At 36.7% G+C, this 72,089-nt stretch overlaps 1 protein-coding gene, 1 long non-coding RNA gene and 1 other non-coding gene across 3 annotated transcripts; all 3 read right to left on the bottom strand.

Moving 5' to 3' along the window:
• Positions 1 to 9,471: 9,471 nt before the first annotated feature.
• LOC110794254 (3-deoxy-manno-octulosonate cytidylyltransferase, mitochondrial) lies at positions 9,472 to 13,714 on the bottom strand. The gene is made up of 8 exons (XM_021999204.2): positions 13,349 to 13,714; positions 12,708 to 12,753; positions 12,372 to 12,458; positions 12,130 to 12,254; positions 10,465 to 10,604; positions 10,326 to 10,377; positions 10,085 to 10,195; positions 9,472 to 9,833 (listed from the first exon to the last, which is right to left on the bottom strand). The coding sequence occupies exons 1-8, from the start codon at positions 13,595 to 13,597 to the stop codon at positions 9,741 to 9,743; spliced, it is 903 nt and encodes a 300-aa protein (XP_021854896.1). The 5' UTR covers positions 13,598 to 13,714; the 3' UTR covers positions 9,472 to 9,740.
• A 37,663-nt stretch (positions 13,715 to 51,377) lies between these two features.
• On the bottom strand, positions 51,378 to 51,484 carry LOC130460226 (small nucleolar RNA R71). The gene has a single exon (XR_008920162.1). It is a non-coding gene; the product is annotated as a small nucleolar RNA R71 (small nucleolar RNA).
• A 9,976-nt stretch (positions 51,485 to 61,460) lies between these two features.
• On the bottom strand, positions 61,461 to 70,556 carry LOC130459934 (uncharacterized). The gene is made up of 4 exons (XR_008919675.1): positions 70,043 to 70,556; positions 68,808 to 68,883; positions 61,792 to 61,893; positions 61,461 to 61,702 (listed from the first exon to the last, which is right to left on the bottom strand). It is a non-coding gene; the product is annotated as an uncharacterized lncRNA (long non-coding RNA).
• Positions 70,557 to 72,089: the final 1,533 nt, after the last annotated feature.

Here is a 72,089-nt window from a genome sequence, read left to right as displayed (position 1 = left end):
TAAGAAGGAAAACAAAAGTGCTAAGGAATGAAAAACAAACACAACTGAAATAAATAAAGGGCACCTGCACCCTAGCAAGAACTACACTACTCTAGTTCTTCCGGATCATCAAATAAAGTCTTGTAGAGGGCAATGTTCGCAGGATCCACCCCCACAGTCTTCTGCGCTGCCCCTATATCAATCTCCATAAGAACCGGCTCCTGGACACTAACTTCCAAAGATGCCAAGGCTTCAGAAACATTCTCAGTTATGGCCCGCTCAGCCTCAAGGGCACAGACAATGGTGGGGGAAGGATTATCAACATCAACTGGATTAGTCACTGTTTCTACAAGCGGCTGAGCCTTCCTAACCCATATATTATTCCGGAGACGATCTCCGCGAGAGCTTGCATTTCTTTTAGCAACGGTAGGCCCCTTCATGTTAGGCATCTTCTTAGGCCTAGAACTGGAGCGGGGAGGAACTTCCTTTCGCTTTCGATCAGGACGAGCTTTCACAGTCTTAATACCACGGGTGCGAGGATTGGCAGAATCACGGCCCTCATATGTAACCCGAATACGAGGTATTAAAAGCTCAGCCGGCTCCCCATTTCGAGCCTCGGTCCTCACAGCTTTATCATCGAAACTCATCCACAACTTGTAGTTTTCAGAAAGACCCACAAAGCCATTTGTAGCTACGGCCCAACGCGGGAGACCATTATAATACTTAGCCCATGCTTGAACCCGTGCTTGTGAAAAGGCCGCTACTTTAGGTGGTACTGTATCAGAAAAGGGGATAGTCTGCCTTAAGCCGTATTGACGCATGACTCGGTAAGGAAATATATAAATGGGCCGGGATAGCCCCAACAAAGAAACATAAATCGATACATCAGAACCCCCCGTCATAGTAGTCAAACCCCACCACGGTACCACCCACTTAATAGAACAGATACCATGAGTAAAAAAGGAGGCCCACTCGGCCTCGTCCTGGCCTCGGTGCAAATACTTCCGGTTACCAAAGGCTATAGGGCGATAATGTTTAGGATCGGCAGGAGTTTCTAAGAGCCTAAGTCGTTCCATGAGCCAAATTTGCAAAAAAAACGGGTACGATCAGATGAAAAAATAATAAATAAACAAACGAAACCTGGGGCGTAGTTTCAACGCCCAGGACCAGGCGCCGAAAATTCTAACGCCCAGCCCTGGGCGCTGAAACTCATCTCCAGGCAGGACGAGTAAAAAAGTATGCAAAAAAAAACATGCGCAAGGAAAAGATCGATTACCTGCAGCAATAGGGGGCTCCCCTTAAAATATTCAGATTTGGCATCCTTCTTCAGCTCATCCGCACTCAGCAAAGTCTCGGCAACAACCAACGGTATAATAGAATAGCAACTTTCCATCTGGCTAATCAAGGGGATCAACCTTATGTCACCGAACTCACCATTGTTATTCGATAGCAAATAATGATTCAACAAGCAAAATACAAGGGCTCAAATGTTCAATTTCTGTTCGGTCATATTTTTACTAGGCCTAAAGTGATGTTTTACAAGCTTTGCCAAATTAACCTCATCACCTACAACGATCTCAGCAAGCATGTTAGCATCTAGTCCTAGGAAAGCCCCTATGGTTGTTTTACTCTCTTCAATGGTGTCAGGGTGGCAGGAGTAGCATTAGTAGGATAACCAAGGATCGCAGCAAATTCATCTGGCAAAGGACATATTTCGTTGCCCCGAAAGACAAAAACATGATGATCGGAATCCCAAAAGCTTAGGGCTGCATGCAGAAAGTTATAATCAATATTAATTTGTTGTAAGCCTAAAAGTGCCTCTAAGTGGTATTCTTTCAACAAAGCCTTTTCTGTAGGAGTAAGGGCTCGTAGCCAATGCCTAACAGCTCGTTGGAGTGAGAAGGGAGGAATCGACATGACAAAAGCAAGGAGGAATTAAGGCTAAGCAACTACAAGAGAAGAAAATTGAGAGTAATGGAAAATAGGGACGTATCTAGCCCCTATATATAGCTGAAGACATCAAGTGACATCCTGATCCCATTCGGAAACGCGTTAAGAAATCCGAAAACCAAAAATCGCCAGGAAAAGACCTTCAGCGCCCACGGCTGGGCGCCGAAATAATTAACGCCTGGCCTTGGGCGCTAAAAATGCAGCCCAAGGCCCAGATTTAACAAAACGCGGAACAGGAAAGGACTTAATGTTAGGTTATGATACATATGACAATTCATAAATCATGCGGAAAAACCATATAGCCAAGAAAACATATTATTTACACATAATCATTTAGCATAGTTTAGATGCATACTCTTTGTTGCGTGCCTTCCCTAGCTGCGCCCGAACCGAACAAGAACAAGTCTTTAGGACTCCAAGTGTCGTCCCTCCGTAGATAGTCCACAGCACGTCCGGATCCGCCTTAAGATTGACCAACTAGAATCGCCCTTAAGGTACTATTATTTTCGGCACTTTATAGGCAAATGTGTGACTGAATTTTTCTTTCAAAAACTCACTTTGAATACTTGAATGCTCATGTATAAATAATGACCCTAGGCCCCTTATTTATAGAGGTATGGAAAAGGAATTGGAATCCTATTAGGATACTAATTTATTTAATTAGAATCCTGCTAGGACTCTATTTAAATAAACTTTATCTAATAGGTTTAGGATTTAATCTTTTATCGAATCCCGATAGCTTTAGGATTCGCACACGAGCATCGCACGAGCACCGTACACCCGCGCAGGCCTTGCAGCCCACGCTGAGCGCACAGCGCTCGGCCCATGCTACTGTCCGCGCGCGCCCATGGCTTCGGCTGGGCCTGGCTTGCGCTGGGCCTGGTCGAGGCTTTGGCGTGTGTTGGTGATGCGTGTGGCTTGCTGGGCGATGGCCTGGCTTCGTGTTGGGCCTTCGTCTAGCGAGCCTCGTTCGATGCTAATTCGTACGATACGCTTTCGATTAAATTCCCGATTCCGGAATTTATTTCCGATACGAACAATATTTAATATTTCCGATTCCGGAATTAATTTCCGTTTCGAACAAATATTTAATATTTCCGTTTCCGGAATTATTTTCCGATTCCGATAATATTTCCGTTTCTGACAATATTTCCGTTTCCGGCAATATTTCCGATTCCGGCAATATTTCCATTTCCGATAATATTTTCCGATACGTACTATGTTTCCGTTTCCGGCAACATCTACGACTTGGATAATATTTATATTTCCGATACGATACATATTTCCGTTTCCGGCAATATCATCGTTTCTGGAGTATTCATTTCTTGCCTGTGACGATCTCAGCTCCCACTGAAACCAAGATCCGTCGATTCCGAATATCCATAGATGGAGTATTTAATGCCATTAAATACTTGATCTGTTTACGTACTATTTGTGTGACCCTACGGGTTCAGTCAAGAGTAAGCTGTGGATTAATATCATTAATTCCACTTGAACTGAAGCGGCCTCTAGCTAGGCATTCAGCTCACTTGATCTCACTGAATTATTAACTTGTTAATTAATACTGAACCGCATTTATTAGACTTAACATTGAATGCATACTTGGACCAAGGGCATTATTTCCTTCACTTAAAACCGTGTTGCTAGACACGAGGCCCTATTGCAATCAAGATCAAGCCCAAAAGCACCTTTAGCACCCAAATAGCAAAAATGAATGTTAAAACTTGGTCGAAACTTAGACTCGTCTCAAGGAATATATGTGTACACTTTTCAAAACAAATATGAGCAAAATAAATATCAAGGTCATTCTTCGAAACACCAAAAAAATGTTGTTAAGTCGTTGGTTTCTCAAAATGAAAAATGTTTGTTTGTCAAAAGATTAATCCGGGCCAAGCTAAACCGGATGTTATTGGAAAATAAACTTTGTCGCCCGAAAACTGAAGTCGCACTCCACGACTTCGCCAAAATAGCACACCACTATAAAAGTCGCTCGCACATACGAGCACGACCCCATACATGATTAAAAGACGTTATAAAATACGTACCTCTCTTGGTGAAAAATGACCGACAAGCCCAAGTGCTTGGGGGCTCGCGGGAAAAAATATATACTCCAACAAAGAGTGTGCGGAGTCTAAATCATATTCCCGGACTACGCTATACGCAGTCCCATGTTTGGATAATCTCAAAAGAACGGGTTTCGACCTCAGAGAAAGGTCGCCGTTGACACTTGTACATGGTCCTCTGATCAAAGACCAAGTGGTGGCAAAAATCGAGCCGTAAAAACTAGCTCAAAACCACAAAAGAAGACGGTCACAAAACAAAGGTCCGTCTAAACCCGTTGTCAACCCACATTCAGGTTACAACTAAGTCCGAGCACCCCTCGAAAGAATTCGCCCTTGCAAGAATGAATAAAAGAAATTCTCAAAAGAAATCACGATGAAAAAATAGGAACTTGCCCATCTCAGTTGGCAAGATCGCGTCACGAACCACGCGAGTTCCAAATCGAAAAAAACGAATTCAGGGACGTCCACTCTTAGCGGACAGGGCTCGCCCACCCTCAGCGGGCGGGGTCTGCGTCACTAGCCGCGCAGGTCCTCAGTTTTCGAAAAAAGAATCTTCAAAAAAACAAAATGAAACAGGCTCGCCATCTTCAGCCGGCGGGGTCTACGTCACAAACCACGTAGGTCCTTATTTTCTAAAAGCACAAACAAATTTCAAAATAGATTCGTCCACTTCTATCGGACTGGGTGTCCACCCTTAGCGGACAGGTTCGCCATCTTCAGTCGGCGGGGTCTACGTCACAAACCGCGTAGGTCCTTCTTTTCAAATTTCAAAAACAGATTCGTCCACTTCTATCGGACGGGGTGTCCACCCTTAGCGGACAGGCTCGCCATTTTTAGCCGGCGGGGTCTGCGCCACTAACCGCGCAGGTCCTTAGTCACTGCAGCGATAACTTTTTCTGGTTTTCCGTTTTTCCAAAAAAGAATGATGTGAGTAGTTTTCCTTTTTTTCCAAAAAATTAAAGGATTGGTTTTCCGTTTTTCCAAAAAAGAACGATGTGCTGGATTTTCCTTCGTTTTACGTCCCATAAAAACAAGGGGGTTTTGTCGTTTAGCTAACCCTGAAAATGAGAATCTTTAAAAACATTTTTACCTCGTGATTGGGCTTGGCCAGGCCCAATTACACTTTATAGCTTTGATTTCGAAAACATCTGTAGCTACTCCCAATGACAAAGTGAGGGAGTTTCTACGCCTCTTTAGATACTTTCAATGACAAAGTGAGGGAGTTTCTATACTATCCATTGACAAATCCCAATGACACGTGAGGGATATGTCGACACTTCAAGTGATGACCCTTAAGTCAAATGTTATCACTCGGGGGCTCGTGAGACCCTCGCAAAAACAGGTCACCATGACTTGTGTGACGCACTCCGTCTGATACTTTGACCATCGTCTTACTCGAAGACTCAGTCAAAGTGGGGGCTAACTGTAGACACCTACTTTTGTCCCCATTCCCGAAAGGGAAGGTTTGATGATGAGAACATAAATCTCCACTTGGCAACGCATCTCCTATAAAATAACGAATCTCAATCACCCTTTTCATTTCACCCGAAACCTGCTATTTATAGAAACCTGCTATTTATGGAAACCTGCTAAAAATAGTAACTGCCGTAATGGGTAGTTGTTAAAAGTGGCAAGTCATAAAAGATAGAAACCTGTCAGAATTAGGTGTTGCACTCCAACATAAATCCTAAATGAGATAGAAATTGTGAGAGGAATCCTATTCCTAATATGATTCGGAAAAAAGAGTTACGTATTAATTAAAATTCTAACGAGCCTAGAGTTCGTAACGGGCTCAGACGCATCCCGTCATAAAGTTAATACGCACTAAAAGACTCGAACAAGTCTCGAACACTCCGGATTCTAAGAGTCCGAATCTGACAAAGAAAACGGCCCAGACCCTATTTTCAACGCCTGGCTCTGGGCGCCGAAATCTTCGGCGCCCAGCCCTGGGCGCTGAAATTACCTGGGACGTGTTCTTTCCTAATTCCTCGTGGATTAGAGCTCTAAAATTCTATCTTTCCACGAACTCTTTTCTATAAATATAGCCCCAAGTTCGACGTGAAAAGAACACACACAATTATTATTCTGAGTATTGGCTCCAACCCCTAAGCCTAAGCCTCACGCTGCGAAATTGATCACGCGTTCTGTCGCAATCGATCCAAAAATCGAACAGAACGTATCCTGTCCCGTATCTTGAGATTCGTTAAATAAAAGGAGAAATAGCAAAGTCAAAGTGGTTAGTTTTTTGAGAACCGTGACGCACCTCTCAAGGGTGCGTCGTACTTTGTCCCTTTTCCATGATTTAATTGCTTTCCTCGCCCTTTTATGAACTGTTAAACTAATTGAATCTGATTGTTCTATCACGCCTAATAAAGATAATATTTTTGGGAAATTGGATTATCATGCTAGGTCCCTTAATACAATCTAAATCAGATAATCGCGCTCGATCTAGTATTATATGTTGCATATTGTTAAAATCAACTCAGATTAGTTTAATAGTTAACGCATGTCCCTTCAATTATTTATGCTGAGCTAGTGAGGATATCCTGCCTCTGGAGTTATCGACGAGCGAGTACTCCTCTCGGTAGTTACAGTCCCCCGAACCCTCAATCTCTACCCTGCGGGTGTACGTTGAGAGATCCCCACACCAGGGATCACAAGGGAACCTATGGGCAATATTCGAACTCAAAAACTTAGTTCAATAATTAATTGTTGTGTCTAGAGTAATTGTTGACCAAAATGGATAAGAACTTAATAAGAAATTAACAAATATATATATATATATATATATATATATATATATATATATATATATATATATATATATATATATATATATATATATATATATATATATATATATATATATATATATATATATATGTGTGTGTGTGTGTGTGTTTAATTCTAAGATATATTTGCTGAAATATTAAAGCGTCATCTAGGATTACTATTGATTTCGGCCAATAAAAAATAAGATTTCTAATTCATTTAAAATTTAAAAAATCGAGTGCCAAGTAGATAATTAATTAGGTGCCACGTAGATATTTTAATTAATTAATTATTAATATATACAACTCCATACAAAATCAAACACTCTAATAATTAAAAAATAAATCTAAAATAAAATTCATCCAAAATAAAATACTAATCTAAAAAATAAAATTCATCCAAAATTAAGCACTAATCTAAAACAAATTCAATCCAAAATCAAACACTAATCCAATATTAGAGCACCACGTAGAAAATCTAATGGTTTCGACCATGAAAAATAAGATTTCAAAATTATTTTTGAATAAAAAAAGTCGATTCATCCGAAGCCAAACACTCTAATAATTAAAAAATAAATCTAAATAAAATTTAATCTAAAAAAACAATAATCTAATATAATATATAAACTATAGCAGTTAGTATATATAGAAGTTTTATTTTAACTAACAATTTAATAAAATCCGTACATCGCACAGGCTAAAATCTTGTATATATATAAAAAAAAAAACTAGTCCACCCTTGACAAGTGGCGATTCAATAATTTTTCCAAAGTCATGATGGAGCTGGGGTAAGTGTTCACTTGAAATAGCTACCCACCTTTAGTAAGTGGGAAACCTATAGGTATAAAAACATTACTCCGTATAATAAACCAATCCGCAATAACCAATAATTTCAATATGGAACAATACAAGTATATTAGTTGCTTTCATTATTTCCCCTAAGCAATCTTATATCCCTGGTTTACACGGGATGTTCATGAGGCCTTTAACATCTCATCCCATAGTAAGGTAAATTTGTTTCTTGTTTGTAGTCGATAGTTATTTACTTATTTATTTTGTTTTACAAAAGTTTCATTAAACGGAAAACTATTACAATCTAACCAGCTAAAATAAAATAAAATACAAGATGCTGCAAACTTAAAGTAAATAACAAGCTTTAAATTTGTTATACAACAATTCCGTAGGAGAGCATGCTATCATCATCCCGCATTAACTATTTGTATCAAAACTGGCGAGCTAGACAAACGCCATTTTAACTTACCAGTTTGGCGTCAACAACAACCTTGACACTAGGGATGGAAATGGGTGGGATTTGGATCGGGTGGAGTATCACCCGCATCCATTCGTTCCACCCGGTCCATCCGTCACCCGCTTTACTCGTCACCGACATTCCGTCCATCCATCACCCGCGGGTGAACCGGCTAGATCGGGTGAAAATGGTAAACATTAAAAAATCACCACCTAATAATATGCATAATAATTAACCAAAAGAAAAAAAAAATATACCTACATTCATCTCCGAAACATATAATCATTTCTTATTACGCATAACTTATAACTAAAAAAAATAAAACAAGCACTAACTTGAATAAGTACTGGATTTATCAACACGTTTTATGTTTAAATATAAATATAAATAATATATTTAAAATAAACGGGTGACGGATCGGGTGGTAACCGGGTGATGGATAAAAAACCATCACCCACATCCGACCCGCATCCATCACCCGCTTCACTCATCATCCGCTTTTCATCCATTTAATTCGGATTTTCATCCGTTTAATTATAGCGGGTGACTGAGTTCATGGATCATCCACTTAATATTTTCATCCCTACTTGACACCATCAACCAACAATAATGGAAAGCATCAATTCTTACGTTACATTATGTTACAAGAATTCTAGTAACTTTAGAATTCCTAACATTGCGTGCTAGAGTCACCTTCTTCAAGGCGTCAACTAATTGTACAAGGCATATAGAAAGTTGTATGTTCATATAAGAAGAAATGCAAAAGGACATTAACAACAATCCGTAAGTTGCAACAATGTTTCATTTTAAATTACAAGATTTTCCAAAAAAATAACTAGTCCAAAGAATTTTCGGTATTTATTACTAATAATAATATTATTAATAAAGTTTTCAAGTCTAAAGAATTTTTTGGGTATGGGACGATAAAGGTAATTTCGATAGTTCCATTATTTTTCCTAGGCAACTTATGATTTAGATATAGCTTCTAAACATATCGCATAAGCATTTTAAATCTTTCTTTTTGGAGTAGTTGATAGTTGGAACTTGGACGGTATAATGATAGCAATTTATTCTTAACAAAATACGGGATAAATGTTTCGTAGTTCATACTTTATAGTTGGATGGTATAATGATAGCAATTTATTCTCAACAAAATACGGGATAAATGTTTCGTAGTTCATACTTGATAGTTGGATGGTATAATGATAGCAATTTATTCTTAACAAAATACGGGATAAATGTTTCGTAGTTCATACTTGATAGTTGGATGGTATAATGATAGCAATTTATTCTTAACAAAATACGGGATAAATGTTTCGTAGTTCATACTTGATAGTTGGATGGTATAATGATAGCAATTTATTCTTAACAAAATACGGGATAAATGTTTCGTAGTTCATACTTGATAGTTGGATGGTAATGATAACAGATCAATGACATCGAATTACACACCTTCAAATCAGATGACATTGAGTTAAAATATACAATCAAATGATCAATTAGTGTTTTACAGAGGAAGTTAACATGAAACTATTTATGGGTGGACTAGAAACTGTTACAAAGTTGTTGACACAATTCACAAATCTTTCTATTTCAGAAAGAAGAAAATCAAAAAGCTGTTCACCAAGTACATTTTTTTCATCAATCAACATAAAAAAAGGGTACCAAGCTCACAAAATCAGTCTGTCTGTACTTAGTACTTACTATAATGATTTTCCCTTGTACAAACTATGATAAGTTTCTCTCTCGCATATACTGTTCTATCTTTTCTACATCTTCAGGAACGTCAACTCCATGAGCTTCATGCTCAACCTTTATAACCTGAGGAGGATTAACAGAGTTCAAAACTCAGAATGCATCAATCAATACAAACTACAAAGGGAGATAACAACAAACATTAACATTTTTATCACTCTCTTCTTAGTCCCAATTCTCCTACACCGTATATCATTCAAATTACACAGAACAAATAAATTTGAATGAAAAGCTATATCAGTTATTATTTAAAGAAAATAGTAAATGGAATGCATAACATGATGACCCCGACCCCCACTGTGTAAAGTGTAAACTACCTTCAGTTTATAGCCGTTTTCAAGAACTTTAAGTTGTTCCAGATCTTCTTCTAGTTGCAACGGTGTAGATGGTAGCTCTGGATATATTTTGAGGAATTCAGCGTCATAACTCTGCAAAAGCATGAAAATAGAGTCATAAACATGAAGAAACAGAAGGATTACAAATAATTACTACACTCCCTTACAGTTCTCCAAATCTGAATGCCATAATCCACGTGTCAGTGATGTCAGAGTGTCATACCTGAATTCCAAGATGCAGCAAATATGGGAAATCCGGATTGACCATCCCAGATCTGGTGTGGTGATAGGCACATAAAAAGCGTGTCAATAATGGGAACAATGCAAAAATATGGAGGATAAGATTAGAAACAACACTCAACTTGTTATATGGGATAAGTCCTCTGGAGAAGTAGATAGCATAGCCAAGATTATCAACAACACATTTCACACGGTTTGTATCAAAAGCGTCCCCAGCTTTTAAAGGTGTTACAGCAGTGCTGAAGACAGCATCTGGAGCAGACTGCGAGAATCGGAATAATAAACATAAAATAAACTATCAAACATAAGCCAGTTCATTATCAGTCAGCCAATGAAAGCACATGGATCAGGGTTTCCCGTGTGACAGCAAATACAGATATCTTAAGAGCAAGAATGTGCTAAATTTACACTATAACAGGGTAAAAATTAGCACAGATGAATAACAAATTTTATCTCCGTACACCTCTCATATGCTCATATGTTCAGAAACAATTGTCTCTCTTCCAAGTCTCATATGCTCATATGCCCATATGTTCAGAAACAAAGGCTCTTGACACAGGGTAGCATAAAAAATCAAGGCGGTTTTGACAGTCGGTATAGCAGCAAGGAGAACAATAATTCAGCTCAGCCCAAAACGAAAATGGGATAGAAACAAGTAACAATTGAGTATAAGAACTATTATCATTTTTTTGTTGAAATGTTCCTGAAAGCTAAGTGTAAACCTATACCATGTAGTAGGAAGTTAGGAACTCTCAACATGCCCAAGAGACTAGTGGCTGATTCGTGATTGAAGGGATTACTTCATACTAATTCTAGTAGCATACAACACTTTTAATGGAAAACACCAACTACGAGCTTCTAGTGCTGTTTACATAAAGGATGCGTCAGAACAGTATAACAACCAAGCAAATAAAGAACTATATACAAAGAACTTTTGAATGAGTGAGCAGGCAACGAGAATACAAAAATAAAAAAGGTAAAGTAAAGATCAAAAAAATACTTTGAGTAGACAACAGGCTAAGGCAGGAAAGTTTGTCCAAGATCACAAAAATACTTTAAGACAACAGACTAAGGCAACAGACTAAGGCAGGAAAGTTTTTCCAAGAAAAAGGGACTAACTGAAGGAACATCAAGAAACAAATAGAATTCGTTTTATTAAACTGCAGTGAGGAGAGATGATGGCATGATGCACCTCAAGGAAACAGAGATGCTATGACTATTGAAGTCTAATTAAAATAACAGTATTGTAGTGCTATTTTCCATCCAACTTCCCTTTTCTACTTGGCACTTCTTAGTCTTTCAAGAACACACCAACCGATGTATAATTTTCATACTGCGTGTTGCAAAGTTCATAATTAACTCTATGCTATGAATAATTTATGTAAATTTCTTTAGGTGAAGCAAAATGCGTATCCCGTATGAAACGCCTAACAGGGGAAACCAAGCAATAGTATTTAAACATGGAACAGTCAAAGGATCATTGCAGCAGTAAGGCCAATGCAGGCGAGTAATATTTCTCGACCTTTCTCGCTCAGTTCCACCTTTATTGTCCTGGTTTACAAACTATGATGTTCAAAGGTAGCATATACGAAGTATACATTTTTGAGAGGAACAATAGTACATTTGGTAAAGTTAAGCATTGAATGCATAGACTAGTACTCCGTATTAACATATACGAAGTAAGAAATAAAAATGAAACATCCTGTAATATAAAATAGGACATAACAAGAACTGGAGGGATGCAATAAAAGGTCGCAGAGGACACGAGGCTAGAATAATGGACAAACCTGCAGAGCTTTAACAATCCCATCTATAATATCAGGTTCAATCAAAGGCTCATCTCCTTGAATATTGACTACTATGTCGTACTTCTTATTAAGTTTCTGAAGTGCTTCACTGCAACGCTCAGCACCTGCAACACATACATATGACTATATGAGCCATTAGTAAATTACTAACCATACATTATTAGGTCATGTTATAGTCCATTATTTTTCAACCAAAAGAGAACAGAAAGCGTGATTGATACCATTGCGACAAGATTCTGAGGTCATTATTACGTCTGCACCAAATCCTCGGCAGCATTCCGCAATTTTATTATCATCTGTTGCTACAACTGCAAGGGAATAAATTACCGATTACAATCAATTTCAAAATTCCAACATTCACATCTTCAAATCCTCCCATATGTCTGTATCTTTTCTATTTTTACAGGAGGGAAAAGAAGCCACTATTAGCCAAAAAAAAAAACACATGCTCTTAATCCCTGACACTGTGAATAAAAAAATTACCATATTTTGCATAAAACTATCTAAGATAGAAAACAGAAGAAAATGTGCTGATATAACCAAGTCAGAAAAATTACCAACTTGATCCAACATAGAAGCCAGCTTCGCTTGTTCATATGTCCTCTGTGCAAAGAAAATATGAAAAATCAAGATACACGAAAGTCTCAATTCCACTAAAGTGCGAATGCTGCCATTGAATAAAATAAGCAACCAAGTAGCAGTTTCCGTGACCAACATTCTAGAATTTCCTTCTTCAAGTTCGGAAAAATGGACAATTCAGTATTCCAGAATTCTAGATGACTAGAACAATAATTTTAACATATTACAGAAGTAAATTCTACAGCCAGATTCGTAATTCAAAATTCAATTCAGCAACAAAATGATACGCTGATATGAATCTTGAATGGAATTCATTAATAGGTAAGTTAAAACGAAATCCCATATAACTCAACCAAACGAAATAGGAAGTGATTAAGCAAAAACATTTCATTCAACACAGCATCTCACATAGGAAAATGAACGACAGGGGAAAATAAGTGTAGTATAAACAAGTCTAGGAACAAGCAAAAACCATTTACAATTTCACCAAAAGATCCATTTCAATTCTTAGCATATGCACCATGTAAGGGAAAATCAACACTAATCATATCCAAAACCCACTTAATGATCACTAATTAAACGAATCCAGATAGAAGGGAAAATCAATAAATAAAATCACCTGGATCATGGGTTTCCCAAGAATGTGGACAAGGGGTTTGCCCTGGAACCGAGAGGAAGCGAAACGGGCGGGTATAATCCCGATGACCCGCGAACGAAACTTCCGAGATCGGCGGAGGTAAAAGTAAGTGTGAGCACCAATCGCCGCGGCAGCCGCCGCTCCTAACACTAAACCATGAACGACCCATGATTTTGTCGAGCTTGATGATGATGAAGAGGAGGAGGATGTACAAATCGACGTTGGGTTCATTGAATTGGATTGGGTTCTTATTTTTTCTCTCTTTGGTGATGGATTTTTGTGACGGGTGAAGAAGCTGTTTGTTGTAGTTATTTTTGTCGGTGCATTTTGGGGATCGCGGGAGAACAGTGAGTACTGTACTGTACTGTATTGTACGAACAAGAGGGAGAAAACTATACACAAATCTATACTTTCTCCCATACACAAATCTATACTTAAGAACGTATACGTGTCAACACAGATCTCTTTGTTAAAAGTTTAACATTCAACCATCTTAACTAAGTACAACTTGTGTTATCTATTCTATATAAATATTTATGATCTTTTTACCATAAATAACTGTCAAATATTGTGTAATCTCGTATCCTTCTCATTAATAACACACGTATATATATAGTACAACTCATTACTTAAACCCTAGATTACATATTAGGTAACATACCATATGTAGGACTCATATTAGGTAACATACCATATTTAGGACTCTACAGAATATTCACAGAATAATATCTAATATCTTAACATATCTTAACATCCCCCTCAAGGTGGAGCATGTAGATCTCGAATGCCCATCTTGTTCAAAAAAAACTCAAATTGCTTCTTCCCCAACGCTTTAGTGACGATATCTGCTAACTGAACCTTCGTCGACAGTCTCGACACATACGACGGGCTGATGACTGCCTTGTCTCACTCTCATCACTACACGTCGTCTCATCGACACCTGTCGTTGCTGAGACGACGTCTGATTCCACTCGACTGGGTGTATAATGTTGTTGTTCCTCCCTCACAGGCGACGACACCCCTTCGTCGACGCCATTAGTCAACGACACTAGTCAACGACACGTCCTCATTGTCACCTGTATGCGACAACACTCCCTCAGTATCACCCGTAGGTGACGACACTCCCTCAGTATCACCCGTATCATATAACATAACTCTATCTCATATGATATTCTATCCTCTAGGATAACTACGTTATCCTTAACTCCCTCCCTCAATCGTAACGGCAGTTTCACGAACGTTGCGATTGGAATCACCATTCTTCGATTAAAAAAAAATCGAGCAAGAACGCCATTCTTTTCGAACCTGCACTTTTTTTTTTTTTTTCTCTCTTGATGAGAACGCCTTTCTTTTCGAACTCACCAATTATCTCAATATGAATACTCGAATTGGACGCGATTCCAAGTACGAGTCTTTTCTCCAACACAAACCTCATCTTCTACCAATTTGCAGCGGAATTATTATATTAATTACGAATCCCGCCGGTGGATTTATTTTTCTAACCCACCGGCAGGGGATATTTATTTATTTATTTTTGTAGACGGGTCGTAGGATCTCCCTAAGCTCTTGATACCATGTCAAATATTGTGTAATCTCGTATCCTTCTCATTAATAACACACGTATATATATAGTACAACTCATTACCTAAACCCTAGATTACATATTAGGTAACATACCATATGTAGGACTCATATTAGGTAACATACCATATTTAGGACTCTACAGAATATTCACAGAATAATATCTAATATCTTAACATATCTTAACAATAACAAATTGAATAGAAGTGAATGCAAAAAAGGGAATGACTATTCAATTTGTAAATGTACAGTTATTACTTTTCTAGATTAAGCGTCAAAACAAAACAAAAAAACTCAGGGTAATAGAACGTAATAACGAGTAAGTGGTAATAATTATAGAACATATTACATGCACTCGGGGTAATAGAGCGTGGAGTTTCAGCTTGGGAAGGTTGTTAATCGGCAGCTAATCTTGTGTATAACCCCATAATTCTATGACGACCCATCATCTACATGGACACATATTTACAACAAAAGTCAAAACCCGGGGCAACGGCCGGGCCATACACTAGTTCTTATTTACAAGAGGTGTACAATAAATATTGTACACCGAAGTAAAAGTTAACTCAAAATACTTAAAAGTTACGCTTATATATGTAAAAGTTATCTACTTCTTAGTGGTAAAAGTTTTTTATTTTAGTAAAACTTATTTCTTCAAAGTCACTAGTAATGTATGACATTAATCATTTAATCCTTTAAAATGTTTTTCTATCAACTTTCTTTTTTACTAACATAAAAGTTAATCAAAACTAGATTAAAGTTACAAAAGAATGGGTAAAAGTTGTCTTGGTGAACAATAAATTTATTGTACACCTTATACGCGCAAGACCTTTTGAAAACTATATTGACCCACTGGATTGTCTACCCAGCTGACATGGCATGAGTATTTGACAATTAAAAAAAAGTGAGTCAGCATTATAACACTAATTGATAGTTAACTAGCTTTTAAGCCCGTTCAAAGAACGGGTGGTTGTGTAGTGGTTACTATGTATTTAGTTTATTTTTTTAAGTTCAAATTTTATTGAGCTTGTGATTTTAGAGAGAATACTAGTATAGTACCCGTGCGATGCACAGTTTATGATCTAAATATTAATTTTGCATGAAATCTAAACTATAATTATATACAATTGTCTTCTAAATAAATCTTATAGATATTCTTCTAATTAAAACCAAATCTATCACATTTGACGAAATTTTGTGGGAGACCCTCCTATTCCATACAAAGATTATTTTGAACCCCATTCATCACCATGTCAAACATAAAGTATTTTCACTTACCTTTACTTTGATAATCTTACCATCTAATACTGGATATACCATCTACCAATTATCCGATCAATTAACACCTACATACACCATCTACTTTATTCAGGTAAGGATTACTCCGAAGTGGGGAGCATGTGGAAGATGGTCCCTCCATTTCCATGCCAGCTTTAAAATGTCATCTCCATCCTCACTACCCAACGATAGTATATGGAACTCATTCCCATCCCAACCCCAACCACTGCCTAGCGGGGTACTAAACAAAAGTCATCCCCGCTCCTTCACCATCCAGATATCCACACCCGGCTCAAACTCACCCCTAAATCAAGCAAATTTATTTTGTTTCGTAGGAGAGTTTTGAATTTTAAAACACTGTTCTTTTCTCTTATTTAATCCGGTTGTCTGATTCGAGTTATTGAGTAAATAAACAGAATATATAATATGCAAGTTAGTAGTGAAAAGATGTAGATAAATTCATAATTAATAAGATGAAAGATAACATAGGCAGGCGGTTCCAGACTAAGGCTTTGTTTTGTTCACCTTATTTCAAAAATAAGTCCAGATAAGTTCACATAAGTTCATTTAATTTCAAATAAGATATGTTTTGGAAAAATAAGGGTTGACTAAGTAGAATTTATAACTACAATAAGTTGTGATAAGTTCTAATAAGTTTAGGTAAGTTCACATAAGATAAGTTCATAAAAAATAAGTGAAAATCAGGTGAATAGAACGTAGTACCCCCTAAAATCCATCATCGCTTGACATATACATTTTTATCCCTATAATCCACCGAGGCGAGACGTACGATTTACGTATCAAAAAGTTAATTTCGTACAAAATTTTATACATAAATGATATTGCATTCGTGACATTAATCTATTATTCTACAGTTAAAAAATATTATTAACAATAACTTAACAAAGCCTTAATGCGGAGAGTGTTATTTAAGTAATTTTATATCAAATATAGTCCATGATTCATCTTAAACACCACCTTTTAATTCTATACTAATCCTTATATTTTTTTAGCATATATTTATTGATATTAATTCGTTATTTAAAAATAATTCTTAAACTATTCCATCCATCCCAATTTAAAGCGTTCACATATCATGACACATAATTTTACTATAATTGTTGAAATGTGGTTCTCAATATTTTATATTGTGAAGGTAGGTAGAAAGAAAGATAGATATTTTTTATTCCATTGAGTGAGAGTGAGTATGGACCCTAGGTTATAGTAGATGAAAAAATAGAAGTAATTATACAATTGTGTCCATTTCCAAAAATACTAACATCTCAAACTAAATTGGACTTCATGACTATAATGCATATATCATATATGACTATATATAACCATAGTCTACCAATTGTAGAATTTGATTTTGGTCATATTTTTCATAGTTTGAGGAAGCACGTACCAATTTTATATACTCGATAAGATATATTTCGTTTTATAGATAAATCGGTAATGTTATAAGTATACTCTGTATTTTAGTAATGTTAAATGTTTTAATTTCACCAGTATTATTATTTGTAGAACTGAATATTTAAATATGTTCAAAATGCTATCAATTTTTCTTGTAATGTTAAAATGTTTTTTATTTTTTATTACCATACTCACATATTACTTTTGAAATTGATTTTTTTAAAAGAATATATAGAAAATTTACTTTTTATTTAGAAATTTCAAAAGATATTTTTCATGAAGTGTTTATTACTATATATTATTTGGTATACATCATAATCAATAGTTTATAGAAATGAGACGATTTTTAGAAATTAGTATATTATTCATAGAATCTTAATGCATTATTTAAGTAATGTTATAATATTATAAGATATAGAATACGAAGTAGTATCCATATTTTTTTTATTATTATTATTTTCAAAAATTATGACGTACTTTTGAAAAAAAAAATGAGAGCACGATGTATTAGTTGTGAATGCATCAACTTGCTTGTTTAATACGTAGTACGTAGTTAAATACTCTATACTTCGTAATATATAAGTTACATTATATTTTTCTTGTTCTTGTAAGCTATGTATAATTATTCAATGTTGTATAATATCACATTTAATAGTTGTATTTCTTAAGACGAATCTATTTTTTAAAATGTTATATTACGTACAAGATATTATACATTCTTATTTATATTTGGTCATTTTAAACTTGTTTGAAATCATAATTACTTAAGGTTAACAAAATAATACTCCGTAGATCATTATATTAGGAAACTTTTGTTAAGTATGACAAAGTAATAGAATTATTATATGCTTCCAAATATTCCGCATATGAAAACATGGATTTGTAAAAGATATTGATTACCTTAAAGAATTATTTGATATATATGTAAATTATAAACACTTGATAGTGACACGTGTAAGCTTTACATCGAGCGTCATGTGTTTTAATAGAGTATATATAGATATAGATCTTAATTATGAAAAATCAGATAAATTCACATATTAGATGAGATCGGATCAGAAAAAATAAATTCAGATTAGATCATGAGAAATAAAGTGAACTAAACGGGGTCTTAGTCAACATTATTTAATCATCTACGTTTATATTTGTCGTCCACCCAATCTAAAATCCAAACTTGTTCCATCATCAATTATAATGTAGCATTTACATATATAGAACCGATATAAATATAACTCAATATATTTTGTAATCTATAAAGTAATTACTCCGTATTTAGTTTTTTTTATAGCTTTGTTAGAATTCCTAATTGTGTAAACATATGATATCAGCATATACATAGAATGTTTTATTATTTAAATATTCTTTGACATATTTAGTGTAACTAATAACTTATTACATAATTAGATATTTGACGTATTAGATATTTGAAATAATTAGATATTTGACATATTTATTTTTAATAGTTTTTTTTTTTAATATTATAAGAGAAGCGAATCAATGAGTGACATTTGTCATCACCACATTTATTTCCTCTCTTTTAGTATATTATATAGATATATAGATTGCCTATGCACTTTTTCCTTGATGTTTAGTGAGTAATAAGGAAGGAAATCTCTTAATTATGTAGTGTATATACACCAAACATCCCTTATATATGTACAACATTAAATAAATTCAGATCAGATCAGATCGGAAAAAATAAATTCAGATCAGATCATGAGAAATAAAGTAAACTAAACGGGCCTTAGTCAACATTATTTAATCATCTACGTTTATATTTGTCGTCCACCCAATCTAAAATCCAAACTTGTTCCATCATCAATTATAATGTAGCATTTACATATATAGAACCGATATAAATATAACTCAATATATTTTGTAATCTATAAAGTAATTACTCCGTATTTAGTTTTTTTTATAGCTTTGTTAGAATTCCTAATTGTGTAAACATATGATATCAGCATATACATAGAATGTTTTATTATTTAAATATTCTTTGACATATTTAGTGTAACTAATAACTTATTACATAATTAGATATTTGACGTATTAGATATTTGAAATAATTAGATATTTGACATATTTATTTTTAATAGTTTTTTTTAATATTATAAGAGAAGCGAATCAATGAGTGACATTTGTCATCACCACATTTATTTCCTCTCTTTTAGTATATTATATAGATATATAGATTGCTTATGCACTTTTTCCTTGATGTTTAGTGAGTAATAAGGAAGGAAATCTCTTAATTATGTAGTGTATATACACCAAACATCCCTTATATATATACAACATTAAATAAATTCAAATCAGATCATGAGAAATAAAGTAAACTAAACGGGGCCTTAGTCAACATTATTTAATCATCTACGTTTATATTTGTCGTCCACCCAATCTAAAATCCAAACTTGTTCCATCATCAATTATAATGTAGCATTTACATATATAGAACCGATATAAATATAACTCAATATATTTTGTAATCTATAAAGTAATTACGGAGTATTTAGTTTTTTTTATAGCTTTGTTAGAATTCCTAATTGTGTAAACATATGATATCAGCATATACATAGAATGTTTTATTATTTAAATATTCTTTGACATATTTAGTGTAACTAATAATTAGATATTTGACGTATTAGATCTTTGAAATAATTATATCTTTGACATTTTTTTTTTAATATTTAAGAGATGCGAATCAATGAGTGACATTTGTCATCACCACATTGATTTCCTCTCTTTTAGTATATTATATAGATGTGATTTAGATAGAGGTAAATCTAATATCTATTACTATATACTAAAAGAGACACCGGGAATGACACGTGTCAATTCCTGGTGCGAATTTTTCCCGCCAAAACCACTTTCCCAAAAAACATGTATCTGTTTTATTTTATTTTTATTCTCTACCTTTTTCATAAGCAAATTATGTATGGTAACAAAATTTAGTTTATAAATTATGGCAATAATAGATACGACGTAATAATATTTATTACTAAATTGGTAATATTTTAGTCAAATCGCTATAGTAATAGTAAAAAATATATCACTCAATATTTTAGTCAAATTACCATATTAGCATTTTAAATATGCATATTATATGAATAAATTTAAACGAGTATGTTAAAAATGTTATAACTACGCAGTAGTTTGGGAGATATTCATTTAAATATTTTGTGAAAAAAAAATGATCAAAATCCGTGCGTGCACGGGATCTAATCTAGTATATATATAAAGGAGGAATATTTGCTTAAATATTAGAGCGCCACCTAGGATTACTATTGGTTTCGGCCAATGAAAAATAAGATTTATAATTTATTTTTGAATTAAAAAAATCGAATGCCGCGTAGATAATTAATTAGGTGCCATGTAGATATTTAAATAGCATAAGAAGTTAATTGCTATGCGCATGTGTTAAATGTTTAAGTGTTGCATGTAAATGTGCATAGAAATTGTTTGATTCCACCAAACTTATTGTTTTATTAAATTCTGATTATGCTTTGATTGGGAAATCGTTAGTAAGATCTTAAGTTGTTTGTTTCATGAAACGCTTTAATAATTAAAAAATAAATCTAAAATAAAATTCATCCAATTCGTTTTGGCCAATGAAAAAATAAGTTTTATATTAACGTAACAATTTAATAGAAACCGTGCATCGCACGGGCTAAAATCTAGTTTTAAAAGTTGAAAGAATACATAAATTAAATAGTATATTAATATTGAGTGTTAATCGGGAAGATGGAGTGAAAAATGTTGAATGAATAGATTGGTGAATTGGTGTTGTATGAGGAGGATGGAGTAAAAGAGACGATTGGAGTTGTATAATATATCAAACAACAAAGAAAAAATAAAATAAAAGCCAAATTGATGGAGGAATAATGAATGACACGTGTCATCTAATCAAATGCGTTGACACATGTCATCTAATAAAATGTGGTTTTCTTTTTAAATACTACTAGGTATATGTGTTTTCTATGCCCATTACTTTCCCTCGTAAACTTAATTTTCTGAGTTTCGCCTCCCTTTTTTATTAATTGTTTCTTTACTGTTTCTTCTACCTTTCTTCTTCCTCTAAATTCAACAATTATACTTCCTATAATTTATGGGTGCATATGGGTTCCTATAATTTAACGATACTCGTAACCTTATTATTCTTGATCGATTCACTTTTGCTATTTTCTAATTTTTCTATATAATTTGAATTTGATTTGTTGAATTAAACCAACAAAATAAAAAATGAGGTAAAGTGATAGAATTTTCATAAATATGGGTGAGGAGAGAGAAAGGAAAGACGGAGGAAGAAAGCAAAAATATGTGTTTTTTTAAAAAATTTAAATTTTGGGATTTCATAGTTAATACGGAGTACTACTCCTTGTTCTATCTGTTCACTTAAAACAAATTTTTGGACGGAAGAGCTGTGTATAAATTTCGTCAGCGTAGAAGTTGAAGATGAAGACTAAAAAGTTATCTTCTTGAAGGCAATAGAATATTTTGGGTCTAACATTAATTAATGTTTCTGATGGAGAACAGGAGAAGGGGGGAGATCATGAGTTAATAAAATGGCCGATTAATAAAAAAAATTGTTGCAAGCGTGAATCATCAGTTACACTGCATATATTATATATGACTTATAAAAAAAAGGAAACAAATGGTCAATATGTGTGAATTTGGTTCTGCTCTATTAATTAATTGGAATAGTGTTGTAGAAAAAAGTCTACAGAGTATTAGAGTTTAGTAATCCATAATTTTAAACCTTATTACTCTGTATCAATTTAAGACGCATAACGCATATAATATTGATAAAAAATCTCTTAGTCGGTCTTCGAAATAAGCCTAATATATAAATTATTTAGATTTTTTTAAGTTTGTTGTTGTTTTGTTATTTATATTATTTTATGGAGCTTTAACAAAAAAATATTACTTCAAATTTATTTGATTCATTATTTGATGCCATAAATCCATTTGAGACACATTGGATATTGATAGAAAGTACTTTATCAACAAGATCTTCGAAACGAGTCTAATGTTTATTTTTTATTATTTTTTTTGTCTTACTTTCTTACAAATACATAGAACTATATACTTCTTCTATTCCATAATGATGTTCCAATTTCTAACTTTACTTTTGCTAATGCGTATTTTGTATCGTTTTTATTTCTAATTATGCATATGTAAAAATTATAAAGTTTTGGTATTTTTAAAGTACGTACTTATTGAGACGAATCATATAAGACCCCACATTATTATACTCCCTCCATTCCTTTTTGTTGTTCCCATTTCCTTTTTTGGCATTTCTTTTTGTTGTTCCCCTACTGAATCTTTACTATTTTTGGCCATAAATTTTTTACCAATTTACCCTAAGATTCCCCACTATTTACCAAAAACCCCTAAGATTCTACCCTTTTTCCAACCTAAATTTCACCACTTTCATTATTTTATTCATTCCCTCCCCCCAACTTACCCGTCCCTATCTTCATCTCTCTCTTCTTTTCATTATGTTATTCGGACCTCTCTCCTCCTTCCCCTCTCTCTCCTCCTTCCTCCTCTCACTTCTCCCTCTCTCCTCCTTCCTCTCTCACTTTTCTCTCTCTATTTCTCTCAAGAACACTAAAATGTTCTTCATTTTCCATCTTTCTCTCACATTTCTTTCAAGAACACTGAAATTCTAGATTGCCGCCACCACCACCACACCTCCGCCACCGCCACCACCCTCCAGAAAAAGTTGTAGAATACGTATTATGGCTTTAGATGGTGAAATTCGACTATGAAAACTCTAGATCTAGAGTTTTCATGGTCGAATTTGACCTCTAAATCCTCAAAATCGTGACATTGAGATAAAGTGAGTATTAATTTATTTTTGTGCGTTTTTTTGTCGAACTTTTTGGGTGATTTTTGTCAAAAATTTGGGTTGATTTTGGTTGTTATTTTGGCTGAATTTTTGGGTTAAATTTGGTCAAATTTGGTGGTTGATTTTGGGTATAATTTTCTCGAATTTCAGGTTTAATTTTCTGTTTTTTGGTCGAATTTCTGGGTTTAATTATCTCGAATTTGGTCGAATTTTTGGGTATAATTTTGCTCGATTTCTGGGTATAATTTTGGTTGAATTTTGTTGAAATTTTCGGTTGAATTTTGGTCGAATTTTTGGGTTTAATTTTCTCAATTTTCTGGGTTTGATTTTGGGTTAATTATGGGTTGATTTTCTCGATTTTCTGGGTTTAATTTTGGGTTGTTTTTCTCGAATTTTTGGGTTGAATTTTCTCGAATTTCTGGGTTCATTTTGTACGGATCTTGCTTAAGAAATGAAGATTAGTTGTTTTTCTCGAATTTTCTCGAATTTTTGGGTTCATTTTGTCGAATATCCTGGGTTTTTTGGTCGAATTTTCTTGATTGTTTGTTTGTCGATTTCTTGTTTGTCGATTTCTTTTTCTTGATTTGGTTGAATTCTTGATTGTTGGTCGAATATTCTGGTTTGATTTTTCTTGATTTTTTGTTCGAATTTTTGTTGTTATTTGGGTTTTTCTTGATTTTTTGCTCGATATCCTCACCCATATTTTTTGTTGTTGATTTTTGATTTCAAAACTGGGTGATTTTTTTGATATCAAATCTGTTTGTTTTTTGATTTTTTGATTTCCCCAATTTATCTTATTTATTTAATATTTTCTCTCTCCTTACTTTATTTTAAATATATAATCTCTTACACACAATCATTATTCTTACACCCAATCATTACTCATATCCCAATACAACTCAAGATTCCAGTTTTCTTAAAAACCCCCAACATTCCTTATGGGAACAACAAAAAGGAATGGAGGGAGTATAATTTTACATATTGGAAAAATTGTTTAGATTCTCTTAATAGTGACAAAGTTTTGAAATATAACATCATTTTGGAATTGAGGGAGGATTAAACTATGTAACCCGTTAAAAGACTTAAAACATATTGAGTAGTTCGTATAATATGTCGATTATTTTAAGGTTAAAGTGCATGTCATTGTGAAATTTATATGTCAAAATAAACAATACTAAGAACATTATGAGACGAATGTAGTATAAATTATCCTATTTCGATCAACTTATTAACTCTAAATTATTTATCGATTAATATACAAGGTCCATAATACGATACAAACAATCATTTACAACAACTTTGTGTGCTATCGGAGATTTTTCAATTAATTGTACGTGGAGGGGAATACTCAAAAGAAGTATACAAAAATATTACAAAGTAAGCAGAAAAATCAAAATGGAAAAGGAAAAGGAAAGCAAACGGGAGTTGATAGTCTTGGTACATCAAAAACTTTGTCCCACATCGACAAAAAATTGTAGAACGACAGAAGGAGCATTATAAATGCCATCTCCAAAGTTTGATACAGTATTCCTAAAGTTTAGGGCCTCAATTTTCGGTAGCGTTATGCGGATTAGTGGTATAATTTTATTTAAAAGTATTTGTCGGACACTAAGCAAATCACCACTTTTATTTATATAAATGACTAGTTGTTAGCCCGTGCGCGATCCCCCAAAATATCAAAACTAATTAGCAAAATAAATACAGAGTATTCACCCATAATCGGTTCATGAGAAAATAATATTCTAATGAATCAATATTGGTAATTGCATCTATGGTATATGAATACATATTACATATTTACATGTCTAAAACATAACCTATATGCATATTGGCAATATTGCACTTTGGTACTATTGAGCATTGCAAATTTATAAATATGCTTTGCTAGGAACATGGTAATTCTTCATGTTCCTCTTATCTCCTTAGTTACAAATACTTTTCATGACATTGCAAACGATGCAACATAAAAGTGTAGGTAGCAAAAGGCACAAGGGCATAAACTGCTACACTGGACTTTACGAGCCAAATTATTAAATACAATGTAACGATTGGCTAGTGGGTGTTAAACAAAAGACAAGCCTATAGGCTCTCCAAAGTGTAGTCATAATGTAGCACTATCATCAACTTCATTGTCATTTTCTTATAGTAATGATGCAACACTATCATCTTCAACAACTTCATTGCCAACTTCCCAAAATATTTCCCGGAATTTTTAGTGAACAAGATAATTATCATTGTGCCGATTCCATCAGAGATATCACATCATAATTGAAGGTTGGACCTATATTTGGATTTGGACATTGAAAAGTGTTAAAAGGAATAAGTATATGTATTAAAATAACTCATTAAGCAATATCTAGAATGCCCGCACCTAAGCAGAATCACAGAAACTGAAAAGTACATACTATAAGCTAACAAATTATTTTGGCATGGTTTGATCTTATAAGCCAAAATAAAGTAAGATCAAACCATGCCAAATTCAAACCCAAATCAAAGTCAAAGGATAGCATATAGAAAGTCACAAGAATATGTACTAACTATGCATCCAAACACAACTCATAATTTGCCTAATCAATATATTGTGTGACGCCTATAGTACTTCCCAGACATTCATAGTCCATGTAGAGCGTAAACTAATATTCTGGTGTAATGGTGATTCTAGTAGCAAAACCGAACTCAAAATTAAACTTGAACCAAATTTAACATAGGAAAAGATAGGAGCAATTAAAACTCCTTGCAAGGTATTCCAAAATTTGCATTAGGTGTTATTTTGTACTACGTCCCAGAATACTTGCATCGCTTTCTTATAAACCCGTCCCAGATTATTTGCACCGTTTCTATAAATGGTAAACTTTTATTAATATTATGTCAACTACCCTATTCACATGTCATTTTGTGGTCCCATGCACCCTCCCCCTACCCCTTTAAGAAGTTGACACATATCCCTATCTATATTAAAAAAATACCCACTATCAACTACCATCTAATTAAATAATAAGTCAATTACATTGTATTAAACTTTGTGCCGGTCAAACCGGTTCAAGTATTATGTGACGGAGGGAGTAATTTATAGAGCTTGGAAGTGTTAGCTTACTGAATTTTAAAAACATTTGTTTGAAGTAAGTAAATTTATGTGGCCGCATGTTGAAAATGCGGGTTTCCAATTCTCGAGAGATTAGTCAAGAGATACCATTGTTCTTAATTAACTCAAACAAGTACCATTCACATGTGCATGAATCCGTCAGCTTTTCAAAACTAAGACGTCTGTAACTGCTAGAAGTATCTAATATAAGGCCACCAAGCAACTTGTCCAACAAGACAAGACGCAGACACAAAAATCATCATAAAGACATAATCCAACCAGGTCATAGTTGGCAACCTCTAGGTAAATTCTAACAATTCCAAATTTCCTAGCCACTAATAGAATAACATCTAGTACTACATGCTACCAAGCCCCACAGAAGTTATATATTGGTGCATCCAAGCATCAACCCCGAATGATATCCTTGGAAGATGAGCGGTCAAATACTGGATAAAAGAATAGTAAGAGTACTACTCCCCTGTCTCAATTTACTTGCTCCATTTGACCAAATTTTATGAGAGATATTTGGTCAAAATGATACAAGTAAAACGAGACAGAGGGAGTAACTTTGACTCACAACAATATGAACAATGAAGGCAAACAATAAGCCTATTCATAAATAAATAAATAAAAATATAACCATATTTCGTTTACCAGATGTGAGCCTATAAAACAATGGATTTAATCTAGCATTTGTGTCTCCAAAAATGAAACTTTAGAATTTTCATCTAGAAAGATAGATACCTAACTCAAGCTTATTAACCAATGTATCCCTCTTCTCTCGGAACTCGCCAAGAAGAAATCTACCTTAGAAATGTCAATCAATTTTCTCAATTCATAGAAGTATAAATGTCTTCTACAAAATGTAAAAACAGCCAACCAATATATCTCCATGGAAATATAAAAACTATAAATACGGGCAAAAGGAGGAAATCAAAGTTGATTTTGAAGTTGAACCCACCTCAACCATAAAAATAAACTAAAAAGAAGGAAAATTATAACAAAAAATGCAGATATTGAAACCACTGTCACAAATGTAACTCATCTCTAAGGATGATCAGGAGCCAAAACAAAACTACACTTGGCATTTAATTGTGAAAGATTGAATGAGATTGAACCCATAGTCATAAATATGACTCACCTCTCTCTTTAGTGTTTTCTCGTTCACATGCTTGGTTTATTTGTTATTCTCTGGATTTTGATTGACGCAAGCTAAGTAAGTTCAGGCATGCAGCATAAGGGTTATCCTTAAAATAAAAAATTTGATGGTTAATTCTAGCTCATCAATATCAGTTCCATCAGCATCTATGATGAAAAAGACAGGGGATACTTTATGCAGCATATATAGAATATAAACTGATATACACTTATAAGTTGCCACTACCCTGTGGAAAACTCTACTGATAATCAACGAAAGTCACAACTTTACCTCTTACATCCAAAGCTCTGTTAGTACTATGCATCAGAATTGCAAATGTAAGTAATACGGAGTATATGTACAATATATGAAAATTTATGCCCGTGTAAGTAATGTATGTACAACATATGAAAATTTCAAACAACATACCGCCACATTCTACAGAAAACACGCAACTTTAATGGTCAAAAGACACTTAATTTACCTTGACTGATATGGAGGGTGGCCATTTTTTGTATAACACTACATCAACACGGAAAAAAAATGTTTTGACATGATCAGGTACACTAACAACTGAAATCAACGTATGCCTAGCTGCATGAACTTAACTGAAGCAAATCAAGTAAAAAACATACATCATAATACCATAAAAAGGGGGGGATAATTATATCTCTTTAAAGAAAGCATATGGGTTGAATTTGATAGAACTCAAAATTCAACCTTTTATGTTTTCTGATGTCTTCTCTAACTCTAGGAAGAAGCATGAGTGTAAACAGTCCATTGTTATTTGATAGAATAGGATAAGAGTTTTATAGGTTAGCTGACTGTAGGGTGTATACGTTGTATCGTTAAGTCAAAACAGTCCAAAGTTTTGCATTAAGATCAAAAGTCATTCTAGATTGTGCCGAATTGAACAAAGTCAATCATCGAAACTGCTTCTTTAATTCATAAACTCAGAAACTTAAACTAAGCACTCAAATACCCTATATTCCTAGCATATTCCTTGATAAGCTAATGAGTAATGACCGTGCTGGAAAGTGTTATTTCCTACAATGTAGATTGGGCAAGTAATTTGAGGCATCCGATAAAAAGGAATGGGGCGAGTAACTTGAGACGAGGGAGTGTTTGTTTAGATAATAAAAGACAACATTATCGGAATGCTAACATCAGTCAAAGAGGATCTTAACATAATTGAATTTATATGTGGCAATGTAGAACTTCCTAGCACACTATTAATCGGCTTTTTATTCCTCTTCTTAAGGCCTGAATATCATGAAACTTGAGAAGTCATTCAATAAAGATCAAGGAAGTACGTCCAAACCTTAAAACATCCCACTTTTGCTTTCAGATAATTGTTTTTTCCGTGTCTTCAACCAATGCTTGGTGGGTTTATTTGACAATTGGAGGTGCTTCTGCTGTCTTATCCTCAACTAACTTCTGCTTCTTTGCAATATCGACTTTTGACTGCTTCGGCGGCATCTTTCAACGGTTCCGGTGGCAGCAACGACAGAATGTGGACAAAACAATCATGCGCAACAAAAATCTACAACCAAACTTCACATCATCAAATTAACTGAAAAATGACATCAAAAAGCAACATTTCTTTTGCATTAGTTGATTATCTGAATATGCAAGTGAAAGGACTTGACCTACAACAAAATAAACTCATTGGCCAAATCCCAGACACATTCGGTTTATTAACTAAATCCCCATCAATAAATTTATCCAACAACAAGTTAAGTGGCCCAATCCCAATGTCCCTAGGAAAGGTCAACTTTGAAATCCTTGATCTATCAGGAAATCAACTCACTGGTGACGCGAAATTCTTGTTTGGTGCGGATAAGTCCAACTTGGTTCACTTGATGTTGTCGAGGAATCGATTGTCGTTTGATTTCTCTAAGGTGGTGATGCCGGTGGGCGTTCTGAATTCATCTTTATTTACATTAATAATATGAGGAGTTCCCTTGTAGAATAGATATTCGAGGAAGTGTCCCATATTGATTGAGGGTGATGGGAAGAAGCAAAAGGGAAAGTTAATTATGTAGTTCTTTACATTAAATGGTTTCTATGATAATTATCCCACATCGATCCTACAGGACTAGGAACAACTAAATGGGAAATATAAAACAAAACTATGACAATTCGCAAGTAAAATTAGAGGTTAACCTTCAAGTCTAGAGTCTAGACCAAGTTTGTAAACTCTACGAGTGCTTAAATTTGTCTCATAGTAGCTCACTTACAGTGAAATTGTAAGAAACCAATAGTGAAATGGTTAGAAAATGATTGTAAATTATGGCTAGAAATGATACACCTTTTATAAAAAGACAGGTATTACGGAGTATTTACTGAGATCGATTTTACATGATGGTATCGATTTTGTTATGACCGATTCTATATCCTAACCCTAAAAAGCAAGAAAGACCCCCTAACATTTCCTTAAGAATAGTGTATTCAAATAACTCAAGCATTCTTTTAAAGTGGTTTTGGCCTTCTTTAGAGCCGGTTTTGATTAATTTTTTTCTTCCATCACCTACCTTATAAAGAAAAATAAAAATTCGAATTTTCTTCATTCTTCATCTACATTAAGATTAATGCTACCGAGTTAAATGCTTAATATAATGTACAAATCATGTCCAAATCATAAACGATATGTCCATATCATGTCCATATCAGAACAAATGTGTCCATATTAGAATCAAATTGTCCATATTAGGACCCATATGTCCAGAACACGTATAGATCAGAATTGTTTTATCTAGATCATGTCCAAATCATAATTGAATGTGCGTAGAAATGCATTAAAAAAATGGAGTGCAATGGATGTCGAACCTCTTGTTAGACTGTTCAAAATAGGTGATTTTTTTTTCTTTTTCATTTTTTTCATTAATAATTATTAATACAATATTTCATGTTATATATGTTATCATTTGAGTGTACGTATTTATGATAAAAAAAATATTTAGATGAAGAACTCAATATAACAAGTAGTTACATCACGAGCAAAGTCAAATCAATAATGTGTAATTTACCATAACAATAAACAATATTAAAAATTTGAATGAAGTTTATTTTATGAATAATATTGATTATGACGTAATCATTTAACCTTATAATAATAATTGTAGATTTTTATTTAGATCCTAATTCTGAAATATTAAATCAGGTAAGTTAATATCAGATCAGACTAGACCAGAGAAGAGAAATAGAGTGACTACACATGCAAGTGAAATCCGGGTGAAAAGAATGGTACCTACAAGAAGAGTATGACGATTCTTAACGCGATTAAAGTTTTATTTTGTTGGTACGTTGAATCTTCTATGAGATTTCTAGAGAAAGTATACATTTATTCTAATATGAAATTTTTGTCGCAAAGCCTCAAAGGGTATGAAAGCACATATGGAAAGTCTTCATAGTCCTTTCGAGTAATTATGGTTCAAGCCGGATCAGGTCTGATTCTATAACAGGATACAATTTCGTTTCCTCTCTCAATGCAGTGAGTGGAGAAAATCCTTTCTCGTTAATACCTTCAATTCATATACTTCGTATGCATAAAACAGTCTACTGACGCTTTTGTTTTCAGCCCAAATATGAGGCAGAAATTCCACGATTAGGCTATTCTAAAGACTAGGACACCATACTTTAAGTTGGTTTAATACTACATCAATTCGAACTTTTCAATAAGATTAGGCTATCCTGCTAGCCTTTGTTTCTGCTGGTCTTTTTTCTATCTGTTCTAACTCTGAGCTGTATGGGGCTGTTTGCACTGCTCGGGAGTATTCAGTTCTCTTTTGTTGTTCAGTTGGTGCTGCTGTATATTCTTTTCAATGCTGATCTGCACAATGTTCTGTTGGTGTTTCTTATCTACACAATTGGTGTTGTTGATCAGCAAACTATTGCTGATGATTTTGAAGTTTATGGTTGCAATTTTGATGAGGATTTGCTTGTAGGTTTGTGTCTATTTATTTTCCAGGCAGTACAAAGTACGAAGTAGATTTTTTATAAAACCAAAGTTGACTTTGGTTGACTTTGCTATGTTTTGGCAGTTTTTTGTATGGTTGGTTGTATAGCGTGGTAGTCTTTATTACAAGCAACTTCGCTTTGCTTCGATACTGGCCATGTTTGCTTGTTTTGGCAAGAGGAAATCTGTAAGAACAAATGTTTTGAGTTCACATTCCCTGAAGTACTTGACCTAAAATTTAGTTAACGACTTATCATCTCAAAGGTATAAATCTATTATTTAGCAAAACTACTGTCTTTTAAGGTGTACCAAACAAATGCCTATTAGCTCAATTGGTAGAGCTTTGTGCAATTGCACAACGATGTAGGTTCGAATCCTACATAGGCTACTCGTTCTTTGCATTCCGTTTATGATATTAATTCTCCTATTTGATGATTCTTTACTTTTGAATTAGTTCTATTTACTTTAGAACACATGTATAAATTTTTAGAAAATACGTATATTTTTCATGTTCTTAATAAAATACATGCTTATAAACCTCTCTATTTACACAATATTTACTTTTTAGAACATATGAACCATTATTTAGAACATAAATCTTACGTTTCACAACATGACTAAAAAATGATTAGAATACTATCTTGTCTATTTGGCTATGATTGGTTGATTGTCTAACCCAAAATTTTATGCTTTTAATAAAATGCATGCTATCCTGATTTAGAAGATATGCAATAGTTTTTGGAACAATAAGGTTCACTTTTAGATCATGGACTTAAAATGGCTTTGTACATGCATAATTTTTTTTAGAATATAGGCCTTAAGGAGTTGAGGTGAATAATGTGAGATTGCCTTCTAAACTTTTGTTGTTATAAGTATAGAACACAAGCAGCCCCGGCCCTGAGGGGTGAAACGAGGGGCGGCCGCCCTGGGCCCCCTATTGGGGAGGGCCTCAAAATTACTACTTGATAATTAAATAAAAACTGCGATAGTAATTAAAAGTAGTGGTGGCTTAGTTGGTTAAGTGGGTAAAGTTTGTAGCGTGATGCAATAGGAGTAATCGGGTTCGAATCTTGCCATTGAATTTTTTAACCTGTTTTTCAATTAATTTACATGCCTTAATTCTATGTTTTATTTAATTTTTTGTCCTGTTTTTCAATTAATTTACATGCCTTAATTCTATGTTTTATTGAATTTTTGTAACAGTATTCTATATTCCGGATACAAACAACCTAGAAAAAATAATTATGGAGTATTGTTTTAGTTTGGTTGTTTGTGTTTCTCTTTATTAACCCACTTCCTCTTTCTTTAAATGATTTTTTTGCGTATTTTTTAGAAAGGAAAAATAATATATTCAAGGCCCAACCGCCCAAATGTTATACAATCTATTTTTTAAAGCATAGAAAATCTTTATACATTAAAAGTTTACTGTACATAAGGGGCTCATGATCTTTACTTATGTTTCGCCCCGGGCCCCTAAAATGTCAAGACCGGGCCTGAACACAAGGAGAATGGTTTCGAATATATGTCTTTCTGATAATATTAAATCAGTATATTTTAAATGAAAAATTTTAAGTAGATAGAATTGAATTAATTTTACTTAACCACAAAGTTTAATTTATTGTGCTACTTTATATATCGTTTGATGTACCTCTTGTTATAGTTAGTTGTTCCATGATCAGGTTTTAGAGCAATAAATTTTCTATAATAATTATACCTTTTTTTTCAAATTATTATGCCTTTACTATTAACTATCTAATATATATATATATATATATAAAGGAGGCGTATTTGCTGAATTATTAGAGCGCCACATAAATAGATTTCGGCCAATGAAAATCAAGAATTATAATTTATTTTTGAATTAAAGAGTGTTACGTAGATAATTAATTAGATGTCACATATATATTTTAATTAATTAACTATTAATACTATTGATTTCGGCCAATGAAAATTAAGATTTCTAATTTATTTTTTGAATTAAAAAAATCGAGTGCCACGTAGATACTTAATTAGATGTCACATATATATTTTAATTAATTAATTATTAATATATACAACTTCATCCAGAATCAAACACTCAAATACTTAAAAATAAATCTAAAATAAAATTCATCCAAAATCAAACAATAATCTAAAATAAAATTATATCCAAAATCAAACACTAATCCAATATTAGAGCGCCACGTAGGAAATCTAATGGTTCCGACCAATGAAAAATAAGATTTTGAAATTATTTTTGAATTAAAAATTCGAGTGCCACGTAGATAAATTAAATTCAAGTGTCACGTAGATATTTTTATTAATTATTAATATTACGCATATACAATTTCATCCAAAATCAAACACTCTAAAAACTAAAAAAAAAATCTAAAATGAAATTCAATAAAAAATATAGCAGTTGATATATATAAGAGTTTTATTTTAACTTAAAAATTTAATAGAATCCGTGCATCGCACGGGCTTAAATCTAGTTCCTTTTATTTGCAAGTATAAAAGAAAATCAAAATAATTAAGCAAATCAAAATGACACTACGTATTGTTAAATTTTTTTTCCAAAAATTATTTTAACCAATTAAATTCATTGAGGCGTTTAATCTTTAAGTCTTTCCTATTTTTATAAAGTTAATAAAATAGTCGTTACATAAATCTTAATGCACATTAATAGTCGTTAAATCGTGTGCATAAATACCAAACGTAAAGAATAAAAAGGGACGGAGAGAGTAGTATGTAGTATACATAATTAAAAAAGCTTACCGCATGAATTATATTACACCAGTATTGCATCATAATATAGCCCAAATTTTGTAACATTATCAAAAATTAAACTTGATAACAATGTAGAAAATTATTCAACACAAAAATGAAATAAAACAATGCAAAAGTATAATAAAATGTTACCGAGCATATGAGGAGTACATCAGGGCTAACGCTTTATATATTACTCCGTAGCAACTACCCCGTACAAGGCAAAGATAAATTTCTTCATGTAGTCCAAACCAAACTGGACACTCATATGACATTTATCTTTTTTCATCTCACAAAAAAGTATCAATTTTTGTCATTCTTTTTTGAGTTTGTTTTGCAGTCTGAAATCTTGAATTTTTTTAAAAAAGTTAAAAGGAAAAAGGAACTCAAAGTTATCTTATCATTTGAATATTTTAGTGTTCTTTTTTTCATTTTTATTTATCTTTTAATTTATTTATTTTAAAATACCACTAATGACATGGCAATCCTATGTGGACGCTCCGATATCTCTTGAAAAACTCCCCTTTATATATATATATATATATATATATATATATATATATATATATATATATATATATATATATATATATATATTAGATTTGACTCTATATTTTGTATAAATAAAACAATATTAATATAATAATTATGTGTTTTACATTAAATAATTTCCCATAAAAATTTATACGAGCCTAAGATCTACAGGGCCTTTAAATTGCCAGAGACAACCCTGCTTTAAAACCACGGAAAAAGGAAACGCTATAACGTACTACTTCATGTCTTCATTATAGACGTATCACGGATAAAGTAATGAAGTATTTGATAACGGGAAATTAAAACAAACTCTCAGGTTTTTCTTCTGCTTATCTTCGTCAATCATCATAGATAGTAGTAGAGAAGGTCAGTGGATCGGGTTTGACCAGCCCAACCTGACACAGTGTATAGTGGGTCACGTGGGTCGGATTCACTTATGACCCATGACATAACCCGCCCAACTTGAATATCTTTTTAATGTGTTGTGGGTTGAATTTTTTCAACACAACCCATTTCAACCCACCCCATCAGACCCGATACAACCCACCACGGCAAACCCTACCCACCTAACCCAAAACACAAATCCAACCCACCAGGCACACGAACCCAACCAACCAAACCCATCATAGATTAAACAGTTTTGTATGTTTAAAATGCTAATATATTCTAATTTTATTTTGTAAATATACATTTACCACATTTATGTGAGTATGTGAATAACATAAAATTAATTAATTTAAGTCAATACAAAATTTGTAACTTTTTAACGATTAAGTAATTGTTCAAACTCACATGACCTACATCAGTTCCTAAAACTCATGTAAACCCACCAAACCCATCTGACCCATCGGAATCACATCCACCAAACCCATATGACCCACCTTGACCCATGTAACCTGTGAGGGGGTCGAAAAAGCACGAAGCTAATGCGTGACCTCGTCCCTCGTGGGCGTGACGTTTCTTTTTGTCAAATCAAGTGTAATTGGATTTCCTGTGAGTTTACACCCAAATTGACTAGTAATATAGGAGTCGCCATTCAGTTTTTAACGACAATGAGAAAAACTGACAAAACCCGATTATCGTGACATAAAGGGAGTGCAATTATGTTTGAACACGACGGCCATAGGTTCCCTTGTGATCCCTGGTGTGGGGATCTCTCAACGTACACCCGCAAGGTAGAGATTGAGAGTTCGGGGGACTGTAACTACCGAGAGGAGTACTCGCTCTTCGATAACTCCAGAGGCAGGATATCCTTACTAGCTCAGCATAAATAATTAAAGGGACATGCGTTAACTATTAAACTAATCTGAATTGATTTTAACAATATGCAACACATAATACTAGATCGATCGTGATTATCTTGTTTAGATTGATTTAAGGGACCTAGCCTGATAGTTCAATTTCCCAAGATATTATCTTTATTAGGCGTGATAAAACAATCAGATTTAATAGTTTAACAGTTTTATAAAAGGGCGAGGAAAGCGATTAAATCATGCGAAGGGACACATTACGACGCACCCTTGAGAGGTGCGTCACGGTTCTCAGAAAACTAACCACTTTGGCTTTGCTATTTCTCCTTTTCTTTAACGAATCTCAAGTTTCCGGGCTTAATTCTTCAGCTACAAGGGACATGATACGTTCTGCTCGATTTTTGGATCGATTGCGACAGAACGCGGGATCAATTTCGCAGCGTGAGGCTTAGGCTTAGGGGTTGGAGTCAATACTCAGAATATGAATTGGGTCCACGTCGAATTTGGGGGCTGTATTTATAGGGAAGAGTTTGTGGAAAGATAGAATTTTAGAGCTCTAATCCAAGAAGAATTATGAGAGAATACGTACCCAGGTAATTTCAGCGCCCAGGGCTGGGCGCCGAAGATTTCGGCGCCCAGAGCCAGGCGTTGAAAATAGGGTCTGGGCCGTATTTCCTTGTCAGATTTGGACTCGTAGAATACGGAGTCTTTGAGACTTATCCGAGTTTTTTAGTGCGTATTAACTTTATGACGGAATGCGTCTGGGCCCGTTACGAACTATAGGTTCGTTAGGATTTTAATTAATACGTAACTCTTATTTTCGAGTTATACTAGGAACAGGATTCCTCTTGCAAATTATATCTCTTTTAGGATTTATGTTGGAGTGCAACACCTAATTCTGACAGGTTTATATCTTTTATGTCTTGCTACTTTTAGCAACTACCCGTTACGACAGTTACTATTTTTAGCATGTTTCTATAAATAGCAGGTTCGGGTGAAATGAAAAGGGTGATTGAGATTCGTTATTTTATAGGAGATGCGTTGCCAAGTGGATATTTTATGTTCTCATCATCGAACCTTCCCTTTCGGGAATGGGGACAAAAGTAGGTGTCTACAGTTAGCCCCCACTTTGACTGAGTCTCGGGATGAGACGATGGTCAAAGTACTGGACGGAGTGCGTCACACAAGCCATAGTGTATGTGACTTGTTTCGCGAGGGTCTCACGAGCCCCCGAGTGATAATATTTGACTTAAGGGTCATCACTTGAAGTGTCGACATATCCCTCACGTGTCATTGGGATTTGTCAACGGATAGTATAGAAACTCCCTCACTTTGTCATTGGAAGTATCTAAAGATGCGTAGAAACTCCCTCACTTTGTCATTGGAAGTAGCTACAGATGTTTTCGAAATCAAAGCTATAAAGTGTAATTGGGCCTGGCCAAGCCCAATCACGAGGTAAAAAATGTTTTTAAAGATTCTCATTTTCAGGGTTAGCTAAACGAGAAAACCCCCTTGTTTTTATGGGACGTAAAACAAAGGAAAATCCAGCACATCGTTCTTTGTCGGAAAAACGGAAAACCAATCCTTTAATTTTTGGAAAAAGGGAAAACCGAGAAAAGTTATCGCTACGGCGACTAAGGACCTGCGCGGTTAGTGGCGCAGACCCCGCCGGCTAAAGATGGCGAGCCTGTCTGCTGAGGGTGGACGCCCCGTCCGATAGGAGTGGACGAATCCGTTTTGAAATTTGAAAATAAGGACCTACGCGGTTTGTGACGTAGACCCCGCCGGCTGAAGATGGCGAGCCTGTCCGCTAAGGGTGGACACCCCGTCCGATAGAAGTGAACGAATCTATTTTGAAATTTGTTTGTTTTTTTTTGAAAATAAGGACCTACGCGGTTTGTGACGTAGACCCCGCCGGCTGAAGATGGCGAGCCTATTTTTTGTTTTGAAGATTTTTTCGAAAACTGAGGACCTGCGCGGCTAGTGACGCAGACCCCGCCCGCTGAGGGTGGACGTCCCTAAATTCGTTTTTTCAATTTGGAACTCGCGTGGTTCGTGACGCGATCTTGCCCGCTGAAGATGGGCAAGTTCCTATTTCTTTTGTTCATCGTGATTTCTTTTGATAATTTCTTTTCTTATTCATTCTCGCAGGAGCGAATTCTTTCGAGGGATGCTCGGATTTAGTTGCAACCTGAATGTGGGTTGACAACGGGCTTAGACGGACCCTTGTCTCGTGGTTGTGAGGGGGTCGAAAAAAGCGCGAGGCTAATGCGTGACCTTGTCCCTCGTGGGTGCGACGATTCTTTTTATTCAATCAAGTGTAATTGGATTTCCTGTGAGTATACACCCAATTGACTAGTAATATAGGAGTCGCCATTCAGTTTTTAACGACAATGAGAAAAACTGACAAAACCCGATTATCGTGACATAAAGGGAGTGCAATTATGTTTGACCACGACGGCCGTAGGTTCCCTTGTGATCCCTGGTGTGAGGATCTCTCAATATACACCCGCAAGGTAGAGATTGAGGGTTCGGGGGACTGTAACTACCGAGAGGAGTAATTCGCTCGTCGATAACTCCAGAGGCAGGATATCCTTACTAGCTCAGCATAAATAATTGAAGGGACATGCGTTAACTATTAAACTAATCTGAGTTGATTTTAGCAATATGCAACATATAATACTAATTCGATCGTGATTATCTGATTTAAATAGCATTAAGGGACCTAGCATGATAATCCAATTTCCCAAAAATATTATATTTGTTAGGCGTGATAGAACAATCAGTTTAGGTTAGTTTAACAGTTCATAAAAAGGGCGAGGAAAGCAGTTAAATCATCGAAAAGGGACACATTACGACGCACCCTTGAGAGGTGCGTCACGGTTCTCAGAAAACTAACCACTTTGACTTTGCTATTTCTCCTTTTTATTTAACGAATCTCAATTATGGGACAGGATACGTTCTGTTCGATTTATGGATCGATTGCGACAGAACGCGTGAACAATTTCGCAGCGAGAGGCTTAGGTTAAGGGTTGGAGTCAATACTCAGAATATGATTGTGTGTTGTTGTGTTGTTTCACGTCGAAACTAGGGGCCTATTTATAGGGAAGAGTTCGTGGAAAGATAGGATTGCAGAGTTCTAATCCACAAAGAATTAGGAAAAGAGACGTACCCAGGTATTTTCAGCGCCCAGGCCTGGGCGCCGAAGATTTCGGCGCCCAGAGCCAGGCGTTGAAAATAGGGTCTGGGCAGTTTTGTTTAGTCAGATTCGGATTCCTAAAATCCGTAGAGTTTGAGATCAATTCGAGTCTTTTAGCGCGTATCAATTTTATGACGGAATGCGTCTGGGCCCGTTACGAACTCTAGGTTCGTTAGGATTTTAATTAATACGTGACTCCTATTTTCGAATCCTATTAGGAATAGGATTCTCGCGATTTTCTATCTCATTTAGGATTTATGTTGGAGTGCAACACCTAATTCTGACAAGTTTCTATCTTTTATGATTTGCCACTTTTAGACGCTACCTTTTACGACAGTTACTATTTTTAGCAGATTTCCATAAATAGCAGGTTTCGGGTGAAATGAAATGGGGAATCGAGATTCGTTTATTTTATAGGAGATGCGTTGTCAAGTGGAGTTTTTATGTTTTCATCATCGAACCTTTCCCTTGCGGGAACGGGGATAAAAGTAGGTGTCTACAGTTAGCCCCCACTTTGACTGAGTCTTGGAGTAAGACGATGGTCAAAGTATTAGACGGAGTGCGTCACACAAGCCATGGTGTATGTGACCTGTTTTGCGAGGGTCTCACGAGCCCCCGAGTGATAACATTTGACTTAAGGGTCATCACTTGAAGTGTCGACATATCCCTCACGTGTCATTGGGATTTGTCAACTGATAGTATAGAAACTTCCTCACTTTGTCATTGGAAGGATCTAAAGGTGCGTAGAAACTCCCTCACTTTGTCATTGGGAGTAACTACAGATGTTTTCGAAATTAAAGCTGTAAAGTGTAATTGGGCCTGGCCAAGCCCAATCACGAGGTAAAACGTTTTTAAAGATTCTCATTTTCAGGGCTAGCTAAACGAGAAAACCCCCATGTTTTTATAGGACGTAAAACGAAGGAAAATCCAGCACATCGTTCTTTTTTGGAAAAACGGAAAACCAATCCTTTAATTTTTGGAAAAAAGGGAAAACCAATCCTTTAATTTTTGGAAAAAGGGAAAACCAATCCTTTAATTTTTGGAAAAAGGGAAAACCAATCCTTTAATTTTTGGAAAAAGGGAAAACCGAAAAAAGTTATCGCTGCAGCGACTAAGGACCTGCGCGGTTAGTGACGCAGACCCCGCCCGCTGAAGGTGGGCGAGCCTGTCCGCTGAGGGTGGACTCCCCGTCCGATAGAAGTGGACGAATCTGTTTTTTTGTAAATAAGGACCTACGCGGTTTGTGACGTAGACCCCGCCGGCTGAAGATGGCGAACCTGTCCGCTGAGGGTGGACGCCCCGTCCGATAGAAGTGGACGAATCTGTTTTGAAATTTTATTTTGTTTTTTTTTGAAAATAAGGACCTACCTTGTTTGCGCCGTAGACCCCGCCGGCTGAAGATGGCGAGCCTATTTTAAATTTGAGGACTTTATTTTTCGAAAACTGAGGACCTGCGCGGCTAGTGACGCGGACCCCGCCCGCTGAGGGTGGGCGAGCCCATTTTGAATTTCTTATTTTGCCTATGTAGAAGGGCTTTTGTGATTACAACCTGTTGGTGGGTCGTAATATTTCCTGATTAGATGTGTCCTATAAGTGGGTCCACACCGTATATATTTTTGTTTACCAATATTATTTTTTGAGATATCCAAACACGGGACTTCGTACAGCGTAGTCTGGGAATATTTTTTTAACTTTGCATACTCTCTTTTGAAATATATATTTTCTTTCGAGCCCCCAAGCATTCGTGCTTGACGGTCATTTCTTGTCAAAGAGGTTCCTTGGGGATACGTATTTTGTAATGTCCTTGATCGTGTTCGGGATCGTGCTCGTAAGTGCGAGTGATCTTTGTAGTGGTGTGCTACTCTTAACAAAGACGTGAGGTGCGACTTTCAGTAAAGAGATCGGCAATTTTCGAGTCGAATGGATACGGCAGGGCCCTAAAGAAGTCAGGGGCCTTTTTGGGTCTGGGATCATTTTCGGCGCCCAGGCCTGGGCGTCGAAATAATTCACGCCCAGGTGGGGCGTTGAAAGTGTTGTTTGGGCTGGTCTTTTGATGACACAGTTGGCCTCTTGCTCATTCGTTTATTTCACTTGGGAGTTATATGTATTCTCTTCTCTTTTGTTTTTTTTCTTATTTTTAGAACGTGATAATTTTCTTGAGAAGCCGTAGCCGATTGGTGGACTACGGTGCTTGTCGCTTTGGGGCGATTATTTTAAGGAACTGTTGCTCTTAAGGCGTACAATCATTGCGATAATTGGGCGAGTCTATATGGCCCGAGGAACATACCTTGAGGTGTAAGACTTTGACCGCTCTTGTTGTTGTATATTTTTTTTCTTCTTTTGAACGCGTTCGTGAATGTTCGATGATGATATGTATGTGCGAACGAGCGTTTATAGAATGGCCGTTGTGTGCGGTCCATTAATCAGTTTGCTTGAGTCATTTTTCTTTGAGCAATGACTGATTTTGAATAGTTTGCTTAGAAGCTTGATAGGGTTCAGGTCCATTCATGAAGTGGGCTCAAACATCGTGCCCTTTCGATTGTTCGAACATTTGCTCCGAGAGATTTTTTATTTTGCTATGGTTGTTTTGGAGCCGCCAAGTATGCATGTTGGGATGCTTCCTTTTGGCGTACGATTTTTGGTAGGTTTTTTGGAGAAAGATGCCTTGGGGTTCCGCTTGTGTAGGTGCGAGCTATCCCTTCCGTGGTAGGTAATATTTTGCTACCTTTAATCCTTAATGTAGAAGTCGTGTGGCTTGCATTTTGAATTTGGGCGATAAGTAGTTTTTGCCTCTTTTACACATGCTCTTGGTCGTGCCTACATTAGTGTAATATGCCTTACTCTTCTTTTAGACTTGTACTGTGGGACGGTTGAACTTATGGTGCGACGTAGGCTTGTGTGGCCTAACGGCGTGTCTTAGAACATTCCTCCAGGTGTTGGGATATTATTATTTTTTGCATTGGAGTACTTCATCACGCCTCGTTCAGGTGTTCGAACAAGTGTAGCACCTTCTGCGTGGGTTTGCACGGCTTATTACTTCGTTCGATGCGAGGATTCATAGGTGTTTCTTTCTTATTTTTATATCTGGGAAAAACTTGGCTAGCAGAAATATTCAGCCCCCAGGCTGGGGCGTTAAAGATATCGGCGCCCAGCTCTGGGCGTTGAAAATGATTTCCGGGTCTATTTTGACAGTTCTTATCCTTGATTTTTTCCTTCGCTTTTGCTTTGGAACGAGGTAGACTATGTAACGGGCGCTTGTAGGGCGAGCGTTATGTGCAGTAGTTTGATCGGAGTTTTGGTGACTCGCGATTTTCAGTTACCCTTGTTAGTGGGGTGACTTTATATATTCTAAGTAGTGCTTTAGAATTTGGGAGGGGTTGTAGCCATTCTAAGGTTCGTTTTACACGATTAAAGCTTAGGATTGTGCCCCTATGATGTATGTATAGCATTAGCGTCGAGAATTTGTGATGAAATCGTCATTTCGAGCTTTTTTAAAGTGTTTTTCTCAAGCCCCCAATTGTAGCTACGGTATTGGCTTGGTGCTATAATGCTTTGCATACGTTTTTATGCATTCATGGTGACATGGATCATGAATAGTTTGAACCAGACTCGTTTAGTGCGAGGTACGTTCGATTAGTGATTTTGCTGCTTCTCTTGTAAATGTCGTATTGTGCGACATTGCCATGGTCAAGGTAGTCACATGTTGAAGTGTGCCTTGTCCAAAAGCTAGGTGCCTTTCTTTACCCATAATCATATTTGGAAATCTTTTGACTCACTTGCAAAATTGAGATAAACGCATACTTAGCTTAAACCAACGACACTTTATTATGTTCGAAGAAGTCTTTAGAAATCATTTGAAAAATTATATAAAATCCGAATCCTACTGTGTACAATCCGAGGTGTCCTAAGTAGGTTGACTTATAGAAGGGTTTGTACAGGATTACATGAGTGAATCAAAATACTGTTACGATTTTTGGAATGCTGTCTAAGGATTTGCTGGAAGCCAGGGTGCAGGCATCAAGATATACTTGTGCCCGTTTGGCATGTGCTTTAGGCTTTTAGGGCCATCTTTTCCAGAATTGCGGGAATATAAACCGTTTTCAAATCGACTTAGATTTACTTGGTGTATGTCTGTATAAAAGGTCAAGGTATACTTAGTTCCTTCCCTATCTCTTTCATTTCAATCTTTTAGCCCCCAGTTGCTATTATGTCTTCCCATTAACGATGCTTTTTAAATTTCGATTTTAGATGTCCGTGTCATATGTCTGAGTAGGGTGAGCCTTGGTTAAGTGCCAAGTCCTATTGACAATGTCTGATTTTTTTTTAAAGGGGATTCGCAAGCATTTGAATTACCATGAACGGGTGCCCTGAGTTCGAAGGAACGATGGGGCGATGCCGTAGAACAATCCTCTTTATTGCAAGCTTACTGCCCTTACTACTTGTTGGCGATCATGACTGTGTCTAGTGGTGAAAGGTCTTTAAGCGAACGACTATGTCTAGTGGTGAAAGAAAGTCTTTAAGTGAGTTAGTTCGCTTTAGGGAGGGTCAAGTCGAGTACTTTAGAGGTCATGGACGCTTGCGCTAGCCCCCATTCAATTGAGGCAAAGCGATCTTTTGAGTCTTGGCTAAGTGCCTAGGAGTGTGAGTGCTCCTTCTGGCAAGGGTACGTGCCTTTATTATTTTTCGATGTGTGCTCATTAATTTTGGCATCTTGGTGACTTGGATTCTTCCTTTGACTTAAATTTTTCTTTCGACTTGGATTGCAAGTAATTAAATTTCAATAAGGGACTTCTATTTTTTATTCTTGTTTTTCTATAGGCTTTAATATTTTTGTCAATTTGGTTGGACCGAATCATGGATTGCCTACGTATCCGCCTTAAATAGATTTAATTTGGAATCAGGTCTTGCGTAGTTCTTAGCCTAGAAAATGGTTTCTTAGAATGCCGAATTCGATAAGTATGTTCTGAGGTGAAAACATATTATTTGAAACGGTGGAATAAGTGAAGTCTATTTTTTTTTAATCTGCTGCCTTGCGTAAGCCAAAAATTAGTTTTATATTTTTTTTGAGTACATGTATTTTTTTTTCTTGGTGGTACGTATATCTGAATACGTGCTGTACCCCCCAAGTGTTCGTTATTTTTCCGTGTATGTGCGGATAAAATGACGAGCACTTCTGGACAAAATTTGGCAAGCAGAGAGAATCAGCGCCCAGACTGGGGCGCTAAAGATTCCGGCGCCCAGCTCTGGGCGCTGATAATGATATCTGGGCAGATTTTTTGGTTTTGTGCCAAATATTTGTGAATTTTTTTTTTGTGAGCTAAATGTTCTTTTTCTTTTTAAATGATTTTTTAAAGGCGCTTTGCAAAGTTCGCTTTTTTTTATTATTTATTATTTTTTGTACTTTTCATTTGTTTTCCTTTTTATTCGTGACTCAAGACAGTTTGATAGATGGGTTGAATGAGTTGTGTAGGTATTGGTCAAGCATAAGGATTACATCTTCTAGGACTCGCAATTTGCAGCCTCAAGCTAGTGTCATGAGTTTAAATCAACCAAGGTCAATGAGTAGCATGGGGACGGCTCAAGGGTATATCAACAGGATGTATCTATCAAGTTATATGGTCATTATGCTAATGGTTGTGCAAGAGCAGGTTTTGGAAATAATGGGTATGACGCACGTGTCGATGGCCGTGCGTGGTTTGCGGTTGACAACAAGTTCAAGAACAAGAGTCGAGGTAATGGTTTCTTGGGTTATGGCAATGAGAACATGGATGGGTTAGATGAGCTGAACAGGGGCCCCAGAGCGAAGGTGTCTAAGAACATGAGGATTTGAAAGGGTAGACATCGTAGAATTTTATGATTTAGATTGGTTGACTCAATTCTCTTCCTTCTTTTACTTAGGTAAATTTCGCACTTTGGGAGGTACGGGCTAAGTATTTCATGGCTCGCTCTTTTCGCTTCCCTTTTCTCTTTCTATTTTTTCTTCTTTGCTTGGGATTTCTCCCCAACATAAGTCCTTCAATCAAATTTTTTATTTGGTCTAAAAGGTAGATGGTTGTGGTCTTTGAGTCACGAGACGAGACTGAGTGAGCCTCGTTTGGTAGGCCTATAGTGAACCTTTAATTTTAGTAGGCCTAGGGTGGACCTTTTAAATTGTCTTACTTTGCAAGCGTATTTAGTCGTTTCTTAAAAGGTGCAAATAGCGTAGATTCAAGATGTTGTTTTTACCTTATTGAAATTTAACGAAAGAATTACATCGAAAATATTTTTGTTTCTTTTCAGATTCCAGTTTCTGGGATTTAATTGGAAGTTGTGATTTAGACTCAAACTTTCATTAATCTTTCTGATTATAACCCGTGTATGAATACAAGGAGGTGGCCTAGACTCAAAATGATGATGTGGCGTAAGCCTATAATACTTGACCAAGCAACTCTCAGACTTAGGCTAATTGGACCATGACTTTCGTTGGTTGACACTTTAGATTTTAACCCTTGGGTGTTCATTTGTCATGCGCCATTCTGCTTAATGTTGGCAAGGTAGTTAATTGGGGAGATCGAATTTCCATTTTTACAAGGCTAGAATCATTAGTGAGGCTTCTCTCTTAGTGTGTATTGCTTTTACCCCAATGGTAGTCTTATGGTATGTCGATCTGGGTATTTTCATGGTTGGTCATGTTGCATTCATGGAAAATCTTTTAGTCCGTACTTAATAGTATTTCAAGGAGTGAGTGACTCGAGAGGACTATGATAGTCGTGACCCAATGTGATTATAAGCCTTGAGACCATTAATTCTTGCTAATGGTATTGACACCTTAGGTCCACTTTGGGGGTTGTGCGACTATGGGGGAATGATTTTCAGAATGTGACTGTTTCCACTTTGCAAATACTGTAATATATTCTTTTTATTGGTGAGAGAGAGTATTGAGGCCGTGGATTCTTAGCAAGGGATGACAATTACATGTGGGTGCTTATTGATTTAAATGTTAGGAAGGGAGACTCAATATGGTTTAACCTTTTAACTTGCAGAACGACACCAAGTATTGGGACCAATTCTATGGATAAGACAACTAAGACTTGGGATTTAGATTGTACTTTGGCATAGCCTAGTCTAGACTCGGATTTATTTTTTATCCGAACATTATTTTTCCTTAAAAAACTTCATTTGAACATTATTTTTGAATACTTTGCCCATGTGACATTCATAATTATTAACATGTTCGGTTTTGATGCCGAGCATTGCCGTCGTAGGAGGCCTAACAACGACACAAAGAGTTATTTATTTTTTATAAGTCGCTTCTAGCATCGAGTGCTATTTCATACGCCCTCGTAGCAATTGTTTTTACGAAAAGCTTTTTTTTTTTTTTGCTACGTATTTTCTTCATGCGTGGGCACCGAGGCTGCTGTGCTTGACCAAAAGGCCAGGCAGCAACTTCAGCGCCCATCTATGGGCGTGAGAAATTTCGGCGCCCAGCCAGGGGCGTTGAAAATGCGTCCCTGGCTGGTTCTCGTTTTCTGTTTGCGTCTACTTTTATTTTTGCGACTTCGATTTGCGTGCTTGCCTAATAACGTCCTTTACGCGTTGTGCAGCATTTGTGGGATTCGTTACAGGCCATCCCGAGCGTCGCTTATTTTTGTGGCGATCATTCGGGTTTGCGGAACACGTATTTCGGTATAACTCTTTGGCGAATTTGTCATGAATGTTTGGGCAATTTTTAAGGTCGTTGGTTTTCTAGCATTATTTGTCTAGCATTATTCGTACGCACAATTATAACATAGTCACATAGTTCGCTACACATAACTACATTACAAACATGGATTTGAAAATTAAATATGTCACGTAGTTTATGATAGGCTTCTATGGGTAGTATTTGCGCCTGGCTTGGTACCGCTTCTATCGTAGATCCAACACATGCCCCGGTCGAGGTAGTGTCTTCAACAGACGAATTTCGCTCAAGAGGCCAACCCGCAAGTGCAAGCCAAGGAGGCATGCAGGCGAGAGGGACCTAATGAGTGAGCGATTGGGTTCGGGATAGGTGTACTACCTGCACAAGTACCGAGTGGGAAACATGCGCGGCATATGCACCCTCCTATTGGCGAAAAAAGGTATCCTTAGTCCCAATTCCCGAGGGAGCCGAGATTCGTTATGCGGTTCTGCCCGTTCACATTAATATGCTGATTTTCAGGTTGTCCCAACTTGATGGGGAAATAAACGCGGGGTAGGATCGTTTCACCCTTCGGCTATTTTGATTACCTACAAGCACGAGTATTTCCTTCACTATCCCCAGTGGAGTCGCCACTGTGAGGGGGTCGAAAAAAGCGCGAGGCTAATGCGTGACCTTGTCCCTCGTGGGTGTGACGATTCTTTTTATTCAATCAAGTGTAATTGGATTTCCTGTGAGTATACACCCAATTGACTAGTAATATAGGAGTCGCCATTCAGTTTTTAACGACAATGAGAAAAACTGACAAAACCCGATTATCGTGACATAAAGGGAGTGCAATTATGTTTGACCACGACGGCCGTAGGTTCCCTTGTGATCCCTGGTGTGGGGATCTCTCAATATACACCCGCAAGGTAGAGATTGAGGGTTCGGGGGACTGTAACTACCGAGAGGAGTAATTCGCTCGTCGATAACTCCAGAGGCAGAATATCCTTACTAGCTCAGCATAAATAATTGAAGGGACATGCGTTAACTATTAAACTAATCTGAGTTGATTTTAGCAATATGCAATATATAATACTAATTCGATCGTGATTATCTGATTTAAATAGCATTAAGGGACCTAGCATGATAATCCAATTTCCCAAAAATATTATATTTGTTAGGCATAATAGAACAATCAGTTTAGGTTAGTTTAACAGTTCATAAAAAGGGCGAGGAAAGCAGTTAAATCATCGAAAAGGGACACATTACGACGCACCCTTGAGAGGTGCGTCACGGTTCTCAGAAAACTAACCACTTTGACTTTGCTATTTCTCCTTTTTATTTAACGAATCTCAATTATGGGACAGGATACGTTCTGTTCGATTTATGGATCGATTGCGACAGAACGCGTGAACAATTTCGCAACGAGAGGCTTAGGCTAAGGGTTGGAGTCAATACTCAGAATATGATTGTGTGTTGTTGTGTTGTTTCACGTCGAAACTAGGGGCCTATTTATAGGGAAGAGTTCGTGGAAAGATAGGATTGCAGAGTTCTAATCCACAAAGAATTAGGAAAAGAGACGTACCCAGGTATTTTCAGCGCCCAGGCCTGGGCACCGAAGATTTCGGCGCCCAGAGCCAGGCATTGAAAATAGGGTCTTGGCAGTTTTGTTTAGTCAAATTCGGATTCCTAAAATCCGTAGAGTTTGAGATCAATTCGAGTCTTTTAGCGCGTATCAATTTTATGACGGAATGCGTCTGGGTCCGTTACGAACTCTAGGTTCGTTAGGATTTTAATTAATACGTGACTCCTATTTCCGAATCCTATTAGGAATAGGATTCTCGCGGTTTTCTATCTCATTTAGGATTTATGTTGGAGTGCAACACCTGATTCTGACAGGTTTCTATCTTTTATGATTTGCCACTTTTAGACGCTACCTTTTACGGAAGTTACTATTTTTAGCAGATTTCCATAAATAGCAGGTATCGGGTGAAATTAAATGGGGAATCGAGATTCGTTTATTTTATAGGAGATGCGTTGTCAAGTGGAGTTTTTATGTTTTCATCATCGAACCTTTCCCTTGCGGGAACGGGGACAAAAGTAGGTGTCTACAGTGGTCATCTTCTTTTGTGGTTTTGAGCTAGTCTTTATGATATGTGTGTTTTATATAGAGTTTTTACCCCCGTCCCTTAGTACTTTTTGATCTCAAATTATCTCTTCGGAGCGATTTTTAGTACTAATGTGCTCCTTGTAGTGTGTTTGTAGTTTCAGGTTCATCATTGTAGGAATCAGCATATTTTTGTGCATTTCCTACTCATTTGAATCAATACAAGAGATTATGTACTTTCGAGAGCACAAACATTAAGTTTGAAGAGTTTTGAAGCAAAGCGAATAACGAAGGAAGTACAAAAATGACTATAGTCCACTATTTTAAGCATACCTCAAGTTCTACAACTCCAAATGATGTAATTCTAATTGGGTTGGATTCTAGACTTCAATAGCTTTCCAACAAGTGGTCACTCGCCTAATTTTGACGAAGAACGAAGGAGATATGACGTTTTGAAGATAGAGGATCGTGCAGTTTCAACACGCGCCCGATCGGGCGGGCTTCACCCGATCCGGATCGAGCGGTCATTCTGGGCGCTGTTCTGGGCATTTTGCAACCGCCCGATCAGGCGGAATTTCGCCCGATCGGGCCGACTATCGAGCACATCGCTTGATCGGGCGAAGCGTCGCCCGATCGGGCGACGCCAATCTCCAGCGTATTTCGCGAGTTTTTATTTCCGATTTTGGGCTCTATTTTGGGCAAACTATAAATACTAGCCCCTTATATTTTTAGTGACACCTTTTATTTTTTAGTTTTGAACCTTAGTTTATTTCCTTAGCTTATTATTCTCTCAAATTTGTTCCAATACTTAGTTTTATTTTCAATCAAAAATTCAAGCTTTCATTATTCATTGTTCTTCAATATATTAGGTATTGCTTCTTGTTCTAATTTAGTTTATTGCTTTAATCATGTTTTCTATTATATTAATTGCTTTTTTATTTATTATCATGAGTGAGTAGTTTAATTTCTAGGGTTTAGGGGATCCATGAATGCTTGATTGGGATTATATGTGGACATGATATTTGATTGATTGATTAATTTCTATAGCTTATTATTATTGCTCGTCAATTCTGTTCGGCCGGACTATTTTGATTTGAGTTTGATTAACCTTAGATTATGCGCTGAGAGGTATAAATCTGATGTTTCTGGTCTGTGGCTATTAGATAGGAATTATTTCTAGTACGTAGCGAGAGCCCGCTAGTTGTTCTATCCTAAGGAATTCATAAGATTCGAGAGATGCATGTTTTCCTAGTTATGATTGTTAGTTGATTGTTATTGTCCGTTGTCCAATCCCCGTCTGCATTTATGGCGAACCGCTGCCCTAGATTCCTTTAATATTGTTATTTTCCGATTTGATTACTTGTTTTAGTTTAATACACAAACCAATCCAACTCTCGTTACCAGTAGTCTAGATTGGTAATTTAATAGTAGAAAGAACGCCTGTTTCCCTGTGGATACGATCCCTGCTTCCCTTGCTATATTTTTAGTTGGTGAACGTTAGGTTTATCTTTGATAGGAGTGCGATTTAGCCTGTAAAATTTTGGCGCCGTTGCCGGGGAAACGGTTTTATTTTCTGTTATTAATTGTTTTTCTAGATTATTGCTTGTTACTTCTCAAGGGACTCCCGTTCCTTGAGACCGGATCTCACGACTGTTTTCTAGTTTTTGCTTGTTTATGCCCAGGACTGTCCATACTAGCGATCTGACTTCGTTCGATCCTGAACTTGAACGGACCTTTCGTAGACGGCGTAGATTCGTTAAACAGTTGAGAGACTATTCTGACTCTGAATCCGACTATCTGATTAGCAATCTATTCCATACAGATTCAGAGATGGGTGACCAAGCACCACCACCGCCACCCCCACTTGTGCCAAGGCTTACAGACTACTCTAAACCAAGTTTGTCTATGCTCCCCAAGGCAATCATGCCTTCCATTGCGGTCGAGAATTTCAAGATCGAACCCCAGCTGATAAAACATGATCGAGAGACACCAATTCGGTGGGGAAAAGGGTGAAGATCCTAATCTCCATATTCAATCTTTCATTCAGTATTGTTCCACCATTAAGCAGAAGAATTTAACACCGGAGCAGACTATGGAGATACTCTTTCCATTTTCATTGAGTGGGAAGGCCAAGCTATGGATTAACAGTCTCAACCGCGCAGCTATGAAAATCACCGATTGGAATTCCTTGGCCCTTGCGTTCTATGTTAAATATTTCCCACCTGAGAAGACAGCTCGTCTGAGGGGTCAGATATTAGGTATCTCTCAACAAGCAGATAAGATTTTGTTCGAAGTTTGGGAGAGATTCAAGGATTTGCAGAGAGAGTGCCCGCATCATGGTTTGGATGACTGGTTCCTGGTTCAGCAGTTCTATAATGGTTTGGGTAATGAGTCTAGGTGTCTTTTGGATTCAGCTGCCAGTGGGAGATTTATGCAACTGGAGGTGCCTAGAGCTTTGGAGGTGATTGAGTGCTCAGTTGGCCAATGTTTGTAATAGTTGTGGGATGCAAGGTCATTATGCACCGGAATGTAGGAGCTCTATTGAACAATGCAATGCATTCCAGGCCTACAAGCAGAACAATCCGTACTCCAACTCATACAATGAGGGGTATAAAAACAACCCCCTATTATCATATAGGAGTACTAATGTTCAGAACCCCCACCAGATCCAACACCCTCCACCACCACAACAACCTTACCAACCACCACCACAACAGCCCTACCAACCGCGAAGTAACTACAACCCGCAGCCTAGTGGACCACCTGGCTTTCCTCCACAGCCTCAACCCACATAGCCTGATCCCATGCTTGTTGAGATGCGGAATATGATGTTAGAATTGCAGAAGTCTCTGAGCGAAAAGGATGCCAAAATCGATGCCCTCACTTCTCATAACAAGGTCATGGATAAACAGTTGGCACAAATGGCTACTACTCTCGCAAAGAGACCCAAGGGTCAACTCCCTTCACAGCCTGTGACCAGAGAGTCTATAAATGCTGTCACTTTGCGGAGTGGATATGAGTATGATGGGCCACCTATGACTATAGAGGAAGGGGTTGAAGTATCTGTAAGTGGTGCTGTGCCAAGAGAAAGTGAGAAGGTGGTCAAAGAGAAGGAAGCTGACACAAGGGTTGAGAAGAAAGTTGAGATACAAGTTCCACCTATCAAACTTCCCTTCCCACATCGTCAGCTAAAGAACAAGCTAGACAAGCAGTTTGGTAAGTTCTTAGAAGTGGTAAAGAATCTGCAGGTAACGGTCCCTTTCACTGAATTAATTACTCAAGTACCTTCATATGCTAAATACATGAAAGACATCTTGACTAGGAAGAGAGAATTTAGTGAGGTGGAGACTGTTGCATTTACTGAAGAGTGCAGTGCCTTACTACAAAATAAGTCTCCACCCAAGTTGAAGGACCCCGGGAGTTTCTCTATCCCGTGTAATATTGGCAACCTTTTTATTGACAAAGCCTTACGTGATTTAGGTGCCAGTGTTAGTGTCATGCCCTTGTCTGTCTGTACTAAATTGAACATGGGTGATTTAAAAGTTACCAACATAACTCTGCAAATGGCCGATCGATCTGTAAAATACCCCCTAGGTGTTCTAGAAGATGTGCCTGTTAGAGTAGGTAAATTTTTTATCCCTGTTGATTTTGTTGTATTGGACATGGAAGAGGACAGGCAGATCCCTATTATTTTAGGTCGACCTTTCCTACACACTGCGGGGGCAATCATAGATGTCAAGAATGGAAAGCTGACCTTAAATGTGGGGGATGACAAGGTTACTTTCAATTTAACCCATGTTGCTAAGAGCCCTATGGTAGAGGAGTCATGTTTTGGAGTCAATGTTTCTAATGATTATTTTAATACTAAATTGACTCATACTAACTCCAACAATCCTTCGGAAAAAGAGCATGTTTCAAATTGTTTTGTAGGTGGAGGTAATCGGAGTATGAACTCTTCGGCATGAGTTCGAAGAGAAGCACGATTTGATGATGCTGAGACCCGAAAGGCCGAAAGTTCGGTGAACGGTTGGCATCGCATTCATGATCGGGGTCGTGGTCTGTCACCCCCGCGCCACATAGCTCATCCAAGGCAATTGATTTGACACCAGATGGCACCATCTTTTGTGCTCCCATTCGATGAGTTGTCGTGGCTCTCATCCCCTTCCTTTCGTTGTCCGTGCATAAACTGAGATTTTGTAATGGGGACATTACACCAACCTAATAGGGGATGAGTACTTAACTATCCATTTATTGCTTTCCGTAGTGTACTTTATGCTTTCGTTTTGTGTGTTTTAGTATAATTTTTGATCAAGTGTGTGATTCAGTGTAGTCCTTGGTATTGGAGAGGCGAGATGAGTGTATTTTACGGTTTTGGTGTTTAATGTTATGCAGGTCTAAGGCCCCAAGCTCGAAAAAGTTGAATCAAAGCCAAACGGAGCAGCTTGCATTTCGCCCGACCCGGATCGGGCGAAGAGCGCCCGATCGGGCGCGTGTCGATACAAAGAAAAATTTGGGAAATCGCCCGACCGGGCGAAAGTGGCCCGATCGACACAAAAGGCGAGTGAAATGCCCGATCGGGCGAAATTCCGCCCGATCGGGCGGTTGATGATGACGTCGTAGAAAGGTCAAGGAAGGATTCTGGGCTGAGAAAAGTCAATAAAACAAGGCATTGCATTTCGCCCGATCCGGATCGGGCGAGGTGCGCCCAATCGGGCGCGCACAAATTCAATGAAAAGGTTCGAAATTCGCCCGATCGGGCGATCTGCTGCCCGATCGGGCGATCTTCTGCCCGATCGGGCGATCTGCTGCCCGATCGGGCGATTTGCGAATCAGCGACAAATAAGCCACGGGTTGCTCACTTTCCTCATGATACCTCTTGAGCCAATGAGGATATTGTCTGATTTAGCTTGGGGGGGTGTTTCACTCACTTGTACATATTAGGTATGTTTTTCCTTTTATTTTTGCATTTACTTATTTTTGTGTGTTTATTTTGGTGTGTTTAATGTTTTCTAGAGTAGTTTATTGCTTTGAAAAAAAAAAAAATACAAAAATACGTTCCGATGAATACAATATCATGCTTCCCTGTGCCCCTTGAACGAAAATTGTTTTGATTCTTGGTATTTGATGATGGGCAATGTAGATGTGTTAGCCATGATTTGATATTCGATTGCTTTGATGCCTTAACATGAGTCAACTCCGACTAACTATTTGTGGACTTGGTGCTTGACTAGTTGATTTGGTTAGGATGTGTGATAGCTTCCTGGTGTGTCATTGATTTTGAGTATTGATTTGCAACTATTAGTAGTGTTTTATGACTCATATACATGCACATTGTGGAGGACGAAGGCATTTTTCTATTTAGGTAGCCTTCAGATGAATCTAGATACATTTGTTTCCTCCTTTTCTACCCATGTTGTTGCTTGTGCCCCTTTATTCGGTGACTAGCCACATTACAAGCCTGCAAAACCCCATTGGTTACTAGTCCCAAGCCTAGCTTGGGGGAGCTAATAGTAGTGAGGTGAGGGAGTTGTAATGTGCTACATTTTGAGCACAAAGTGGGTATTGAAAAAGGAGTTCGTCTTATCATGTTTGTTGTTGAAAATGAGTTGAAAATGAAAAGAGATGAAAGAACAAAACAAATGTGAAGGTTTCTAAAAAGAAAGAAAAAAAGAGAGATTGAAAAGGAAAAGAAAGAGAAAAATTTATTACTCTCATAAAAAAGTTCAAAGTATTGTTTCAATCAAGTTTTGCAAATTCATATCCTTATGAGTGATTGGTTACAATTGTGGAAAAAAGGCAAGAAAGTATGGTGTTGGCTATTTGTTGTTTTGTCATGTGTTGAGTGGGAGAGTTATGGTCATTATATCGGTTGATCATGGTTGTTTTTAGGATTTATGCTCCCCAAAGCCAAGGCTTTAAAGCTCACATTATACCCAAATTTACCGCACCCTTACCTAAGCCTAACATTACAAGCTTTGAAGACCTTCCGACCTTTGTGCATAGAGTCGTACTTATGCGAAAATAGTTGTTTATCAATGCAAGTTATGACATGACACATTTCAAGTCGACTACTAGGTTGAGTGTATGTTTTTCTAGACACACGTGTGTTGTGAGTTTGGGAGGGCATTGTTCACTTATACGTTGGGAGGAGAGCGAACGGGTACATCTTTTACCCGCCACATAAATGAGTGATGAGTGTGTGGGCACTAGTCTTGAATTCCATTGTGCACTTGTGGTTCGCTTTGCGTGACGATTGTTAGGGAGGATTTGTGGTTGGGTGGATTTGATTGGTTGACATTGATGCATGCTCGTTGGATTTTGCCTTGAATTATGTTTTTCATTTTGAAATATGTTGGGGGTGAAGTTGTCTTGTATTCATCGATGATTTCCTTGCTTAGGGACCCAAGGATCTAGCTTGGGGGAGTTTGATATGTGTGTTTTATATAGAGTTTTTACCCCCGTCCCTTAGTACTTTTTGATCTCAAATTAGCTCTTCGGAGCGATTTTTAGTACTAATGTGCTCCTTGTAGTGTGTTTGTAGTTTCAGGTTCATCATTGTAGGAATTAGCATATTTTTGTGCATTTCCTACTCATTTGAATCAATACAAGAGATTATGTACTTTCGAGAGCACAAACATTAAGTTTGAAGAGTTTTGAAGCAAAGCGAATAACGAAGGAAGTACAAAAATGACTATAGTCCACTATTTTAAGCATAACTCAAATTCTACACCTCCAAATGATGTAATTCCAATTGGGTTGGATTCTAGACTTCAATATCTTTCCAAAAAGTGGTCACTCGCCTAATTCCGACGAATAACGAAGGAGATATGACGTTTTGAAGATAGAGGATCGTGCAGTTTCAACACGCGCCCGATCGGGCGGTCATTCTGGGCGCTGTTCTGGGCATTTTGAAACCGCCCGATCGGGCGAAATTTCGCGCGATTGGGCCGACTTTCGAGCACATCGCCCGATCGGGCGACGCCAACCTCCAGCGTATTTCGCGAGTTTTTATTTCCGATTTTGGGCTCTATTTTGGGCAAACTATAAATACTAGCCCCTTATATTTTTAGTGACACCTTTTATTTTTTAGTTTTGAACCTTAGTTTATTTCCTTAGCTTATTATTCTCTCAAATTTGTTCCAATACTTAGTTTTATTTTCAATCAAAAATTCAAGCTTTCATTATTCATTGTTCTTCAATATATTAGGTATTGCTTCTTGTTCTAATTTAGTTTATTGCTTTAATCATGTTTTCTATTATATTAATTGCTTTTTTATTTATTATCATGAATGAGTAGTTTAATTTCTAGGGTTTAGGGGATCCATGAATGCATGATTGGGATTATATGTGGACATGATATTTGATTGATTGATTAATTTCTATAGCTTATTATTATTGCTCGTCAATTCTGTTCGGCCGGACTATTTTGATTTGAGTTTGATTAACCTTAGATTATGCGCCGAGAGGTATAAATCTGATGTTTCTGGTCTGTGGCTATTAGATAGGAATTATTTCTAGTACGTAGCGAGAGCCCGCTAGTTGTTCTATCCTAAGGAATTCATAAGATTCGAGAGATGCATGTTTTCCTAGTTATGATTGTTAGTTGATTGTTATTGTCCGTTATACAATCCCCGTCTGCATTTATGGCGAACCGCTGCCCTGGATTCCTTTAATATTGTTATTTTCCGATTTGATTACTTGTTTTAGTTTAATACACAAACCATTCTAACTCTCGTTACCAGTAGTCTAGATTAGTAATTTAATAGTAGAAAGAACGCCTGTTTCCCTGTGGATACGATCCCTGCTTCCCTTGCTATATTTTTAGTTGGTGAACGTTAGGTTTATCTTTGATAGGAGTGCGATTTAGCCTGTCACTTTACGGCTCGATTTTGCCACCACTTGGTCTTTGATCAGAGGACCATGTACAAGTATCAGCGACGACCTTTACTCCGAGGTCGAAATCCATTTTTTTCTTTGAGATTATCCAAACATGGGACTGTGTATAGCGTAGTCTGGGAGTATGATTTTAACTTCGCACGCCCTTCGTTGGAGTATATATTTTCTTTCGAGCCCCCAAGCACTCGTGCTTGATGGTCATTTCTTGCCAAGAGAGGTACGTATTTTATAACGCCCTTTAATCATGTTTGAGATCGTGCTCGTATGTGCCAGCGACCTTCATAGTGGTATGCTATTTTGACGAAGTCGTGGAGTGCTACTTCGTTTTCCGGGCGACAAAGTTTATTTTTCAATAATATCAGGTTTAGCTTGGCCCGGATTAATCTTTTGACAAACAAACATTTTTTATTTGAGAAACCAACGACTTAATAATATTTTTTGGTGTTTCGAAGAATGACCTTGATATTTATTTTACTTATATTCGTTTTGAAAAAATGTACATGTATATATTCCTTGAGACGAGTCTAAGTTTCGACAAGTTTTAACATTCATTTTCACTATTTGGGTGCTAAAGGTGCTTTTGGGCTTGATCTTGATTTCAATAGGGCCTCGTTTTAGGTTATGATACATATGACAATTCATAAATCATGCGGAAAAACCATAAAGCCAGGAAAGCATATTATTTACACATAATCATTTAGCATGGAATAGATGCATACATGTTGTAGCGTGCCTTCCCTAGCTGCGCCCGAACCGAACAAGAACAAGTCTTTAGGACTCCAAATGTCGTCCCTTCATAGATAGTCCACAGTACGTCCGGATCCGCCTCAAGTTAGACCAACTAGAATCGCCCTTAAGGTGCTTGGGAATTTCGGTTATTATTGCAAGTGTATGGCTGATTTTATTTCAAAAACTTACCCTTTGAATACTTCAATCGTACCCATAAATTGTGACCCTAGGCCCTTATTTATAGAGGTTTGGAAAGGGAATTGGAATCCTAGTAGGATGTGGATTTGCTAGTTAGAATCTTATTAGGACTCTAAATAACAAAATCAATCTATTAGGATTAGGATTTAATCTTTGCACGAATTCCAATAGGATTAGGATTCCCGCACAAGCGTTGCACGAGCCGTGCACCCGCGCAAGCCTTGCGGCCCACGTCAGGCGCACAGCGCTCGGCCCACGCTGCTGTGCTCTCGCGCGCGCACGCCCCTGGCTGGGCCTGGTCGAGGCGTGCGTTGGTGCGTGCGGCTCGCTGGGCGATGGCCTGGCTTCGTGTTGGGCCTTTGTCTAGCGGGCCCTCGTCCGATGCTAATTCGTACGATACGCTTCCGATTAAATTCCCGATTCCGGAATTCATTTCCGATACGAACAATATTTAATATTTCCGATTCCGGAATTAATTTCCGTTTTGAACAAATATTTAATATTTCCGTTTCCGGAATTATTTTCCGATTCCGATAATATTTCCGATTCTGACAATATTTCCGTTTCCGGCAATATTTCCGATTCCGGCAATATTTCCATTTTCGATAATATTTTCCGATACGTACCATGTTTCCGTTTCCGGCAACATCTACGACTAGGATAATATTTATATTTCCGATACGATCCATATTTCCGTTTCCGGCAATATCATCGTTTCCGGAGTATTCATTTCTTGCTTGTGACGATCTCAGCTCCCACTGAAACCAAGATCCGTCGATTCCGAATATCCATAGATAGAGTATTTAATGCCATTAAATACTTGATCCGTTTACGTACTATTTGTGTGACCCTACGGGTTCAGTCAAGAGTAAGCTGTGGATTAATATCATTAATTCCACTTGAACTGAAGCGGCCTCTAGCTAGGCATTCAGCTCACTTGATCTCACTGAATTATTAACTTGTTTAATTAATACTGAACCGCATTTATTAGACTTAACATAGAATGCATACTTGGACCAAGGGCATTATTTCCTTCACCTCGTGTCTACCAACACGGTTTTAAGTCCTTTCCTGCTCTGCGTCTTGCGAGATCCGGGCCTTGGGCTGCATTTTCGGCGCCCAAGGCTAGGCGTGAATCATTTCGGCGCCCAGCCGTGGGCGCTGAAAGCCTTATCCTGGCAATTTTTGGTTTTCGGATTTCTTAACGCGTTTTCGAATGGGATCAGGATGTCACTTGATGTGTTCAGGTATATATAGGGGTTAGATACGTCCTTCTTTTCCATCACTCTCAATCTTCCTTTCTCTTGTAATTACTTAGCTTTAATTCTTCCTTGCTTTTGTCATGTCGATTCCTCCCTTCTCCCTCCAACGAGCTGTCAGGCGTTGGCTAAGAGCCCTTACTCCTACAGGAAAGGCTTTGTTGAAAGAATACCACTTAGAGGCACTTTTAGGCTTACAACAAATTAATATTGATTATAACTTTCTGTGTGCAGCCCTGAGCTTTTGGGATTCTGATCACCATGTTTTTGTCTTTCGGGGCAATGAAATATGTCCTTTGCCAGATGAATTTGCTGCGATCCTTGGTTATCCTACTAATGCTACTCCTGCCACCCCTGGAACCATTGAAGAGGGTAAAACAACCATAGGGGCTTTCCTAGGACTAGATGCTAACATGCTTGCTGAGATTGTTGTGGGTGATGAGGTTAATTTGGCAAAGCTTGTAAAACATCACTTTAGACCTAGTAAAAATATGACCGAACAGAAATTGAACATTCGGGCCCTTGTATTTTGCTTGTTGAATCATTATTTGCTGTCGAATAACAATGGCGAGTTCGGTGACATAAGGTTGATCCCCTTGATTAGCCAGATGGAAAGTTGCTATTCTATTATGCCGTTGGTTGTTGCCGAGACTTTGTTGAGTGCGGATGAGTTGAAGAAGAATGCCAAATCTGAATATTTTAAGGGGAGCCCCCTATTGCTGCAGGTAATCGATCTTTCTTTTGCGCACACATATTTTTTTTATATTTTTTCGTTCGTCCTGCCTGGAGCTGATTTTCAGCGCCCAAGGCTGGGCGTTAGAATTTTTTGCGCCTGGTCCTGGGCGTTGAAACTGCGCCCCAGGTTTCGTTTGTTTATTTATTATTTTTTGATCTGATCGTACCCGTTCTTTCTGCAGATTTGGCTCATGGAACGACTTAGGCTTTTAGAAACTCCCGCGGATCCTAAACATTATCGTCCTATAGCCTTGGGTAATCGAAAGTGTTTGCACCGAGGCCAGGACGAGGCCGAGTGGGCTTCCTTTTTTACTCATGGTATCTGTTCTATTAAGTGGGTGGTACCGTGGTGGGGTTTGACTACTATGACAGGGGGTTCTGATGTGTCGGTTTATGTATCTTTGCTGGGGCTATCTCGGCCCATTTATATCTTTCCTTACCGAGTCATGCGTCAATACGGCTTAAGGCAGACTATCCCATTTTCTGATACAGTACCACCTAAAGTAGCGGCCTTTTCACAAGCACGGGTTCAAGCATGGGCTAAGTATTATGATGGTCTCCCGCGTTGGGTTGTGGCTACAAATGGTTTTGTGGGTCTTTCTGAAAACTACAAGTTGTGGATGAGTTCCGATGATAAAGTTGTGAGGACCGAGGCTCGAAATGGTGAGCCGGCTGAGCTTTTGATACCTCGTATTCGGGTTAGGTATGAGGGCCGTGATTCTGCCAATCCTCGCACCCATGGTATTAAGACTGTGAAAGCTCGTCCTGATCGAAAGCGAAAGGAAGTTCCTCCCCGTTCCAGTTCTAGGCCTAAGAAGATGCCTAACATGAAAGGGCCTGCCGTTGCTAAAAGAAATGCAAGCTCTCGCGGAGATCGTCGCCGGAACAATGTATGGGTTAGGAAAGCTCAACCGCTAGTAGAACCAGTGACTAATCCAGTTGATGTTGATAATCTTTCCCCCACCATTGTTTGTGCCCTTGAGGCACTAGTAGAAAAAATCACATTTGCAGCGCGGGTAAAACGGGCTTTTTGCAACGTTTTCGCGCGCTGCAAATGTGATGGCTGCAAATACTGTAAGATTTTTTGTAGCGCCTATGTTCGCTGCAAATAATAGGTTATTTGCAGCGCGGGTACACCTGTATAAGTTGTAAATAGTGTATTAGTTGCAGCACGGGTACACCTGTATAAGATGTAAATAGTGTATTAGTTGCAGCGCGGGTCAACCCATATAAGTTGTAAATAAAAAGTAGTTGCAACGCCTTGTTGTAAAATACGCGATGCAATTAGTTGTCATTTTGCAACTTGGTGCTACCACACGCGCTGCAATTAATTTTTTTTTTTTTAAAAATAAATATAATAGCTACGATCAGATGCATATTTATATATTTATCCCTGGACAATCCTATTATTTTGACAAAAAATTATAATAAAAACATTATAAATAGTTTAATAGGTTGCAAAATTTTTGCCATAGTTTCCTTTGTAATTTGCGAAACCCGGCAAAACGAGAATTTATAAATTAGACCTGTATATTACATATATGTTCCAACAACCATATATATGCTCCAAGTAGCATCCAACGTCATAACCAACACATAACAAAAACATAAAACATAACATTACTAGACAACAAACTCATTCGCCGGCATCCATCAAATAGTTGTCCTTAAAATACTTTTCCCATTGTTCTCGAGTTTCTTCTAACTCCTCATCATAATATGGCATTTCTCTTTGTACATAACCCTTCAAAAATCAAAAACTTGGTATTAATTACTCGAAAACTAATTTAAGAGAAAATTGAATCTTATACCTAATTAAATAAGTTCACGTACCTCAGACAAATTATCCTTGTATTCATTGTATACTGTGACAACATCATGCATGTATTTCATCACATAATAACCACTATCCACTGCATCAACTTGTTGAGCACACTATGAAAAAAGAAAAGGGAAAGTTGCACTAATGCTTTCAAAAATATAACTAAGAACATTGAGAAATCAGTAACTTAAATGGTTTAGTGACATTTTCGCTCCCATTTTAAAACTAATGAACCTAATGATTCATTTTAAACTAATAACATGTTTTATATGCTTTGTTTAAACTTTCTAAGACTCATTCCAATATGGTTATGCACGTTTTAGGCTTGTTGGGTCGTTATGGACATATTTAGGCTAAAATGAGACATTTTCGCTCCCATTTTGAACTAATTAACCTAATGATTCATTTTAATCTAATTACAAGTTTTAAATGCTTTGTTTAAACTTTCTAAGACTCATTCCAATCTAGTTATGCACGTTTTAGGCTTGTTGGGTCGTTATGGACATATTTAGGCCAAATTGAGGCATTTTCGCTTCCAACTTTGCAATAAAGAAACTAAGGACTCATTTAAAACTAATTACATGTTTTATATGCTTTGTTTAAACTTTCTAAGACTCATTCCAATATGGTTATGCACGTTTTAGGCTTGATGGGTTGTTATGGACATATTTAGGCTAAAATGAGACATTTTCGCTCCCATTTTTGAACTAATGAACCTAAGCACTCATTTTAAACTAATTACATGTTTTATATGCTTTGTTTAATCTTTCTAAGACTCATTCCAATATGGTTATGCACGTTTTAGGCTTGTTGGGTCGTTATGGACATATTTAGGCTAAAATGAGACATTTTCGCTCCCAACTTTGCACTAATGAACCTAATGATTCATTTTAATCTAATTACAAGTTTTATATGCTTTGTTTAAACTTTCTAAGACTCATTCCAATCTAGTTATGCACGTTTAAGGCTCGTTGGGTCGTTATAGGACATATTTAGGCCAAATTGAGGCATTTTCGCTCCCAACTTCGCACTAAAGAACCTAAGAACTCATTTGAAACTAATTACATGTTTTATATGCTTTGTTTAAACTTTCTAAGACCCATTCCAATCAAGTTATGCACGTTTTAGGCTTGTTGGGTTGCTATGGACATATTTAGGCCAAATTGAGGCATTTTCGCTCCCAACTTTGCAATAAAGAAAATAAGGACTCATTTAAAACTAATTACATGTTTTATATGCTTTGTTTAAACTTTCTAAGACTCATTCCAATATGGTTATGCATGTTTTAGGCTTGTTGGGTCGTTATGGACATATTTAGGCTAAAATGAGACATTTTCGCTCCCATTTTTGAACTAATGAACCTAAGGACTCATTTTAAACTAATTACATGTTTTATATGCTTGGTTTAAAATTTCTAAGACTCATTCCAATATGGTTATGCACGTTTTAGGCTTGTTGGGTCGTTATTGGCATATTTAGGCTAAAATGAGACATTTTCGCTCCCAACTTTGCACTAATGAACCTAATGATTCATTTTAATCTAATTACAAGTTTTATATGCTTTGTTTAAACTTTCTAAGACTCATTCCAATCTAGTTATGCACGTTTAAGGCTCGTTGGGTAGTTATAGGACATATTTAGGCCAAATTGAGGCATTTTCGCTCCCAACTTCGCACTAAAGAACCTAAGAACTCATTTGAAACTAATTACATGTTTTATATGCTTTGTTTAAACTTTCCAAGACCCATTACAATCAAGTTATGCACGTTTTAGGCTTGTTGGGTCGTTATGGACATATTTAGGCCAAATTGATCCCAACTTTGCAATAAAGAAACTAAGGACTCATTTAAAAATAATTACATATTTTATATGCTTTGTTTAAACTTTCTAAGACTCATTCCAATATGGTTATGCATGTTTTAGGCTTGTTGGGTCGTTATGGATATATTTAGGCTAAAATGAGACATTTTCGCTCCCATTTTTGAACTAATGAACCTAAGGACTCATTTTACTCTAATTACATGTTTTATATGCTTTGTTTAAACTTTCTAAGACTCATTCCAATCAAGTTATGCACGTTTTAGGCTTGTTGGGTCGTTATAAACATATTTAGGCTAAAATGAGACATTTCCGCTCCCATTTTTGAACTAATGGACCTAATGATTCATTTTATCTAATTAGATGTTCTATATGCTTTTTTTAAACTTTCTAAGACTCATTCCAATCTAGTTATGCACGTTTAAGGCTCGTTGGGTCGTTATAGGACATATTTAGGCCAAATTGAGGCATTTTCGCTCCCAACTTCGCACTAAAGAACCTAAGAAATCATTTGAAACTAATTACATGTTTTATATGCTTTGTTTAAACTTTCTAAGACCCATTCCAGTCAAGTTATGCACGTTTTAGGCTTGTTGGGTCGTTATGGACATATTTAGGCCAAATTGAGGCATTTTCGCTCCCAACTTTGCAATAAAGAAACTAAGGACTCATTTAAAACTAATTACATGTTTTATATGCTTTGTTTAAACTTTCTAAGACTCATTCCAATATGGTTATGCACGTTTTAGGCTTGTTGGGTCGTTATGGACATATTTAGGCTAAAATGAGACATTTTCGCTCCCATTTTTGAACTAATGAACCTAAGGACTCATTTTAAACTAATTACATGTTTTATATGCTTTGTTTAAGCTTTCTAAGACTCATTCTAATATGGTTATGCACGTTTTAGGCTTGTTGGGTCGTTAAGGACATATTTAGGCTAAAATGAGACATTTTCGCTCCCAACATTGCACTAATGAACCTAATGATTCATTTTAATCTAATTACAAGTTTTATATGCTTTGTTTAAACTTTCTAAGACTCATTCCAATCTAGTTATGCACGTTTAAGGCTCGTTGGGTCGTTATAGGACATATTTAGGCCAAATTGAGGCATTTTCGCTCCCAACTTCGCACAAAAGAACCTAAGAACTCATTTGAAACTAATTACTTGTTTTATATTGATTAATCATATTTATATAGGGTATTCTAGGCTCATTTAGGTTGCATTTCTAGGCATTCGTCTCATTTTAGTTGCATTTAGAGTCATAATTGCGTAAGTCGTCGTTATTTTACTCTATTACGCTCCGTTTGTGTTTTCTTTGATATTTCAGGTGATTTTACAATCATTTGGGTGCTTTCGGAGTGTTTGGAGGTGGATCGAATGATCACCGGATGGTTTGAGTCGGAGACGAAGTGTTTGATCGGAGAATTGAGTTTTTCGGGGATGATTAACTCGATGTATCGCTTGTGCATAGCCTCGCAAGATCCCTCGTTGGCTCGCAAGATCCCTCGTTGGCTCGCAAGATCCCTCGTTGGCTCGCAAGATCCCTCGTTGGCTCGCAAGACATCTATCGTAGGCTCGCTACATCTATCGTTGGCTCGCTACATCTATCGTCGTGCCTCATCGCTTCATGGTTGCTTGCTTCACTAGGCCAGCGAGGGATGGCTCGCTAGCTCCCTCGCTGCCTCGTTGCTCGTCGCCTTGGCCTGCTATGCATCTCACTAGGCCAGCGAGGGATGGCTCCCTAGCTCCCTCGCTGCCTCGTTGCTCGCCGCCTTGTCTTGCTGCACTTCACTAGACCAGCGAGGGATGGCTCGCTAGCTCCCTCGCTGCCTATAGCTTCGTCGCTTAGCTTGCTACACACACGCGCATGGCAGCGAGCGATGGCTCGCTAGCTCCCTCGCTGCTCTACTTTCTTGCTAGTCGCTCATCATGATGCCAGCAAGGGATGGTGCGCGAGATCCCTCGCTGCCCATGCCTCGCCATCTATCTTCCCGTGTGCGCGGCTCGTGCTCGGGTTTGGCTGCCACGTCATCGCTCCATCGACCAATCATCGACGACTTTTATTTTTTATTTTCATATTTATTTATTTATTTTATTTTAGAAAATAGGAGCATATAAATACTCAAGGGAACTAATTTATTTCCCTCATGTTATTTTTTCCTTAGAATTCTTTTGAACGCTTAGTTTTATTTTTTCTCTCTTCACATTATTGAGCCCTAGTTCATTCCATTCAATTAATCAATATAGAGGTATTTTCATAATTCTTCTTGCTTTTCTTGCTTTGAATTATCGTTTCTTATTATTATTCATTATGAAATTCATTGTTAATTCATATTTCATGCTTGTTAATTCAATTATGAGCGAGTAGTTTTATTCTAGGGCTAAGTAAGGGAAGCCATGTTTATACCATGATTGATATGCGTTAAAGTTTGTTAATTTATAGATTATTGCTTGAGTGATTGCAATTGATTTGTTTTAATTGTTGATTCATGTAATTGGCCAATATCGTGGATTGATTATCTAGCAAATAGGAATTAGAATTGAAAAATCATATTCTTAGAGGCTTTGTGCAATTGGCAATTCTGATTATGTTAGCGACCGTACTGCATATGTTGGAAGTGTTAAGACCCGGCCGTAGGATTAACATATACTTTAATTACTCGGCCTAGCCTATTCATTGTCGAATTGATTTGTGTTCTTGGATTGGTATAAGCATGGTGAACCGAACAGACGCCCTAGACCTTTAATTCTTTGATAAATTACACATTTTTATTATTGCTTTAGTTTTGCTAGTTAATACCCAAAATCAACTTTCGTTATTGAAATAGTTCGTATAATTGGGCAAAAACTAATAGAACTTGTCTCCCTGTGGGATCGACCCGTATTTGCTAAGTATCTGCTAACAACCGACACCGTGCACTTGCGGTATCACTTTTTAATTCATCATATATGCTTTGTTTAAACTTTCTAAGACCCATTCCAATCAAGTTATGCATGTTTTAGGCTTGTTGGGTCGTTATGGACATATTTAGGCAAAATTGAGGCATTTTCGCTCCCAACTTTGCAATAAAGAAACTAAGGACTCATTTAAAACTAATTACATGTTTTATATGCTTTGCTTAAACTTTCTAAGACTCATTCCAATATGGTTATGCATGTTTTAGGCTTGTTGGGTCGTTATGGACATATTTAGGCTAAAATGAGACATTTTCGCTCCCATTTTTGAACTAATGAACCTAAGGACTCATTTTAAACTAATTACATTGTTTTATATGCTTTGTTTAAACTTTCTAAGACTCATTCCAATCAAGTTATGCACGTTTTAGGCTTGTTGGGTCGTTATGGACATATTTAGGCTAAAATGAGACATTTTCGCTCCCATTTTTGAACTAATGAACCTAATGATTCATTTTAATCTAATTACATGTTCTATATGCTTTGTTTAAACTTTCTAAGACTCATTCCAATCTAGTTATGCACGTTTAAGGCTCGTTGGGTCGTTGTAGGACATATTTAGGCCAAATTGAGGCATTTTCGCTCCCAACTTCGCACTAAAGAACCTAAGAACTCATTTAAAACTAATTACATGTCATATATGCTTTGTTTAAAATTTCTAAGACCCATTCCAATCAAGTTATGCACGTTTTAGGCTTGTTGGGTCGTTATGGACATATTTAGGCCAAATTGAGGCATTTTCGCTCCCAACTTTGCAATAAAGAAACTAAGGACTCATTTAAAAGTAATTACATCTTTTATATGCTTTGGTTAAACTTTCTAAGACTCATTCCAATATGGTTATGCACGTTTTAGGCTTGTTGGGTCGTTATGGACATATTTAGGCTAAAATGAGACATTTTCGCTCCCAACTTTGCACTAATGAACCTAATGATTCATTTTAATCTAATTACAAGTTTTATATGCTTTGTTTAAACTTTCTAAGACTCATTCCAATCTAGTTATGCACGTTTAAGGCTCGTTGGGTCGTTATAGGACATATTTAGGCCAAATTGAGGCATTTTCGCTCCCAACTTCGCACTAAAGAACCTAAGAACTCATTTGAAACTAATTACATGTTTTATATGCTTCGTTAAACTTTCTAAGACCCATTCCAATCAAGTTATGCACGTTTTAGGCTTGTTGGGTCGTTATGGACATATTTAGGCTAAAATGAGACATTTTCGCTCTCATTTTTTAACTAATGAACCTAAGGACTCATTTTAAACTAATTACATGTTCTATATGCTATGTTTAAACTTTGTAAGACTCATTCCAATCAAGTTAAGCAGGTTTGAGGCTTGTTGGGTCGTTATAGGACATATTTAGGCTAAAATGAGACATTTTCGCTCCCATTTTTGAACTAAAGAACCTAAGGACTCATTTAGAACTAATTACATGTTTTATATGCTTTATTTAAAATTTCTAAGACTCATTCCAATCAAGTTATGCACGTTTTAGGCTTGTTGGGTCGTTATGGACATATTTAGGCTAAAATGAGACATTTTCGCTCCCATTTTTGAACTAATGAACCAAAGGACTCATTTTAACCTAATTACATGTTTTATATGCTTTGTTTAAACTTTCTAAGACTCATTCCAATCAAGTTATGCACGTTTTAGGCTTGTTGGGTCGTTATGGACATATTTAGGCTAAAATGAGACATTTTCGCTCTCATTTTTTAATTAATGAACCTAAGGACTCATTTAAAACTAATTACATGTTTTATATGCTTTGTTTAAAATTTCTAAGACTTATTCCAATCAAGTTATGCACGTTATAGGCTTGTTGGGTCGTTATGGACATATTTAGGCTAAAATGAGACATTTTAGCTCCCATTTTTCAACTAATGAACCTAAGGACTCATTTAGAACTAATTACATGTTTTATATGCTTAGTTTAAACTTTCTAAGACTCATTCCAATCAAGTTATGCACGTTTTAGGCTTGTTGGGTCGTTATGGACATATTTAGGCTAAAATGAGACATTTTCGCTCCTGTTTTTGAACTAATGAACCTAATGATTCATTTTAAACTAATTACATGTTTTATATGAACCTAACTCGACAAATAAATAACACAAACAACTAATAAGAAACAATTTGTAAACCTATAAAAGCTATTAAAAAATTATCTCGAAACTCACATATAAGAAAATTATATTAAATTAAAATGGAAGAGGAGAATGACAGTCGGGAGATTATGCTCACCTAGTAGAAGAACTCACGCCTTGATAGTTCGAATGGATGATTTGGTTCAAGAAACTAGCAATACCAGCAAGGGGTCCTGAAAATGAAAACATACAAAATTGAATAAATTTATAATAATATTACTTCAAACAAGTCAAACAATAAATTTTATGATTATACACATAAAATTAACAAAAAATCTAGGGTGTTCCTGCAATAATCAGAAGTGAATTACGGTCATCTTTTACAAGGAGAGAACAGGAACAACAATAGCAATAATTCAATATTCCGAGCAACAGCAATAATTCAATATCTTGAATTCATGAACTATCTGCTTCAAATGTTGTTTTAAGTCCATTTCATATAGTCAACATGATCAGAAGCAGAAGCAAAAACAAAAAGTTATTTCAGTTTCAGGATGGGCAGATTCTGACTTGTCCCTCACTTCAAGCACTAAAGAATGTTATCCCTCAAAATTTTTTTTTTTATGCCTGTCGTGCCATCTGGTATACAAATAAGAGATATTATGAGCTGGGATTAAATGCCTCTAAAATTTGGAAATCTTCAATCTCTCCCTGTCTGCAATGTACAAAATCTTCTGCAATGTAAACCAGCTATTACAGTCACTGGTACGTAAATGCTGGTTAGCATCTGCCTTTGACCCTTTGTGTCAAACTCTAGCAACAGAGGTGTGTACACTAGAAATCGGCCTTAACAGGTAACCGTTTCAATTCCTCAGAGAACTACATCGGAAACCATGTAAACTGACATTGTAAGTACATAAACTTTTTTACCCCTACATTTGTTCATGAACTCCTGATATTTTAGTCTATCTTGTGGTATGAACTGACAACCATTTCTAGACCATAAAAATCAAGTTTACAAAAGGAATTTGACACTATCACTTGTTTTAAGCCAACGTGTTCTTAACTAAAAAGAGTTTGACACTATCACCTTGCAAGATGTCACAATGAATTAAAACAGAATGCTAGTTTCACAAGGAGAGAACAGGAAGGAAGGCCATCCCAGAAAATTTGTAAATTCAAGCAAGTATAACACCAAATAAAAATTACCTGATTAATTTTATTTGTAAATTCAAGCAAGTTCCTGATTAATTTCATTTTATTTTTTATTAGGTCATACAAATTGTTGGGAAATTAATTCAACAAAATTAAAATTGGGAGAATATTTTTTTTATTAGGTCATAGAAATCGTTGAAGAAATTAAAACAACCGAATTGAAAAAGAACAGATTACCTTTTTCGTTGTTACAGACGGTGGAGCAGAGGAGAAGAGAAGGGTACGTAGTGGAGCAGAGGAGAAGATGAAGGTACGCAGGCGGTGAAGATGCGGAGGAGCGAGCTGCAGATCCGATGGAGTAGGAAACTTTCCGGCGAAGTAGCGAGTGGGCGTAGTCAGATCCGAGCTGCAGATCCGGCGAAGTATTTGTGTAGAAGTATTCGAATTCGAATTCAACGGTTATGGAGATTGGGAGAATATTTGTGTAGAAGGAGGCATGGCTATGGAGATTCGAAAACCTTTCTCTGATATTTTTGTTTTTTGAAATTCTAGATCTGGGTTGAGAAGATAGAGATTGCGAATTAAATATTTTGTTTCCTTGAATTGCAGCAAACTCGACACATGAAGGTTGCGATTAAAATCGATTTGCAGCATTCAGTAAGGCCAGAAGCTGCGATTACTTCGTTTAATTGCAACTTGTACAGGATCCCCGCGCCGCGAATACCTCTTTCAAAAAAAAAATTAGCTTTTTCGCAGTGCTTGGTCACTGAAATCGCTGCGAGTAGGTCATTTAAACATTGACCCGCGTTGACCATTGTTCAGTTGCAACCCATATGACTTGCGTGAGTTGCAATTGATGAGTTGCAAATGATGTTTTTTCTACTAGTGAGGCTGAGCGGGCTATAACGGTTCAAACTGAGAATGTTTCTGAGGCCTTGGCATCTTTGGAAGTTAGTGTCCAGGAGCCGGTTCTTATGGAGATTGATATAGGGGCAGCGCAGAAACCTGTGGAGGTGGACCCCGCGAACATTGCGCTCTACAAGACTTTATTTGATGATCTGGAAGAACTAGAGTAGTGTAGTTCTTGCTAGGCTGTAGGTGCCCTTTATTTATTTCAGTTGTGTTTGTTTTTCATTCCTTAGCACTTTTGTTTTCCTTCTTATCATTTTTTAATAAAGGCGTATTTATTTTTACTTTCATTTTTTGCTTCTCCTCTTTTTTCATTTTTTATATATTTGCTCATGTCTAACACTTTTGCACAACGTATATATTTTTTACTTGTTTGGACCGAATCCGTAAATGGGATTGCCTACGTATCTTTGTTAAATAATTTTAACTTTGAATCAGGTTGCGCGTAGTTCTAGCTAGAATAAATTCTAGGATGCCGAATTTAATAGATATGCTCTGAGGTGGAAACATATTATTTGATCGGTGAAATGAGTGAAGTTTCTTCATTATTTTAATCTGCTATTTTTGTCGTAAGCCGTGTATCTGCACATAAAAATGAAATTCCATGTGTTTTTTTTTTGTACGGCTATATTTTTGTACGGCTATTTTTCGGTACGCATATCTGAATACGTGCTGTACCCCCCAAGTGTTCGTTATTTTTCCGTTATGTGCAGATAAAATGACGAGCACTTCTGGGCAAAATTTGGCAGGCAGAGAGTTTCAACGCCCAGGCTGGGGCGTCAAAGATTTCGGCGCCCAGACCTGGGCGTTGAAAATGATTTATGGGCGGTCTTTCTTCGACGCTTTGCTTCACATGTTCTTGCGTTTATTTTTTCTTCTTTTTTTTTGTTTTACTTTTTTACTCGTATTGGAATCAATTTTGACGCTATTTCGGAGGCTTTTTTGACTGTTAGCGTGAGACGCATTTTTGTCCGGATTAATTTTTTCTATTCATGACTCGAAACGGTTTTGAGAATGGGGTTAGTGTGCGGAAGATATGAAGATCTTTGTGTAGGCTTTTGAGTGGGCCGAGGTGCGCGTTGACGTAGGGGGCGGTGTTTATTATTTTATGAATTTTTTTTGAGCAACATTTGCATTGTTTTGGGTTTGATTTCCTTTTTGATTTCTTTGGGCTGCATGGGTTAGACCCTTATGTTTTGGCAATATGATAATGTGGTTCACTTTGTGGGTTTTAGGGTATTGATTTCGATGTCACGACTTCAAGACCGAGTAGGCCTTGTTTATTGGGTCTAGAGTGGGCCGCTTCTTTGTTTTTGTATTTGCAAGTACGTTTGGTGCTTATTTAGTGTTAGAGTAAAAGTTTTTAGGAGAAATC

This window comes from Spinacia oleracea, chromosome 4, assembly GCF_020520425.1.
Source record: "Spinacia oleracea cultivar Varoflay chromosome 4, BTI_SOV_V1, whole genome shotgun sequence".
NCBI classification, from domain to species: Eukaryota; Viridiplantae; Streptophyta; class Magnoliopsida; order Caryophyllales; family Amaranthaceae; genus Spinacia; species Spinacia oleracea.
The sequence above is the reverse complement of the archived record's forward strand: the minus strand, read 5'-3'. Positions and strand labels throughout refer to the sequence as shown.

Excerpts from the sequence above, each read along its gene's own strand:
- LOC110794254 (XM_021999204.2), bottom strand. The coding sequence starts at position 13,597 with ATGAACCCAACGTCGATTTGTACATCCTCCTCCTCTTCATCATCATCA. Across the intron at positions 12,754-13,348 it reads TTGGGAAACCCATGATCCAG|AGGACATATGAACAAGCGAA; the intron begins GTGATTTTATTT and ends TTCTTTGCACAG. Across the intron at positions 10,378-10,464 it reads GGACTTATCCCATATAACAA|ATCTGGGATGGTCAATCCGG; the intron begins GTTGAGTGTTGT and ends TCACCACACCAG.